This window comes from Squalius cephalus (genome assembly GCF_949319135.1).
Source record: "Squalius cephalus genome assembly, chromosome: 6".
Taxonomy (NCBI): domain Eukaryota; kingdom Metazoa; phylum Chordata; class Actinopteri; order Cypriniformes; family Leuciscidae; genus Squalius; species Squalius cephalus.
The window spans coordinates 38,548,098-38,620,186 of record NC_137127.1 but is presented as its reverse complement, the minus strand read 5'-3'; the positions used below and the strand labels follow the sequence as shown (position 1 = coordinate 38,620,186).

The following is a 72,089-nucleotide window of genomic DNA, read 5'->3' as shown; positions in this document are numbered from 1 at the left end:
TCTGCAGCGCGCTCAAAAGCTGGCTCTAAACTGTCAAGAACTTCATCTAGTGCATCTGCAAAAATATTAGCGCAAGCAGATAAAGCAGCATTACAGGAGCGCATGGCTGCTCTAAAACAAAAGCACATTTTGGAGGCGCAGGAGGAACAAGTAAGACTTGAACAAGAGGAATTAAGAAGGAAACAGGAAAAGGACCAAGAGGAATTACGGAAGAAACGGGAACGTTTAAGGAGAGAAAAGGAACAACTTGCTCTGGAGGCAGAATTAAAGGTGACAAATGCAAAATTGAAGGTTCTGGAAATAAATTCAAAGTGTGGCTCTAAAGTGTCAAAATGTGCATCTACAACATCAGATGGCATGAACTCTTACTTGGAAAGGTCAGAAATTCCAGGAAAATATGAACTAAATCCAAATGCTGAACGTTTTGTGCCCACCAATGAAAACTCTGAACCTTCCTCCAGTCGCTTATTAAATTCTGTCTCTGTTGGTGTTAAACCCAAACATGTTGTAATACAACCACCCATACCTAATGTCATTCCTGTTTCTCAAAGACAAAGTATACGACCACTGGTTTTGCAAAATGCTCATGATAATAATCAATCCACCAACTCTCTGGACATTTTGAACATCATGCAGCGTCAAAATGAAATTACTGCCCTGTTGGTCCAACAAAACACAGCCTCTGCTCTGCCTATGAGAAATATACCTGTATTTGATGGTGATCCCCTGTATTTCAAATCTTTTCTCAGAGCCTTTGAAAATTGTGTTGAGGATAAAACTCAAAATTTCAGTGATTGTTTGTACTTCCTAGAACAGTACACTAGGGGGCAACCAAGAAACATTGTAAGAAGTTGTCAGCATCTGCCCTCTGAATCGGGTTACCAAAGAGCAAAAACACTTTTGATTGAACATTTTGGCAGTGAACACAAAATCTCTTCTGCTTATATGGACAAAATCAACAACTGGCCCTCAATAAAACCTGAGGATGTTAACGCTCTGCAGTCATTTGCTTTGTTCCTTCGAGGTTGCTCCAATATAGTACATCATATAAAGTACATGGAGTTGGACATGCCAGCTAACCTCAGGACAATCCTAATGAAACTCCCATACAAACTGAGGGAAAAGTGGAGAAATGTGGCATGTGACATACTGGAACAAACTGGAAGCAGAGCAGTGTTTGTTGATTTTGTAAATTTTATTGAAAAACAAGTCAAAATTGTTTCAGACCCGCTGTTTGGAAATATTAATGATGTTTCCCCAGCCAGCCACACAAAGCTATCCACTCAAGTTAAGCAGAAAAGGAAAAGTGGTACCTTTGCCACCAGCATCAATGCAATAAAGGACGGACATAAAGAAAAGGAAAACTTAACAGCTCACAGTAACCAGCTCAAATGTCTGTTCTGCCATTTCACCAATCACACTCTGGAAAAATGCTTTCAGTTTAGAAGAAAGACACAACAGGACAAGATTCACTTTCTAAAGGAGAAAGGTGTTTGTTTTGGGTGCTTGAAATATGGACACACAAGCAAAGACTGTAGGAGTCGTCTGGATTGTGAAGTGTGTCACAGGAAACACCCATCTGTCCTGCATGTGGAGAAGGAGGATACTTCAAGGATAACCTCCAAAGAAACTGTGAGCATTGTACCCGAGCAGCAGCAGACGTGTGCTCATATTGGGGCTGGTGAAGAGGATACTGCTGTTTTCTCCATTGTGGCTGTGCAGGTGAAAAGTCAGAAAAGTAATAAAGTTGTGCACACTTACGCTTTCTTGGACCCTGGGAGCTCTGGTACCTTCTGCACTGCAAGTCTGGCTGAAAGGCTGGGAGTATCAGGTAAAAACTGTAACATACTATTAAGGACAATGGGACAGACTAAAACCATTAATACCACTGTGATAATTGGTCTGGAGGTGTCTGGTTTTGACACCGAGGATTTTATTGAGCTGCCATCTGTTCTGACACAAACAGAAATGCCTGTATCCAAAGTCAATGTGCCATGTCAGGATGATGTTGCCAAGTGGGCGTATTTGAGTAGCATTAGGCTACATGAAGTAGATGCAGATGTGGACTTGCTCATTGGAACTGACTCTCCCAAAGTTTTGGAGCCATGGGAACTAATAAACAGTCAATGTGGTGGACCGTATGCAGTGAGGACCAGAGTTGGCTGGGTCATAAACGGGCCTCTTCGTGTTGGAGACTCTGGAGGTGCTGGTGTCAAATCAGGATGCACTGTTGTAACTGCTAATCATATATCTGTGGAGCACTTGGAAAATATGTTGATGCAGCAGTACAATCATGGCTTTGCTGAAAGAACATATGATGAACAACTTGAGATGTCAAGAGAAGACATTCAATTCATGAAAATTGTGAAGGATACAACAGTGCTTAACAATGAACATTATTGCATTGACTTACCTTTCAGAGTTGAAGATCCTGTTTTGCCAAATAATCGCTGCATTGCATTACAAAGACTCCAAAGCCTGAAGAGGAGATTTAACAGAGATATTTCATTCAAAGCTCAATACATTGATTTCCTCAACAACATGTTGGAGCAAGGATATGCAGAAAAGGTTCCCACAAATGAGCCCACTCCAAAACAAGGAAAGGTGTGGTACATTCCCCACCATGGTGTACATCACCCAACCAAAGGTAAATTGCGTGTTGTGTTCGATTGCGGCTGTACTTACAAAGGTACATCATTAAACAGCCAGCTCCTGCAGGGCCCAGACTTCACTAACACGCTTATTGGTGTCCTCCTCCGGTTTAGAGAAGAGCCCATCGCTGTTATGGCTGACATCAACGCCATGTTCCATCAGGTCCGGGTCCCACACAAGCATGTCAACTTCTTGCGCTTTTTATGGTGGCCCAATGGAGACGCTACAACGGAGCCAGAGGAATACAGGATGTGTGTGCATTTGTTTGGAGCTGTATCCTCTCCAAGCTGTTCAAACTATGCACTGAGAAGAACTGCTGAGGATAATGCACTGCAATACTCACCCGACGTCCTCAGCACAGTCAAAACAAATTTCTATGTGTCCACTGTGACAGAGGAAGATGCAGTGAAGCTCATACATGGACTAACATCTCTCTGTAAAAAAGGTGGCTTCCATCTCCAAAAGTGGGTCACAAATAGCCAAAATGTGTTTGCACTTATTCCCATCAATATCAGAGCAGTGGGTTTGGAGAACATGGATTTGGACAGGGACCAACTCCCTGTGGAAAGAGCTCTGGGGATGCAATGGTGTGTTCAAGGAGACACGTTCAGCTTCAGGACGGCAGTGCAGGAACGTCCACACACCAGGAGGGGCATCCTTTCTGTGGTGAGCTCTCTCTATGATCCACTGGGTTTTCTGTCTCCTTTCATAATCCCTGCCAAGTTACTGTTACAGGAGTTGTGTAGAATGAACTTCAAATGGGATGAGCCAGTCCCCAGTGCCGTCTCCAGACATTGGTCTGAGTGGCTCTCTGAACTTCAGCATATGAGTGGATTTAAAGTGGAACGGTGCATTAAACCCAAGAACTTTGGAACACAAGTGAAAGCAGAACTGCATAATTTTTCAGATGCCAGTCAATCAGGATACGGCATGTAATGGAAATTTTACATTTAGATGTGTTCTTTTACATTTAGGTGTGTGCAACTTGTTAACGTTGAACATTTATTTTTACTCATAAGCATTTAAAGAAATATAATCATATAGGCTTGCAGGGGCAAAATGTTCTGGGTAGCAAAGAGACTATGAGTACTCAAAGTGACCTATTGTGTACTTCAAGTGTGAAAAGTATGTGCGCAGCTTTGATGAAAATAGAGATAGGCAAAATGTGTGAAATCGAGCAGCAGCTAATAACAGGAAACTTTTGCAGACATGGTATATTTTTGCAGACATGGTATTGTCCTGTCTAGATAGAATTTATGTTAGAAGAGATCTCGAACAAGACGTGTTGCCTTTTAAGGTAAACCAAGGCGATCTTTTGAGACAGACCAGGATGTGTTAAGGGTATATAAGCTTGGCAAAAAGGAGAAGTCAGCCCCTTCTCATATCAGACTCTGACTGATGTGTGAACAGCCAATTTCTTGCAAGAAATAAAGATCTTTATAACTTTTGAAATCTCCAGCTGTCTTCCAATTATTATTTAAAGTTGAGAAAAGAATTTCCACAACAAATGGCGACGAGGATGGGATTCGCAAAGCTGATGACCTCCGTGGACGAAGCAATTGATTGAACATCCCAAAGACAAGAAAGTCTCTGGCTCCGATACCCCAACGCTAAAACTGCAAGGGACGGGAGAATTGTAGACACCACGGCAGGCCTAGGTGGACGCGATCCCGAATAAAGAACCAAGCTGCAAAAAGCACGGTGAGAGAAAATTATTTACGTGGTAAATAAGAAAATTATTTGCGTATTGAATATTTTTTCCTAAAAGGGTCAGGATTTTTGGAATAAGCCTGAAAGTAATTTCCAAAAGGATTTTGAGAATAAGCCTGAAAGTAACTTCTTAAAATGCCAGTGTTAATTGTTTTCCCAGAAGGGCCAGAATTTTGAGAATAAGCCTGAAAGTAATCTTCTCAAAAGTCTAGACAAGTTTGCGGTTTGGAATAAGCCTGAAAGTAACTTCCAAATATTTAACAAGGCACTTGTCTGGGAAAAAGACCTAGCATCGACGGATGTGGGCATTTTTGAAAGTCCTAGATTGACGGATTTAGGCAGGCGTGGTGGCCACGCTGGGGGAAAGAATTAACACAGTGAATATAGTGCGTGGTGACCACGCGAGGAGAAAGATTTAAATACGCAAATATAAATACTGTTGAGTAAAAATAGTGCAACATGGGTAATGTTAATGATAAAGAATTGGAGACAGTGGATTTCTCAAAAGGGAATTATTGTTCCATGACCAAGAAAAATGGAACAGGGTGGCATCATAGGATACCACAGTTAATTATATTGTACAGATTTAATGTGTGTTTAATGTCTGAGAGTAAGCCATCTGCAAAAGACAAAGGAAAATTGGACAAAAACAAGTCAAAAAAAATATACAGAAAAAGATAATTATGACTTTGATGGTCGAATTATAGATGTATGGTTAAATGAGGCAATTACCAGACAAAGAAGACAGATAAACGCAGCATTAGTACCATTAGAGAGTACAGATAGTAGAGAGACAAAGGCAGAGGAAGCCAGAAAAACTTTACTAAACTCTGTTTCTAATTCTTCCGAGGAAATGAGATGCATGAAAACCCGCCTGGCTGAGGACGACCGCTGTCCGGCTCCCTACTCCCCCTACCAACCACCACCAGCAGTGGCCCTCCATGAACCACAAAGACAACCAGGAGCAATGGGAGGTCAAGATCCTGAGGAAGACAAAGAAGAAGAGGGAACGAGTCTGCAAGCAAGACCACCAAGACACCCTGAACATCGAAGCTTGCGAGGTTCGACTACCCTGCCCTCTGCTCCTCCAGACTACACTCCTCCATCTCCAAAATTCGTAAATGTTCACCAACCCAAAGAGAAGCACAGGCCAGACAATCAAAGATAAGTATCTGAAAACTGTTTTTCTGGACGGTCTGGACCCTGAAATAGGGAAAAAGGTCAAAACGTCTTGTGTGGGGTACCACCAAGCGCGGCTGGAAGAAATCCGACGACACGCAACGCATCAACAACAGCTGCTGAGAGACCAAGCCAAGAACAAACAGAAAAAGACTGACAAAGACACTCAACTGGCTCTGCTGAAGATGGGGTGGAAGAGGAATTGGAATGGGTGACCAACCCGCAATGGACCCTGAAGCTTGTTAAATTGTGGGCGAAAAGGACACTGGAGAAATGACTGTCCGGATCCTCCAAAGAAGAGAGGATTCCAACAGCCACCAAAGCCACAAGGAGGGGGAGGGGAGCGACGGTGAAGGGTCTGACTCCCAGGTGGTAAATATGTCTAATCTTATCTCTTTTTCTGCTCCTTGCAATGAAGAAAATGTGCTTGCTGTTTCTTGCAATGAAGAAAATATGCTTGCTGACACTGAACTTTTGGTATAAAGCATTTGCAAAATTACCAATGATTGACATTAGTGTTGAGGGAAAGAAAGTTTCTAAATTAACAGTGGAGTGAAGAACTCAGCAATTAAAAATGAACAATTGCCTGATTTAACTGTATTATCTGGAAAATGGACAACCTCCAGAAGTGCCACAGGGCATCTGGTAAAGGAACCATATACAGCAGATTTGTCTTGTCAGATTGGTGATCACTCATTTTCTCATGCTTTTCTTGTGACTAATACCTGTCCTTGTAATCTTCTGGGAAGAGATTTGATGCGTAAACTAAAGCTGAACTTGTATTGTGGTGACAGAAGCCTCACTGCTGATATGAGTATGGTGCGAATGCCAACTGAAACATTATATGTTTTTGAATGGAGCACTCCTCAGTGTGGTCTGCAAAACAAAGCCACAAATAGGATGCCTCCTGACCATGATTTCATGGAAGAAAGTGATTTGCATTGCACATGTCATGTTAGCAGTGAGCCAGATGAAATTTTTGCTGAAAAATGGTCTGAACTAGAGATTGAGGAACTAAAAACCTCAGAGTTAATTTGGTCAGATAAATGGTGTGCTGTGAAGGTTGAATTGACTGATAGCCAAGCATCACTGTATGATGTGGAGGGGGCCGTCCCTCACATCTTTTTAGCTAAACCACAGACTGCAGAGTGGAGAGAATTGGGGCTTTTTGTGAAACAATGTGACTCACTAAAAGATTGGTGGCTGACAAAATGTGTGGCCATCTGAGAGCACAGGGTTTTACAAACAGTCACTAAGAGAAAATATTAAGGGAATCAGAACTGTTAAAGTGATGAATAAATAGTACTATATGAATTGCACGTGTTTAAATATTATACTTTTTATATGAAGGCGTCTAGAATTTGTATCCCGTTATCCCTGGGAGACAGTGTGGAAAAATGGTTTTGATCTATGAGATTCTAAGAGTCAATGGTTTACTGTATGTTTAACTAAGATACTTTTTTGTGCATTGTGCATATGAGAATGAGATTGGGTGACCAACTTTAAATATAAATTGTGGGTTGACAAAAATATTGGTCACTCCATTTCATTTAAAAGGTCATTTTCTGGATTCAATAGAAACAATGTTTTCTAATTATAAACATTTGAAATCACATGCTGTCATCATCAGCGAGATAGAAATGTTTTTTATTTTTGTCCATGGATCAAAGATTGTGTGAAGATTTCTAAATCTTCTTTTAAATAGCTTATGAGCAACAACAAAAAGTTTGAAAAATTTAAATTGTGCAAAGAATGACAAATTGCATTTGAGAAATTAAAACGGATTCTCTCAACTGCAATTGTAGGTCTATACAATTATTTAAAGTGTTTCATCTATTTGATTTTGAAAAGTTAGGTTTACGTTCACTGTGTAAACTTAAACATATGATGACTGCATCGGACAATAGAAAATTGATATCCTAACGTTCAGACACTGTCGTAAGGGGAATGCCACAGTGTGTCTACGTTCAGTAGTTTCCGTCGTCGTCGAACTTTGTTACCGTTCAGATTTGGTGGTATTCCACTCCTAATATATGTTCCCCATTCAGTTCATAAACTGCTAAGGCAGACATGAATGAATGAATGAATGAATCTCTGGCCAGAGAAGGGTGTGTGGAGTGTGTGAAAGTGAGTGTGTGAATTATGGTGTTCAGAGACATAAATGATGTCAATCAAAACAGCTGTATCTAAACAGGTTAAAATATGACCCAACAGGGAAGAAAATATTCCCAATAAAATAATGGCCATGGATGATTTTGGCTAACTATCCTGAGCTGGGTTATTGTTGTGGCAGAAATAAACAATGCAACACGCGCAGCGTATAACTTTGGGAAGGCAGAGAGCAAGCAAGCTTGCCCTGTCTACCCCATATTTAACTTTTTACAGGATGTCATGATGGATCTCATCGAACAGAACTGATTCTGTTCCAAATGTATAAAATATTGTCTTGTTGCTGTTTAACATGAAATTTTACAGGTCTCATCAAAAAGGATGACAGGTCGGATAAGCAGATGAGTCCGGCGACATGATACATGATGTTGTAATTAACAAAAAAAATACTTAAGGTCTCCATTCACAGGTGAAAGCAGCCAGGAAATGGTTCACTCCACAAACAAGGTTCCCATCTGGGGTGCAGTGACACCTCCGTCCAAGCATCTCGACTTAAACTACACCAACCAGCCTCAGCAACCCCAAACGCCGACACCAACGACAACGCAAAGCGTAAAGTGAGGGACAAAGGAAGTGCTAGTAACTTTTCCTCCCTTGCCAACGTGGGATAAGCCCATTGCAACGATTCGCAAAGAATCACCCTGGTGAAGATGGAACGTCCATGGGGCAACGAGATGATCAACACATCTGGAGGAAGATGTGAACCAACTAATGGTTTAAGCTTAGCATAATAATTAATTGTGTGTTATGATAATTGATGTTTTTATTCAGTTTCAATCAAACTGTGCGACTGAGAATTGATATAGATCTCATGATTTGAACAATTACTAATTAATAGGTACATTCAGGTACTCGTAAATTAAGAAGAGGAAAATGTCTTAATTCTGTAGAGTATAAGGACTCTAAATAGGTACATTACTGTAAAGATAAAAATAATCTAGGGACTATTTTTGAGGAGAAACTTGAGGGGTTTAGAACCCTAATTCAGATATCATAGATGCTAAAAAATGAATAGTTGTAATAGTTGTTCTCTAATAAGAGAAGTTACTTTGCTGGACTAGGTCCGAATAGATAATTGGGTAAACTTCTATAGCGATTAATTAATGACTACATTAAATATTTTTTAGGTGTTTCCATTTGTTAAAATAGCAAAAGAAAAACTTTCAAAAGGAAATTGATTTTGGGAAACATATTTAATTTATGGATGATTATTAGTTAAAGAAGTTACCAGTGTGATTATTGAAATGTTCCTTTCATGTATTGTCTAATTTCTGTATTTGATATCTGATAGGTGACTGCAGGTCTAGTCTATCTAGGAATACAGTAACAGTACTTGCTTATTTAGCCGGCTTCCAGAAATGAAATATGGACTTGTTTTGTTGAGAAAAAATTATGTAGGGGGCACAAAGTTAAAACCTAGACCAAGAACAATGTAACACTTTTGTATTTGAATTTAACACAGTTGGAATGTTCAATTTAAAAACTAAAATGAATCTAAACAGTTAAGACATTTCAGTGAAATAGAATATTTGCTCAAAGCAAAATTCTAAAAAGCTTTTTTAATTCAGAATGAAGTTACAGATTTAATGATCTGGATCAATGGATCCATTATGAATTATTCCGCATTTCGGTGACACTTTGAAGTGGTGGTGCATTGGTTAACATTGGATAACATATTGACTAACATGAACTAACAATGAGCAATACATTTGTAGCAGTATTTGTTAATCTTTGTTAATGTTGGTTAATAGAAATACAGCTGTTCATTGTTTGTTCATGTTATTTCACAGTGCATTAACTAATGCTAACACATACAACCTTTGATTTTAATAACGTATTAGTAAATGTTGAAATTAATATTGACTGAGATTAATAAGTGCTGAGTAGGTGTTGTTCATTCTTGGTTCATGTTGACTAAGGTAGTTGACTAATGTTGGCTAATGAACCATTATTTTGGGGTGTTACCCGCATTTCCAACAAATAGAAGCAGGACATGTTATGTCCATCAGTTAATTCTGGGAAAATAGGACTGTAGGAAGATAGGTAATTAAAGATTAAATAGGTAATGGCAAGACCTGGTTTGAGCTGAGTTAATTTTAAAATTAATGACATTGTTTGAAACAAGATAATACAATTACTGATATTTGTGTTAAGGATAAAAATGAAAATTATAGAACTTTTTTGGTTAGATTTTATTACACATATCCTTAAATAGATCTGACTAAGTAAAACAATCGCCTACTTGAATTAAAAGCTAGCAAAATAAGGTTAAGAACAATGGTTAATCAGCAGTATCAGCCTGTTAAAGGCCTAATAGATCAATGTGATTCAAAATTTAGCTTGATTCAAAGTTAAAAGGCAATGTACTATGGTATGATTAGTTTTTTGAAAATAGAATTAGATTGCTAGAATTAGAATGTTGGGAAGAAGATGAAGTTGAGGTTACAGTGCCTGAAGATGAGGTATACGAGAACGAGAGCGAACATGAGTTTGACTAAGAAATTAAATGACCATGGGAAAATTTACCTGTTGTAAATTACTATGATTATAGGAGAAGTAAATGTCAAAATTTGTGTGTATGTTTTTTGAATGAACATGGGGTGGATTGTAATGGAAATTTTACATTTAGATGTGTTCTTTTACATTTAGGTGTGTGCAACTTGTTAACGTTGAACATTTATTTTTACTCATAAGCATTTAAAGAAATATAATCATATAGGCTTGCAGGGGCAAAATGTTCTGGGTAGCAAAGAGACTATGAGTACTCAAAGTGACCTATTGTGTACTTCAAGTGTGAAAAGTATGTGCGCAGCTTTGATGAAAATAGAGATAGGCAAAATGTGTGAAATCGAGCAGCAGCTAATAACAGGAAACTTTTGCAGACATGGTATATTTTTGCAGACATGGTATTGTCCTGTCTAGATAGAATTTATGTTAGAAGAGATCTCGAACAAGACGTGTTGCCTTTTAAGGTAAACCAAGGCGATCTTTTGAGACAGACCAGGATGTGTTAAGGGTATATAAGCTTGGCAAAAAGGAGAAGTCAGCCCCTTCTCATATCAGACTCTGACTGATGTGTGAACAGCCAATTTCTTGCAAGAAATAAAGATCTTTATAACTTTTGAAATCTCCAGCTGTCTTCCAATTATTATTTAAAGTTGAGAAAAGAATTTCCACAACAGGCACTGTTTCATACTTGAGATTGGAGAGTACTGACAGTGTGCATGTTTCATTCATCACAGGCAAGGCTCGTGTTGCTCCTCTAAAGCAACTAACCATCCCACGCCTTGAGCTTGCTGCAGCTGTGCTTGCGGTTCGAGTGAACACAATGCTGTTGAAGGAGCTACAGTTGCCATTGCAAAGGTCATTTTTCTGGACTGATAGCACTACTGTTCTCAAGTACATCTTCAATGAAACAAAGCGCTTTCACACATATGTTGCCAACCGTGTCAGCACTATAAGAGAAGCCACGGACAAAGATCAGTGGAGGTATGTAAACACCAAAGATAATCCTGCAGATGAAGCATCTCGAGGACTAAGAGCTCAGGAGTTTGGGAAAGGAAAATGGCTAAAAGGACCAGACTTTTTGCATTTGTCTTCCACCGAATGGCCAAAACTCGACTTGGACTCCTCCTCCATCCCATCTGATGATCCAGAGGTAAAAAGGGAACTTAAAGTGAATGCTGTTACAACACACAGTGACAATCCCCTCAGTCGGCTCATTCACTATTTCTCATCCTGGAGAAAGCTTAAAACATCAGTGGCCTGGTTGTTGGAGCTGAAAGAAAGACTTTTACTTTTGAGCCGAAAGAGGAAAGAATATGTGGTCAAGCAGAATGAAAATGTGGAAAAGGAGCTTAAAAAATTCAAAGCCGCACTTGGAAGATCCAGCTTGACACCAGAGCGCTTGGAGGAAGCCGAAAAGGCAATAATTCAGTTTGCACAAAACCAAAGATTCAGCACTGAAATTTCCTCACTAAAACACGACCCAAAGACTGTTTCCAAAGACAGCCCTCTGTATCGCCTCGACCCCTTCATCAAAGATGGCATTCTCAGAGTTGGTGGACGCCTGTCTAAATCTGCCCTGCCGTTGGAGGTAAAACATCCTGTGATTCTGTCGAAGGATCTGCATGTTTCCCAGCTCATATTACGTTACATCCATTACCAACTTGGACATGCTGGACGCAATCACATGCTGCACAGATTGAGACAGAAGTATTGGATTATTAATGCCAACTCTGCGGCCAGGAAGATTCTCTCACAATGTACAGTGTGCAGAAGGTACAGAGGAAAACTTGGAGAACAGAAGATGTCCGATTTACCAGAGGAACGAGTTGTGCCTGATAACGCACCCTTTACAAATGCGGGAGTGGACTATTTTGGACCACTGGATGTGAGGAGAGGGAGAACTGTGCTGAAGCGATATGGAGTGATATTTACCTGTCTGAGCAGCCGCGCAATACATCTGGAGGTGGCGAACTCCCTCGACACAGACTCCTGCATCAATGCTGTGCGAAGATTTATCTGCAGAAGAGGACCTGTGACAAGTATGAGGTCAGATAACGGCACAAATTTTGTTGGTGCGAAGAAGGAGCTGAGGCAGGCTCTGGCTGCTTTAAATCACTCTGAAATTGAAAGGACTTTTGTGCAGGAAGGAGTGACGTGGAGTTTTAACACCCCAGCTGCATCTCACCAAGGTGGCGTTTGGGAGCGTCTGATTCGCTCTGTGCGCAGCGTACTTACCTCTGTCGTTGGACATCAACTGCTGGACGAGGAAGGCCTGCAAACACTATTTTGTGAGGTAGAAGCAATACTCAATGACCGGCCAATAACTAAGGTCTCAGAAGATCCCAATGACTTGGAAGCGCTCACTCCAAATCACATTCTCCTGCTGAAAGGCAAGCCCATTCTGCCACCAGGTCTGTTCGAAAAATCTGACCTGTACATTAAGAGGAGATGGAGGCAAGTGCAGTACGTTGCGGAGCTTTTCTGGAAAAGGTGGATATCAGAGTATTTGCTTGTAATGCAAGAAAGACAAAAATGGACAAAGCAAAAAAGAAACTTCATCCCAGGAGATATTGTTGTAATCGCTGATGCTACAGCTCCAAGAGGCTCATGGATGATGGGCAGAGTTTTAAGTACCACAGCTGACTCAAGAGGACTGGTCCGCTCTGTGAAGGTCCAAACGAAGACCAGCATCCTGGACAGACCAATAACCAAGCTCTGTCTTCTCTTGGAGGCTGACAATTGACTATGCATCTCATTCTCTCTCCTATCTCTGTTTTCTATCTATTTGTTTTTTGCAGGCATGGAAAATCTGAAGATGCAAGATTCAAGCTTAGTGCTTAGGTTATAATCAGGAAATAGCTCTTTGTGCTAAAAGCTAAGGTTAATTGTGGGTAAATTACCGTCACAATTAGGGGCTGGGTTGTTGGAGCTATTTTGCACTTTGTTTATTTTAGGCTTAAGTTATAGTCTAATTTATTTCTTTTCTTTTCTTGCTAAAAGTTAACTTGCTTTATTTTGCATTTATGCTTATTTTCTTGTTTATTTACATTGTCGTTTATTGGTCACGTGGTGCTATGTTAATTTGCATAAATAGGTCAAGGTGGGAGGAACCAGGAGGGCTGCGAGGGCATATGGTTTTTTACCACAGCGTGAGAGAGGCAGCAGGAAATGTCTGTGAGCTTGCTTATATGTGTGAATAAACCTCCTCGAACTCATCTTTTGCTATGGACATTAGTTTATTTTGGTACCTCTAACCATGCGTAAAGCCTAACCCATGACGTAGCCTCAGTGGCCATTTGAGAAGTTTGGCATTATTAGTTTTGTTTAAGTTTATGGACAAATAGCCACTACAATTAATATTTGGGTCAGTTAATTAGATTACTTTGAGGTAAGCTAACTTAATATTACAATCAATTAATCAGTTCCAATGAACACTTTGATTATTAATTTATTCTAAGAAAAGTGTATCTTTCATGGTCACTGAAAAATAATTATTCCTTAGCTTGTACAGCACTTAGAGCATGTAACAAGATCAAGATCGTAAAAGGGACTTTGTATGCAAGCAGAGGATCAGAAACCAAATGCATAATTGTGCACAAGTTTTATTAACTAAATCACAAACATAACTAAACTAAACAAACAAACATACATACATTCATCCATACATACATGCATAGGTAAAGTGGTGAGTGTTATGGAACCGGAAGCAGAAAAGCAGAAAAACCATCAGCTTATTTCAGAGCACCTCATTAAAGTGATACTGGCATGGATACAATTCTTGAAGTGGTTGAAAATTGAGTCCGTTGATGGGTCCGTGAGTGTAAAAAGTCACTGTTCAAGTTGCAGTCGTTTTCTTCTCTGCTGGGTGGAGAAGATATGATGCAGTCGATCGTTGCCCTTCAGTAATGGTGAGGTTGCAGTTTTCTGGATCGAAGAAGAGACCGTCTGACTCCCTTTTGGGAGCATGAAGGCATGGCAGGCGGTGATCAGGCCTGCTGGGCCCAGGGCCATCAGCAGAAGCAGTGTTGTAGCCGGATGAGACAAGCTAAGAAGAGAGGCAGGGCTAACGGAACGGCCTTTTAAAGCTTAACACAAGGCACACCTTGCATCAGAAAGGAGGAATTTCTGGCGGGAGTTTCCTTTGTGGGAAAGATTTATGACGCTGTCTCAAGTACTCTTTTCTGTTCATTAATACTCAGATAGATATAACAAATCCACACTGCATTCTAAGAGAAGGTGATGTACATCAAAGTGTGAGTCATTAAATGAGGATTAATTAGATAGGAGACATGATACAGGTAAGGTTACATTGACCATTGGTATTATAATAAAATACATACCATAGAATATACATAATAGTACACAGGACAGTCAATAATCCTTCACACAGTTTCTGGGATGCATGTTCATTTCTAGATCTGTTCGTCTCTGATTAATGCAGCAAAAGTCTGTATTAAGGATTGTTTCTGTCTTCCCATTGTCTTTCTCTCTTTCGAGCACGTGGTCACATTCCTTTACACCCATAAAACCAACTTATCTGATCGTGGCCATGGTAACGAGAAGACCTTCTTGCCCTGTTTGGGGGAAGATGGGACCACAGATTCCAGAGTGGGGTGTGAAGATTTTTATGGTACATATGCCAAATAATTGTGTCTGATTTGGTCTCAGTTGTTACATTGACATGTTATTTTTTGTTAGATTTTTTTGTTTCTGGTACATTGTAGTGTTTATTAAGTATACTGTTAAGTATGTTTGTCAAGTAGATTAATTTACACACACAGACATGTTTTTTTTTTTTTAGACATAAAGATGTACAAAGATGTTCTTTAATTAGGTACATTTAGCCTAGTGTTATTATTAAGTGTACTGCTAAGTTTGTTCTAGCAGACAGACACACAGACTCACACACACACACACACATGAGTCAAACAGACATAGTCTGTTATAGAGAGAGAGAGAGACTTGTTTATTTCAATAAATCTGTTTTTGAACAGTATTATATGGTATGGCATCCATTTTGACTTCTTTTGTCTAATTGTTACAACTTACCCCAGCATGCGTTACCTACCATACCTGTCAACATTTGGGTACCAAAATACGGGAGGCCTGGGGGGGTTTCAGTTCAACCACATGCGGTTTCATGTCATCTATATTTACTCACCCCATCGCCAAATCATAGAAAAATTTAGTTAAGACAGTTGTATTCATCTTAACAATACACAACAAATCAATATACAGAAAAACAGATTTCTAAAATAAGGTATAGGCCACAAATCTGTGAGTAGGCTAGTTTTCAAAACTGAACAGGTGATGTTGTGTAATATTCAGTTACTGTAAGAAACTGTTCCAGCGGGTGGAGTTTACTGGTACTGAATATTACACATCACCTGTACTCCCATTAACTGGAACAGATTTTCACTGGAACTGAATATTACATCCAAATATTATGTAATCAATCAGCATATTGTTGTGTGACTTCACCTATTGGAACAGTATTTCACAATTTTTCACAGGAACTGAATATTACAAACAACTATTGCGAAAAAACGATTTACAAAACAACGATTGTGAAAGGGTGTTTTTTTTTTTTTTTTTTTTTTTTGTAGGCTATAGCTTTGTTAATAAATTTTGCATTCTATTTTGGCTTTCTCGTGTGTCCCTATTTTTGTTGTGTCCCTTTTGAGCCACGGGGCGAAACGGGTATGGATTGAAAAACCAAAGCAACTGTACGGTTTACAAATCTGAGCACAGCTGAGACTTTTTCTCTGGTAGCCTACTTTTGGCATAGGATATTTATTTCCATCAAGGACGGGTTAAGGGTGTGTTCACACACTTGTAGTTCAGTTGGACTGGTTTATTTGGTCCAGACCCACAAAACAACATTTAGTCCTGGTCCACTTAGCGTTCACACAGGCATTTTAACACCGAACCGAAAATCATAAGAATATGTTCACAATCTGGGTCTCGGTCCGCTTGTTCGGTTCAGATCAGTGTTCACACTTCTTCACATGAACCGCTCTAACAGAGCAGGGTTTGTTTTAATCCAACCAAACAACAAGTGTGAACACTATCATGCACACTAAAGCACTGACTTCAGATCAGATGTTTTACTTTAACGGATCCAGACATTTTGCTGTGGTTTGAGTAGGTGTATTCAGAAATTATGAAATAATTTAGCAAAATGATGACGGCTGCAAATGAATTAAGGATCACAAAAAGAATCTAAGTTGGAACCACAGCTGTACTCCAAAAACTGAATTTCTGAAAAGTTATTTTTTCCTAAGTGAAACTTCTGTAATACAGAGCATTTCTGATCCTCGTCTTTAAAGGCTCTGAGCTGAAGGAAACTTTAAAACTTTTTTCTATGATTTGGCGATGGGGTGTGTAATGTATAGATGACATGAAACCGCATGTGGTTGAACTGAAACCCCCCCAGGCCTCCCGTATTTTGGTACCCAAATGTTGACAGGTATCAAGGTCAGGCTGCGATGTCAAATGTATTCTCAGGAATGAGTGATGCGCTTTCAGCTTTTAAAGTTTTATAAAATAAGTAGCCTAAGATATGGCTTGAATGATTTAAAAGCATTAGCAAGAATAAAAGCGCATCATATAATGTAACGCTATGCAGCCAAAGGATGACAGAAAAAAACAGATGCTGTGTTAATTGCGTTAAATATTTACTTACCACTGAGTCTTTTCCCATTTCTACCAGTAACGCTTATTCAACTTCCCGTGTCTACTACCTGCGCAGATATCGACGGCACAACTGGGTTGTAGGTTGCCAGGTTGAGCTCACAAATGGCTTGAAATGTGTATGATGTTTTGATTGCGCGAGTAGGATGGGTTTCATACAAGATCTGGCAACTGGACAACCTTGGAATAATATATTGATGTGATAATTTATATAACGACATTTGGGCCATACAAATAACGGGAGTTTCACGGGAGAAATAACAAAATGGGAAGGGGGCGGGAGATGGGTGTGAAATACGGGAGACTCCCGGGGAAAATGGGAGTGTTGACAGGTATGCCTACCCCGGTAGTGGGGTAGGTTGTAACAAAGGAACACCATGTATTTGACATAAACTCATGAGGTCTGATATTCTTGTAGAGGGTTGAATTGGTTCCATTTGTAGCAAACAAATGTGGGTACTTTGTATAAAAGTTTGAGAACTCAAGCTAAAAACTTCAGCGAGTTATAGGTGCTGAAGCAAAAAGTGTTACAATCCTCCCCGGTCTCCCCCTACAGCTTCAGATATTACACTGTAATTAAAGCTGTAGTCTACGATGTTGAAAATCGGTCGAGAAAGCCTGAGACAGTTGTGAAGTTTTAAAAAACTCATCCCGCCCCTCCACACACACCCCCCTCCCTTCTGTGCTACCTGATCCCTCCCACCGGGAAACGACCTAAACAACGTCACTCAGTCAAGCTGTGATCACCGGTAGTAAACATTGGCGCATCTTGTTCAAATTCCGATCGGCTCGAACAGAAACTGAATATATACTGAAATATATTCAAGCACTTCAAGAAATATAATCACTTTGACCCGTGATAGGCGATGCTAAACGGCTAACATTCCAATGCCGACCGGCAGCATAAGCATGTTGTCAGACTGATAAAAAGCTATTATGTAACACCTCACACCTTAAAAGTAAAAAATAAATGCTTACCTGCTCAACAAAAAGTCAGCCGTGTCAGCGTCGTTTTTTTTGGTTTGTTTTTTCTCCATTGCTGAGCTGATGCTACTTTGCTAGCTACCATAGACTGTCAGCTGCTTGCCCGCGAAATTTCATGACGCAGGAGGGGGGCGGGGTGGGGTGCGGTGGGGTGGAGACGCGAGCGTCAAGAGGAGCGGGGGATTGGATGAGAGCAGTTGACCAATGTAAGCTGTCCGGCCGGACAGCTTACATTGGTCAACTTCTCTGCAGCTGTACACCCAATAGAGTGAATGGATTTTTTTCATTCTTTTTTCTCTTCATATTGTTAGGACTGTACTGTAGAACCATAACCAGCATCTAAACGAGGTTATTAATAATGAACAATCTTTGAAATCGTAGACCATAGCTTTAAGTCTCTCCAAACTTTAATTTCTCAGGGTGTGTGGTTTCTCAGGTTTTAATTTCACACTTGGCATGTTTGATTCGATTCAAACGTACCCTGTGTGATTGCTCTGGTTCATTTGAACATGTGTGAACGTTGCCATCCAAACCCTGATGCGCACCAATCAAACGGGCCGAGACTGCTTTAAAGATGGGTCTCGGGCTCGGCCCATATCCAAATAAACTCTGGTGCGGTTCGAATAATATATGAACGCAACACTGACCAAATGCATGTAAACGAACCAAAAACAGGAAGATGAGACCCTGAAAAGGACAGAATGCATATCGTTTTTTTCTTGTTACAGTCACGAGATTGCCCATCACAGTTCAGTACAGGCATCAGAACCGCGTCTCCTCGCAGCAGATCGTTTGTGTGCATGACGGAGGAATTCCCGCCACTGTTTTGACGCTAATCGGACCAGGACTAAATGTTTCTTGTTTGTTTTTTGGTCTGGAATCTGGACCAAACTACAAGTGTGAACACACCCTCAATCTCTCTTGTGCAAATACTGAATCTCTCTCTCAGATATCTTGCACAGGTTTGGACTCTCGCACATGTTATATACCAGAGCTATAATTATTGTCATGTTATATATTAACATGGAAAAATGCAAGCCAGTGGATCAGAAATGGTTCTGAAGGACCTGTTATGCAAGAAGAAGAGGTCGTATAGGCCTGAAGTTATGAAAAAACTAAAGCATGTGCTGGTGGAGCTAAAGAGACAAGTAGCCTGTGAGAGAAATACATTTTGCATGACAAATTTACATATGAAAGCATTCACTGCATGTATTTGTTATCTCTATAAGCATGACAGCATTTCACATAATATATTTTCTGCTACTTTCTTTCATTATTATGCAACTCTAAATATTTCTCACCTACATAACACATTCTTGTCTGCTGCTAATCATTAAGCTAAACATGACTTATTTTGATGTGTTTAATTCACAGTTTTCCCAATTCACATATAAAAATATTAAAACTTGGGCTAAAAGTAAAGGTATTTCAATTACACTAAAATAACAGTCCTGCAAATAAATATGCATCCCATAAATATTATTACAATGGTATACTAATGTTTTCTGTGTGAGGACAATAAACATGCGAATAGCCTATGCATTACATAACAGATGAGTCACAGCTTACAGACACACCTTTTTGCACACGGCACACATGCAAATAACCAGGAAAACCATTTCAGTTCTTTAGTTCAGTGAAACCGAAACTTAAGTTGTTGAGCTGTTGTGTGTGCTTCTGTTTCTGTTCACATGCTGTAATATGGCAGAAGCCAGTGTTTTATGGACTCAGGAACAGTTCATCTGTCCAGTGTGTCTGGATCTCCTGAAGGATCCAGTGACCATTCCCTGTGGACACAATTACTGTAAATCATGTATTGCGGACTGCTGGAATCATCAGGATCAGAAGAGAGTCCACGTCTGCCCACAGTGCAGACAGACCTTCACTCCAAGACCTGCTTTAAATAAAAACACCATGCTGGCTGAAGTGGTGGAGAAACTGAAGAAGACTAAACTACAATCTGCAGTTTCTGTTGACACTGGACCTGGAGATGTGAAGTGTGACGTCTGTACTGGAAGAAAACACAAAGCCGTCAAGTCCTGTCTGGTGTGTCTGAACTCTTACTGTCAAAACCACCTTGAACAGCATGATCTTTTTTTCATAGGTAAGAGACATTATTTGATGGATGCCACTGGACAACTCCAGGAGATGATCTGCTCTCAACATGGCAGACTGCTTGAGGCTTTCTGTCGCACTGACCAGCACTGTATCTGTACATTGTGTACGATGGATACACATAAAAATCATGACACTGTACCAACAGCAGCAGAGAGAACAGAGAAAGAGGTAAGAACAGAAATTGGTGCATTAATGGGAAAAAGCCTTGTTTGCATCTCCATGACATACTACTGATATAATAATTAGAATGATATGTCTGTTTTTCGGTCTATCTGTCGTGTCTAACTCTTGGGCGGGCTTTGAAGAGGTCATGTTTTGTGACCTTTTGTCCTGCTGATGCCCAAGGTTATTTTCGTAAAACTGAAACTAAGTCAAACTATTGGTCAAAAAACATTTTCGTAAACTGAAATAAAATTAAAAATTCATAATAAATGTAAAACTAAACAAAACTAACAGTTAATGAAAAACTAAATGAAATAAAAGAATAATTGGCAAAAACAAAATAATCGTTTTCGTAAAGCTCTTTACTTTGGCGGAAAATCTGACCTGTGGCTGTTTAGGAAAATGCCTGTATGAAGGCTTCACGTGTGTGGAGTTACTGAGGCGAAACCATAGACTGTAAAAAAATATGGACGTAGTGTCCGTGACGTCACCCGTAGGTTTCTGAAGAGCATTTTTGAAGCCTAAAGTGGGCGGAGTCGGCCGTCGACATCTTGGCCTCGCGTCACCTTGCGTCACTCTCGGATAACAGAAAATGGGCAAAGAGGCGGGGCGTGTGTGGCGCTGGAGGAGCCTGGCTATCTGAAACCATGCTCACCGCTCGACGTGATCGAGTTAGCTCAGGCTTGGGAGGTAATGCTACATGCTACTGAAAGTACCCTATGGAAAGTACCAAGTCTGCGACTGCACAGGGCCTCGCGCTAAAGTGACAGTTGATGATGTAAAGCCAATTAAAAGTTCCTGTTTTTGCCCTTCGAAATATTATTAAAAGACATGGCTACAAGTGAGACTGTGTATCGTGATTGAGATTCTGTACTATTCTGCTAGTTGAAAATGTATTATGCTGTAACTATTACTCTGAGAGAGTGTGTGTGACAGTGATTTATGTGCATAACAGTTACATGTCAGTCACTCTTTGTTTATAGTCTATGGTCCGTCAGCGCGGCATCGCTCGTCAAGTTCGTAGAGAGCTTATTCAGTCCATTTTAAATTCTGATTTTGGCCGCCTCTCAAATGGGTTAAACCATAGATATATTACCTATGAAGTTCAAGTAAATGCGCTAGAAATCCGCGCTCATTCAAGGATGTGCATTTCAGGGTTGCCAACTCTCACGCATCTCGCGTGACAGTCACGCATTCAGCCTCAATCTCACGCTCTCACGCTCAACAAAGAAATCTCACGCAAAAATAGACATTCTTCTGTGCTGTATTTTTTTTTCACTCATGTGCACTAAATTTCAGAATTACTATAAACAATTCAGGCTCTTAACTACTGGATGGACCACTAGTTATGGCGCAAATTAGTTAAAAATCTCCCAGAACCTAGAGCGAGCACGCATGCGAGACAGAGACTGTCGTCCAACCGATAGCGCGCGCACGCACGGCAGAGAGGGAAAGTCTTACGCCGGTTTCACACCGCAAGCGTCAGCGGCGCGTGAGCAGCGCGTATTTTTTTCGGCGTCCATGTTAATCAATGAGTGCATTCACACCGCACGCAGAAGCGGCGCGGCAGCGCGTAGCAGGAGCAGAGCAGGAACAGCAGTGCCGCGATAGTTTCGGCGCCCAGTCTATTTTTAACGCGCCGCTTACGCTGAATTAAAGTGACACGAATTGATCAAGGCCAAAATACACCGCAGTTTTACCCCAAAAGCGCATTGATGATATCTATTGTGTTTTAAACAGTCACTCAAATGACCAACAGCAATTTAAAAAGAAAACAAATGTCCAAAAACAAACTTGTTGCCCGAACAATAAAAACAAAGACGAATCAAAAGTTATATAAATGAAATGATTAATAAAATAAGCTTCTTGACAAGTCTTTTCTCTTAAATGTATTTGAAAACGAAATAAAGCAATGCCAACTTACCCTGATTATAGAGTACTCTGTCTATACACACGCCGCGGTTCAGCCGCGCGTGACAAACGCTGCTAGTGTGAAAGCAAAACGCTCCTGTCCTGCTCCCGCTCACCATATGCACTGCTCCTGCGCTGCTTACGCTCTGCTATCGCGTGCAGTGTGAAACCGGCGTTACAACTGCGCATTTTATCAGTTGCGGCGCCTTCATCTATAGGCTACACTGCAGCACGACGTATATTCACATCAAATGTTAACGCAGAGGAACGGGACACTGCAGTTCACAAAAGTTCATTATTTGCATGTGATTTAAAGCCTTGCCGGTTAAACATGTCATTCGCTGCTGATGCGCTGTTCAAATATGCGCTTTACTGAGCGCGTACACTCGACGCGCATATGCATTAAAAGCCTGTTACTGGACTAAGTTATCTTGTGAGTCTTATATTGCGCTAATACTGTCAAATATGTTCAATAACCAACTTGTTCAATGTTTACATAATTGAATTGTATTGTTGGTTATGTCTAAAGTGAAAGCAAACAGAGAAATTTAATTAAAATCTGCTTGTCATATATGCCGCGCGTGTATATTAGACGCGTCGCGTGCAGTTCTTAAAGAGACAGTAGCCCTAATAATAAACATGCTGCCGCTTGTTCTTAAAGAGATAGTTCACCCAAAACCAAACAGTTGCTGGTCCCCATTGACATACATAGTAGGAAAAAAATATACTATGGAAGTCACAGGGGTACATCAACTGTTTGGTTACTGACATTCTTTCAAATAACGTTTATTTTCAACAGAAGAAAGAAACTTATTCAGGTTTAAAACAACTTAAGAGAGTAAATTATGACTTTTTGGGGGGAGAACTATGCCGTTAATGTTAATAAAACAACAAAACACACAGAGGAAATCATTCACTGCTCTTGACTGAGAACTTTAAGTCTGTTGTGTTTTATTTTCATATTTGTCCATTTAATTACTTTCTTCAATTCTACTGTTAAATACACCTATAGCTGAAAAAATAAAGCACTGTTTATTTCATTTGTATATTAAGTTGTGTATGTGTAATATGTATCTCTGTTCTTAATTTTTAATAACAAAGAAAATAGTGACAAAGATTTCATCTTCGCCACTTTGACCTAAATGTCTGCCATTCTTTTTTATTTTATATTTTGTTACCTATATTTTGCTATAAGGCTTTGTTTTTAAACACCCCAGGTGTAAAAAAGTGCCTAGATGTGCTTAGATGCTAAAAATGTGTTATTATTGATCATTATATCACACTACAATTAAACATAATGAAACATTCATTTGAATTGAAATTGTTTTATTAGCTTAGCTAATATTATTTATTAGCTTTTTCTAGAGATTGCAGTCATGACATGGTGAAAAATGACTTGAAATAATACTGAAAATAGGTTAAGATGAATGTTAAAGGTGTGCCCCCTAAAAGCACAAGTGGCCCCTGCCTGCCCCCCCCGTCGGAGAAGTCTCACTCCGAGCTAAACTGAAAAGTTGGCAACCCTGGCATTTATTGCATGGACGGAGAAAGCGCCGACACCTGCAGGATTTCATCTGACGGTAACGTCACATAAGCATAATCAATCTGTTCCGTGAGAGCAGAACGAACGAGCCTTTATAGACGTTTTTAAATCTGAAAACTCCAAAAACCAACGAAATTGTCAGACATCCATTAGTGCATGTTCACAGAGGAAAACAACTGAAATACAGCACTGGTTGTTCTCTCGAACGATACTCGACGACAACGACGGAATCAAAAGCCGTGGGCGAAGTAATGGGTGTATTAAATTGTATGAAATAATCCCGAAAAAAGCACAAACACTGCAGAAATGGCAAGTTCAGCAGCTAAAATTTGCTGAGGTGAAGTGAGTGACGCGGCTAACAGCAGACAAACGGCTAGCATTGACATCAGCGGGAATCCACCTGTCACTCAAAAGTGGACACACCCTTAATTATGCAGAACTTTAAATATTAATCAACTAAACGGATGAGTTATAAAAAAATTCACCCCCCTCACAGTTGTTATGAAGGGCAAAATTAGCTGTATAGACCAAAGCCACGGAGAGAACCAGGCTGTAAACATGTTTTTTTCTGCTGTAAAGTTGGTAATTTTCTGTGGCAGTGGAATGGGAAATAACACAAGGTAATAATGAGACGCAAGTTGAACTTGTTTAAACTTGAGTGCAGCATTTTTTGAATGCCGTTTCAAGTGCGAGTCTGCGAGAGGTGGGTGCAACAGCAAAACAAGTCCGTCACGCACAAAAAAAACTTTAATGTACTACTACTAGGCCTACTGTATGTTTGAGATGTCATGTTGTCATGAAGGTTGACAGGCTTAAAGGTGCTGTTATTATCTTTGTTTTTACAAAGCATTTACTGCTAATAATATTATTGTCCATGTGTGTGGAGACATTTCCCCACAATGTAGGCTACCAGGACACTGTAAACTGTAATTTACCAGTGGTCACTCTGCTACGTTGTACAGCTGAAAAAAGTAAACTAGGCATGTTTAACAAGATTTAATGTTTAATATGAATTAGTTTGTCTGAATTGTTCAATTTTTTCTTGTATACTTTAAGTTCCATTTATTTGGTGCTTTGTTCAATCTCAAACCACTATTTTATTTTTTTATTATTAAGATGTCTGCACTGTTAAGTGTTTACTGAGTTAGGCTAACTGTAATCTGTGCAAACATTAAACTTTGCTGAAATTAAACATCTCAAATTTGGTCTACACTGGAAGTGTTCTGTTTGCTCTGCTAAACTATAATTACTAAAACTGAAACTAAATAAAATAAAAACTAAACTAAAACTAACAAAACCATTATTGAAACTAACTAAAACTAAACTGAAATTTAAAGCAAAATTGAAACCGATATTAAAATAAAACCTAATTTTAAAAAGCAAAACTAACCTTGCTGCTTTCATGACTTTTGTTCTTTTTGTCTGTCATCCAGTGGAAACTCTTTTCACACTACAGGACTTGGATTCACAGATCACTCTAGATGTTTAACATACTAAATATCTCTCGGAGTACAGCGATGCGTCTGTGCTTCCCTCAAATCACGTTTCTGATCATTCAAACATAGTGAATGTGGAAAATCCAGGGCTCTAAATCGTGTAATGTTTGGGCGGTGTAACTTGAAGTTATGTAAAAACTAAAGCATGTGCAGGTGGAGCTAAAGAGACAAGTAGCCATAATGTGTACGTAACAGAAACAATTTTTTTTCATGACAAATTTTCATAAGAAAATATTCACTGGATGCATTTGTTATCTCTATAAGCATGACAGTATTTCACATGTGAATATACTTTTTGCTACTTTCTTTCATTATTATGCAACTCTAAATATTTCTCACCTACATCACACATTCTTGTCTGCTAATCATTAAGCTAAATATGACTTCTTATGATGCGTTTAATTTACAGTTCTCACAATTCACAAAAATAAAAAAAATCATTAACACTTGGACTAATATTAAAATGAAAACACAAAATATAAATGTATATCAATGATACAAAAATAACACTAATGCAATTAAATATGCATTCAGTAAATATTTTTACAATGGTATACTGGTAATGTTTTCTGTGTGAGGACACTAAATCTGTGAATGTGCATTAAAGGGGTGGTATATTGCCCCTTTTTACAATATGCAAAATAATCTCTGTTGTCCCCAGAGTGTGTATGTTAAGTTTTAGCTCAAAATACCCCACAGATAATTTTGTTCAGCATGTTAAAGTTGTCCCTTTTTGAGGGTCAGGTGTCCCTTTAAATGCAAATGAACTTTGAACGTTGTAACTTTGCAGATGTTGGTTATGCTCAAAGAGCAACATTACACACTAACTAAAGTTAGAAAAGTGAAATCATAATCAACTATCCCTTTAAATAAAGTCACAGCTTACAGACACCTTACACCTTTTTGCACACCACATATGCAAAATAACCAGGAAAACCATTTCACTTCTTTAGTACATAGATACTGAAACTTGTTGTTTTAACATCCTAAATATCTCTTGAAGTACAGCGATGCATCAGTCCTTATCTCAAATCACATTTTTGATAATTCAACAGTGAATGCATAAAATTCAGGGCTCTAATCGTGTAGTGTTTGGGCGGCATAACTTCTGTTAGATTGTCGCAGTGGTGCCACCACAGGGTTGGTTTACTCTTTTTGATTATGTATAGCCATTTCTGTTGTGTATACAGCAAAATCAGCGGTTACATGCAGCGTTTAAAATAAACTTTATTACCCATCACCAATGTGGCTGTGGTAACAAAAGATACTGGCCTTTCAGAACTTCTACTAGCAAAAACTAAATATCATAAATAATCTAAATGATCAAAATCATTGCTTAGAGTTAAACAAATTTATTATAAATCATTGTTTGCAGATACCATAAAAAATAAAAGAGAAATAAAGCAGATTGGTGCTGCATTAGCAAAATGGTCCTTGTTACTAGTGTAACCTCCATTCCCTGATAAGTTTAAAATATTCTAACTGACCCTCCAGAGTGAGTTTTTTGAAGGCGACCGTTATCATTATCGTTACCGTTAACGTTTCCCCTTGTTGTGTCCATGGCGACCCGTCATATTTGTCACGTGACAGACCGCAGCCACAATAACACTGTATGACAGATTTATTGCTTTTATTTAGTTTTTCCTTTTTTATTCAAAATATTCACAAACTTGCTTATATTTCGATTCTCAAATACGTGTAAGTTAGTGTGTTTTGTGGTTTAAAAACCTTTATATATGATTAATTAAATCCCTTGATCTATAACGTAAGGCCGCAGTTCAGAGTCCTGTCAGTCGGATTTACAGCACGTGAATTCATCAGTTTCTCCCGAAATACATGCAAATACGTGGCCGGTGAACTGGGAGAAGAAAAGAGTGAACTTTTTAGTTACTTCCTAAATGTGAATAAAACAGGTCGGTAAATTATACACTCACCTAAAGGATTATTAGGAACACCTGTTCAATTTCTCATTAATGCAATTATCTAATCAACCAATCACATGGCAGTTGCTTCAATGCATTTAGGGGTGTGGTCCTGGTCAAGACAATCTCCTGAACTCCAAACTGAATGTCAGAATGGGAAAGAAAGGTGATTTAAGCAATTTTGAGCGTGGCATGGTTGTTGGTGCCAGACGGTCCGGTCTGAGTATTTCACAATCTGCTCAGTTACTGGGATTTTCACACACAAACATTTCTAGGGTTTACAAAGAATGGTGTGAAAAGGGAAAAACATCCAGTATGCGGCAGTCCTGTGGGCGAAAATGCCTTGTTGATGCTAGAGGTCAGAGGAGAATGGGCCGACTGATTCAAGCTGACAGAAGAGCAACTTTGACTGAAAAAATCACTCGTTACAACCGAGGTATGCAGCAAAGCATTTGTGAAGCCACAACACGCACAACCTTGAGGCGGATGGGCTACAACAGCAGAAGACCCCACCGGGTACCACTCATCTCCACTACAAATAGGAAAAAGAGGCTACAATTTGCACAAGCTCACCAAAATTGGACAGTTGAAGACTGGAAAAATGTTGCCTGGTCTGATGAGTCTCGATTTCTGTTGAGACATTCAGATGGTAGAGTCAGAATTTGGCGTAAACAGAATGAGAACATGAATCCATCATGCCTTGTTACCACTGTGCAGGCTGGTGGTGGTGGTGTAATGGTGTGGGGGATGTTTTCTTGGCACACTTTAGGCCCCTTAGTGCCAATATAGCATCGTTTAAATGCCACGGCCTACCTGAGCATTGTTTCTGACCATGTCCATCCCTTTATGACCACCATGTATCCATCCTCTGATGGCTACTTCCAGCAGGATAATGCAACATGTCACAAAGCTCGAATCATTTCAAATGGGTTTCTTGAACATGACAATGAGTTCACTGTACTAAAATGGCCCCCACAGTCACCAGATCTCAACCCAATAGAGCATCTTTGGGATGTGGTGGAACAGGAGCTTCGTGCCCTGGATGTGCATCCCACAAATCTCCATCAACTGCAAGATGCTATCCTATCAATATGGGCCAACATTTCTAAAGAATGCTTTCAGCACCTTGTTGAATCAATGCCACGTAGAATTAAGGCAGTTCTGAAGGCGAAGGGGGGTCAAACACAGTATTAGTATGGTGTTCCTAATAATCCTTTAGGTGAGTGTATTTGAATAGATTGTTATTGCTGCTTCCATAGACATCCGTGTGTATTTTACAAACTACAAATGTATTGTTTTACTAGTGCTTATGTGTATTTAAATGTCTGAAACCTAAAATAAACATTATGTAGTTGATAAAACTAAATAGTTGTGATATAGCCTATGTCAGGTGCTGCTGAGCGCGTCCGACTCTGGCTCAGCACCAGCCAACGTGCGAAAGCAGTTTGAATCTGGCAGTTATGTCACATCACTGAACATTCTAAATCCATATGTAGAACCATACTCTCAGGGGCACAGAAATAAAAAATCCCAAATATGGGACTGTACCGCTCAAAAGGTTAAAGAAATGTTATAATCATAATAAAAAATATTATTTTATCAGTTATTCAAGGCATATTTGTTCAGTGATAACTACAAAGCATTAAATAACATGTCAGTCACTGCTTACAGACACCTTTTTTAACACTGCACACACAAGAATTGCAATTGACTTGCAATATCCACATGGTATTTGACAGTTGTGCTCATGTCTCGTGCCTCTGGCAAAAACAACAAATACAACATTCATACAACATTTTACATGATGTGATTTTGTATTTATTTTTATGAAATATTTTCATGTTTATTTCTTACTTCTGTGTTCAATAGAGAAACTTGAAAAAAACACAGATAAAATACCAGCAGAGAATCCAGGAGCGAGAAAAAGACATTCAGGAACTGAGAGAGGCTGTTGAGTGTCATAAGGTGAGTATCAAGAGGAGACAAACAGTACTGCTGGATTAAAAGACATACTGTTTAGACTCTCCTTCAGATCTGAAGACATTGCAGTCCCACTGAAATCCACTGTGGATCACATGATGAGTGTAATATGTGTCCTAACAGTGCTCTGCACAAGCAGCAGTGAAGGACATCGAGAGGATCTTTACTGATATAATCCGCTCTATAAAGAAAAAACGCTCTGAGTTGACAAGGCTGATCAGAGATCAGGAAAAGGCTGCAGTTAGTCAAGCTGAAGGACTCTTGCAGCAAATGGAGCAGGAGATTGCTGATATGAGGAGGAGACATGCTGAGTTAGAGCAGCTTTCACACACAGACGATCACATCCAATTCCTTCAGGTAATAAAAAATTTAGAAAATAATTTAAATCAGTGTTGTGATTTTACATCATTCACTGGCTCTCTAGGCAATTAAAGTGAAATAAAGTTTCATTCAATGTGTTAGATTAGTTTCCTAAATGCAAGTCGCTGAAGATAAGTCAGCATGTATTTGACTGTAGTAGAGATTTGTGGGAGGCAGGTTATAATGATTTTTTCCTGTTTTTTTTGTAGGGGTTTCAGTATCTATCTGCACCTCTTGAACCTATAGAGAGAATTACTGTCACTTCACCTCTCTCTGCTAATGATATAAGACAATCTATCTGTCATCTGAGAGAGAAAATTGAGAATTTCTGTAAAGAGGAGATCCAAAAGATTTCTGGTAGGTAAAGCACATTCAATTACACAATCTAGTATCATTTGAAAATCTTAGAATACATCTACACACATTGGATACTGTACAGTAGATCATTTAATTTTTCCTTAAGAATTGCCTGTTTATGTTGATTTTCATAGTTAAACACATCAACATTGTTCTAAGGACCAGAAAGGACTTCCTACAATGTAAGTTGCAAAGAAAACAAGTGAAATATATACACTGAGCATGCATGTATACTTAATTTGAAAAATCATAAAAAATGTGTCTTTACATTACACACAATAACAATTTTGTTTATTCAGAAACAACAACATAAAAATGCTGTTTTATTCTACATAAGGTCCATCCTCATGGTGGCATCCATGTTAAGAACACATGGTCAGAATTGAACATTATAGCAGCTTTCCAGTACAGGAGGAGTTTATAAAAAAAAAGTACATGCAAGTTAAACAAGAAAACCAAACAATTTTACAGCAAATCACAATATATAAATATAGCTGCAAGCAACAATTAAAGGGGCCAAGCACACTAACTACAAAAATTAGTAATTCAAGACATTTTTAGGTGATTCTAGTCAAAATGGCTGAAAGATATACTGATTAAATTACTTACGACTTTTGACCAAAAGGTGGCGGCTGTCACCTAACTGATGTTGTGTGGTCAGTGTGAGGTGACAATGACACATACAAAGTTTGGTGTCAATATGCCTGTCACAGCTGGTTGCAGTTGAAAGCAGTCTTTAATAATATAATCCAACACGGAAAGTAACTGGAGATCCAGGGGAGTTAACACAACCATAAAAAGACTACACTGAATAAGGGGCTGTTTACATGAGACCGTTTTCAACTAAAAATGTAAAACTTTTTATGCGGTTTGGCCGTTCATTTACATGACAGTGGTGTATTGGGGGCCTAAAAACGCAAACTTTTGAAATGGGTTTCAGAGTGCACGTTTTTGAAAACAATACCGTTATCGTCTCTAAATATCGTCCGCTATCGTACAAAAATGCGAAAGCGGCGGCAAACACATGCGTATTATGTTTTTAGCCTATAGTGCACTGTAAAAGAATGTGTATGTGCGCAAGTGCATAGTCAAAGTGACATCGCTAACTACTGGCCTGGCATGCATAATACAGTGTTTTTAGTCGTTTCCGCAGATCCGTGTGAACAGGGATCGTTTTGATAATATTGTCACCTGTACAAAGAAAAAACGTTTCCGTTTTTAGGGTAAAAGAACTCAGGAAACACAGGGCTTAAATACAGGGAGTAATTGTTAACATAACACAAAACACTTGCACAGAATGATTAACTGATTCGTAACCTATGAGACAAACTAGAACTCAGGCTGACACAAAGGGGCAAAACATACATGTGATATTAGCTTCCCCTCCTGGAAGGCGCATCCTCGCACCATAAAGAGCCCAACTGAGGGAGGGGTTTCTGGTGGTGGACGTGGAGCTGGAAAGGGGCGTAACAGAACTACTGCCAGCAAAACAATCCATGGGGGAGTGGAGGTTGGGAGGAGCCAGGTGGTAATCCAGAGTATAGCCAGGACGAGGCCCCAAGGCAGAAGCAAGGGGAGTTCCAGGTGGAGCTGACAAGTCGAAGAGCCAACACGACATTGATGACACTAGAGAGACTGAGGCGGAGCCATGGCGACGAACGTCCAAGGTAGAGCCAGGGAGCCAGAGGACAGAGGCAAAGCTGGTGGAACCGAGGATCAAGGCAGAGCAAGATGGAGCAAGATGGAGCTAAAGGCGCAGGCAAGACGACTTTCAACCAAGGTGGAGCCGGAGGGATTAAGGAGCCCGATGGAGCCGCAGGGACGATGGTTTCTGGTGAAGCCGAGGTATGGAGGAGCCAAGGTGGAGCCGATAGGTCGACAGTCAGAGGAACAATGGGTTCAGAATCTGGAGGCGGAGCCAGGGGATCCTCTTGACTAGGCAGAGCTGGTAACCTGAAGATCCAAGGCAGATCCTCGCAGAGATCTGTAGGAGGAGATGGAGAGGGGCTGAAGGGAACCAGCCGAGGCGGGGCTGAGGAACTGGATGATTTGGGTGAGAGAGGGAGGCTGGGTAGGCACTCAGGAAACTTGGGCGGGACCAGCGGGGAGGGGAGAGACTGGAACTGCATCCAAAATCGCATTCTTCTCTACTATATAGTAGGCAAAAAAACAGTATGTGACAAAAGAAGTATGTCCGAATTCACAGTACTCATAAAAAGTACCCGGATAACCTACTTCTTTTGGTGAGATTCTGAAACGTGCATGCAATGGACACTTTACAATCCCATGAGGCCACGGGAGAGGATTTGTGAAAGGCAGAGAAGTGATGTAACTGACGCTGTCACATGATAATGACATCATTAACATGACGAATGTAGTACGTCCGGATTACACACTCATACTATAAAGAACATACTTCTTTATCAGTTGTTAAATAATTACTTATTCAAAATACTTACCTACTTTAGAAAGTAAGCGATTTCGGATGAAGCCAGGGAAATTACTGTACCTCCTCAAAAAGTTCCAAACAGTGTCCAGAGGCCAGGCTTCCCTCCCAGCCCTCGAAATCCACCAGCACTCCCTCGGCGTTGCACTGTATTGCCTGCTCATGCACCTGGTCAGACTCTCTGTGTGGTTAACTCTCCAGGGGTGATGTCTCGTTCCATCCTCATTGCAAGCTCAGGCTTGTACATCGCGACAGGCTGAATTCCACGGTTTGCGGCGGGCTCTAACGAGTCCTCCGTGCAGTTTACCTGCAGTGAATTGCTGGACTCTGAGTATGGAGTGGGGCTGGTGTAGTCCTCCGCCGTGCGGATGGTGAATGCCAGATTTATGTTCAGCAGCACCCACTCCATGAAAGTGGCAAAATTGTTACGAGAACCACTCTCTTGGAGGCATGCCCTGGAGCGAGCGGTCTGGACAGTCCGTTTGGCACAGCAACTCCAAAAAATCCCTAGTGTGAGACTCCAGGGAGCTGCCCCTCTGGTCTAGGCATAACAAAAGAATTGCAGGAAGGTCCATGGTGACAGCGTGGAGGGAAAAAATGCCTCAAAAATCACTGTCTTGTTTTGGTGTTCTGTCACATCTGATTGTGGTAGTAAGCACTCAAAGGCGAGAAACTCACAGAGTAAAAAAGCCTTTTATTACAAAATGGCCAATGCCCAAAATGGCCGGTATAGGAACATTGGATATTATTTGATACCCATTCAGTATGCTGCACTGAATCACAAGAGACCACCAGTTTTAGGATTTTTTGGCAGACCGTTCAGAATATATAATCAAAAAAATCTCCTGACCACTAGGTGGCACTGTGCCGAAACTGTGCATGTACCCTCAAGTTAGGCTTGAGATGACAGGTACTAAGTTTCGTCTTAATATGCAAAAATTGTTGCAGAGATACAGCCTCACGTCCATTTTGGCGTACTCTGTCAAATTCTTTAAATGCGTTAAACAGGAAAGGATGGGTGTATCAAAAAGAAATTACTTTTTTAAATTACTTTTTGCCTGTACAATCTGAAGATGATCTGAGCCAATTTTGGTAAAAATCGGATGAACTGTCTAGGATGGGTTTGAAAAAGTTGTTGGGTTTTTTTTCTGAAATTTTTTTTTCTGAAAAGGATTTTCATGACAAAAATGACATCATATGGAGCAATTTAATCATTTTTTAGCCAAAGAATCAGAGGGGGAAAAAAATTGTTTCTAGGCCTTGTGATTCAAAAGTAATTAGCATAAACATGAGTGCAAATTTGGACAGTTGGTGGCGCTAGAAGGGATTGAGTTAGAGACTCCAAAATTGCTGCAGGTAATGTTCAGACTGTCCTCTTTCTGTATGACAAATTTCCCACATGTGGTTCTATGGGCTTCCAAAAGTGGAAGAAGAAGGACGAATAATAATAAGAACCTACACACCTTCAGTGCTTGGCCCCTAATCATGATCATGTGGGCCGGTATATTCTATGATAGTAGGAATTTCTGTAATAGTAATGTTCAATATATTATAAACATTTCAGTTCAATTCAAAAGATTATTTAAAAAAAAAAAAAAAACTTTAATATTAACATGTTGACCGATCACTGATACATTTTATCTTCATCAGATGCTCAACAATTCACACTTGATCCAAACACAGCGAATAAACACATTCGTCTGTCAGAGAGGAACAGAGTGGCTACTTACACTGACACAGTCCAGCGGTATCCTGATCATCCATACAAATTTGATGTTTATTATCAGGTGATGTGTGGAGAGAGAGTGTGTGAACGTTGTTACTGGGAGCTGGAGTGGAAAGGTGATGTGGGTATATCAGTATCATATAAGCACATCAGCCGGAAGGGAACGGATACTAAGTGTTTGTTTGGATATAATGATCATTCCTGGAGTTTGTTCTGCTCTCCCTCCAGATACTCATTCAGGCACAATGATTTGGAGACTGACATCCCTGCAGCCTCCATCTGCTCTAGAATAGGAGTGTATGTGGATCTCAGTGCAGGAACTCTGTCCTTCTATGGCATCTCTAACACAATGACCCTTATCTGCAGAGTTCAGGGCACATTCACTCATCCTCTCTATGCTGGGTTTAGGCTGTACAATGGATCAACGGTAAAACTCTGTGATTTAACATTATAGAATACAGAGACATTGTATCAGTAGTCCTGCCATACAGTAACAGTGTCAACCTGTTCTCTCTCCTAAGATGTCCAATAGTGGCATTTGTCCAAGAGCTCTGCACGTCACACAGACATCAAAAGTGATTTTTGTCATACATTATAGTAGGTTTCTTTAGGTACTTGCATATAAAAAAAAAATCATAAGTACAATGTACTTATTGTAATAGAAAGGTTAGGGACAGGTTTCATGGTATGGTTAGGTTTATGGTGCAAGGGAAGCAATGTAAAAACATGTATTGTACACAATAATTGCATTGTATCAGATGATTAATTTAAATGTTAGTACAAAGTAGTTTATCAGTAGTTTATATAATATATAAAGTATATTAAAGTGGGACCATACTACTAGTTATTCAAAATATCTTAATATTTTTTCTGCCATACTGTTCACTTCAAAAGAAAGATGTGTTGTTTATTTATTAAACATTTAACTCTATGAATTTATTTCACCTGTATCTGGAGAAGTAGGAAATAACATTGTTTGTATAATATTGTTGGTATGTTAGTTGACCTAAAACTACCCTGCTCCTCTCTGAACAGTCACATCTCTTTCAACATATGAATCAGAATTTTAGCCAAAGCCAATGGCATTTCACAACAGAGCTGTTTAACAATTCAGGTGACAGTTTTTGAATGAATGCCAGATTTTAGCATTATGACAGCTGGGGCGATGATCAAAAAATTATGAAATATTGTTTTATATTGTTTATAAGTGTTTAGGTTTATAACAAGGTGAACAAGGTGAAGATATCAATAAACGTAGGTGAAAACACTATACAAAGAAACACAAAACAGCTTAAAATCCCTTAGTCAAGACAAGATCAGAAAAACAAAAAAGAGTAAAAGAAGGCTATAAATACACAAGGTAATGAGAACTATACTAGACACAGGTGAAGATGACCAAGAAGAAAGGAAAACAAGAGAAACAGGAAATGAACAAAGGAAATGTGAACTTGGAAACAACAGGAAAACATACTTCAAAATAAAAGTCTTAAGGAGACACAGACAGTTGAAAAACAATAATAGTGTAATGTCACAATATATTTCAAACTGAAAATCAACTTGGTGGATATAGGGGAAAAATATGAGTTTTTGTTTATGTGCAGGTTTGTGTGTTTTCATAATAATAATAATAATAATTGTAAAGGGTGATATCAAGGCAGTAAAGTTGTGAATCAAGGGGGTGTGGTTAGCCAAGTATAAATATCAGGGGTAGGAACGAAAATAGTAGGTGATCCTGTATGAAGTACTTCAATTAAACACAAGGTTAAGTCATATGGGATGTCAAGTTAAATTTATGTGGGTGCCAGCACATGTTGGCATTACAGGTAATGAGATGGCAGATAGGCTGGCTAAAAGGGCGCTAACAAAAGAGAATGTAGTACAGGTTAATGTTAGTAAAGCAGAGGTTAAAAGCATAATTTGGGAGAAAATAAATGAAAGATGGCAAGAGAAGTGGGATAGAGAGGAGAAAGGGAGGCATTTATACCAAATTCAGAGAAATGTTAAAGGGGACATGGTGGGAAGTGGGAATAGGAAAGAAGAGGCTGTGATGACGAGGTTAAGGTTGGGACACTGTTCACTGAATAAAACACTAAAGTTGATAGGGAAGCACCAGACAGGGTTGTGTGAGGGTTGTCGAGAAGAGGAGTCAGTGGAGCATATAATTATGAGTTGTAAGAGATATGAAATGCAGAGGCAGGTAATGAAGAATAAGTTGAGGCAGATTGGGGTGCAGGAGATTACATTAAAAGGGTTATTAAGCGCAGTAAATGGGACACAGAGTAGAATATTGATGTTATTTTTAAGGGAGGCGGGACTTTTCAATAGGATTTAATTGATAATTAAAGTGTGTTTTGTGTGTGAGTGTTTATTTGAGGGGAATGAGTGTTATGTAAGTGTAGGAAAGAGAATGGACAAAGTTGTATTATAAAATCTATTATCTGATCCATATTCCGGAGCAGAGGGGGGCGGTAATGCACCAAAAAGCTGGATGCCAACCGCCGTAAAATTGGAAAGAAGAAGAAAATAGTAGGTGCGTTTGTTTCTGGCCGGCGGAAATAGCTCAACACTCGTGGTGTTCGTATGCGAGAGGTTCGCATGTGGATTTGTTTGGATCTTTGAGACAGGTATGAGTTGATTTGAAGTATTAAATTGTTTTAATATGGGGTGATTGTTTTAATATGAATAATAAAGGTGTTTTAATCCTTTTATTTTCAGCTCTACGGATCCCATTTGTTGATCTTGTTGTATTTGATTTTTTGGTTTGTTTGTTTGTTTTTTGGGGTATATTGTCTAGTCCACCCAGACGCTTGAGCTGGTAATCGGGCTCAAAAGAAATGGGAAAGGCCCTTGGGGCGGACTAGTTTTCTTTTCCTTTTTTGTTTGTTTGTTTGTATATTGTTTGTTCCCCCACTATGTATTACTGCAGCACAAGGATGTGATTCAGTGATTCACAAGGTTTTGTTTAATGAATTAAACTTATGGGTTTATTTTGACTGTTTGATTTCTTTTTGCTTTGTGGTGTAAAGGCTCCTTCTGTTTGGGTAGTTTGTGATGAAAGTAGGGCTGGGTATTGACACAAATTTCACAATTCGATTCGATTTCGATTCACAAGCTTGCAATTCGATTCGATTCAGTATTGATTATTTTGGATATCAGGTACAATACATTGCAAATTTTCTCAAGGAAAACAAATCTCTTAATTAATATTGTAAACTATGGGAGTCAGTTGTAGCCTATAGGCTTCATTAGCCTACTATAATATTGAAGGTAAAAATTAACTGATTTGTATACAAACACTTAAATACACTTTTATTTATTTTTATAATAACAAAGTTATATGAAATTATATAAAAATTTAAATGGTGGCTGTCATAAACTTTCCAGATTTATTCAAACATGCATTAAATATTGAAGAACATTAAAAATTACAATGAATATGTAATATGGTGCATATATTTAACAAAATGCTCCTCTCTAGAGTTAATTTTTCTAGCTGACTAACCAGATTATGGTCACTGGATATGGTTTTTCTGAGGTAAATGTGACGTTACATGACATTGTTTACTAACGTCTTTCCACGGTTGAAACACTGATTGAGCGATTCCATTTGACATGATACAGATTTCGATAAGTTGTACTCTACCTTTTAACACACTTTCAGATGCTCATTCATGTTTATTTCGCTCTGTAACTGCTGTTATTAAGGGGGAAGAAAAGATCATGTGCTTCTCTTGAGCTGAGCAAGCTATCTCACGCCACAGCGCCAAAACTGTAATTATGTTTTTGAATTTCGTAAGAAAATGGAAGTAATTTGAAATCTGAGACTTTGTTTCATGTCAATAATAACAAAGCACAAAGATTATTGCGATTTATTGGATGGGATGCGCGCAACAATGTTACATTCATTCATCAACTGAAAACAGGATGACTAATCGATTCTTGGGATTTAAGAATCGATATCGTTTCGTAAAAATGAGAATCGATTAAAATCGAGAAATCGATATTTTTTTTTTACCCAGCCCTAGATGAAAGCATCCTCGTGTGTGTGTGATTATACCTTTGTGTAAGCCAAAAATAAATCTTGGTTATTTTTCTATTTAATGAACCTGAGTCGTGCTTTGTCTATTTAAGGGTGGGTCATGTAACAACAACAATAATAATAATAATATAATAATTTAGGTTTGAAATAATTGTTATAATTCTGAATTTAATTATTCTGGCTAAAATATTGACAATTTAGAGATTTGTTGTTCTTGTTTCACAAAGCAATAAAGCACAATGATTATCAGCTTTTATTTTTAATTAATTTTTCACAAGTGTTTTGGACTTTTGTTTGGATAACTGCTGTAATACACTAAGAGTAACCATATTAATATGAAAAATAGCCTATATATTATTACTATTAGTTTTGAAATTGAAAGATGATTGTTCTTAAACACTTTTTGTGGAATATGCTGTATTATTTCAAATTAATGTCTAAGGAATGTCTATGATGTTCCCTCTCAGTCCAAAATTGCTCTATCATGAGCACATACAGTAGCACAGAATGCAATTTCATGTCAGCAAGACTTGACTTAAAAACGGAGTATTAGCAGTCAGAATAAAAGACAGATGATTAAAGAGAAAGAAAATGCTCAAAATACAAACTTTAATCAATTACAAACTTTAATGACAGAAAGGGAGCGTGCAGATGAGCAAAGATTTATTGTGAAATGTGTTGAATAAAAACACGATAAAGTGATTTTCACATTTGGAAAAAATAAATAAATGCATGGAAATCCATGTCTCTGTCCACTTCCATGAGTGCATCAATCACTTCTTGGGACTACTTGGGAATGTAGATGCTTCTTTTTGGGTTATGAAAGTTCCACTGATTAATTAATTGGAGTCCTTGATGAATGATATAGAGTTGATTTTTGTTTATTAACTATGAAATATTACAATATCCTAAACTTAAAAGATGAAAATTAATGTGAAATATATTGACATTATCAGTAATGTTTAATGTAACTAAATGCGAGATTTGCATCTGACGCAGCGTTGGTATAAATACGGATGCGGGTGCATCGCATATTTGCTTTTCGCTTTGGAGCCGAGCGGTTAGGTAGGTAGTAGAATAGGTAGTGTTCTATTGTTTCTGCTCTGCAATCTTCGATGAGAGTGTTCTACGTGCCTTCTGTGCTTTGTGGAAGAAGGCTCTTCAGTCGGTGTTCGCGTGACGGCACCTCAGACGGTGGCAAAAAACAGCTGTTTTCATAGCTCTTTAAAGAGTGAGAGCACACAGCAGGCTGCACTATATCCCTGCTTGTGGTGCTGCACCTTCATAGAGTGTGAGTGCACACAGCGGGCTGCACAATTTCTGATGGTGGTGCCGCAGCCATTTCCCCTGTGCGCACCAGAGAGAGAGCTAATTTCCCTAAAAGGGTTTGCAAGGGTGTGACACTGCATCTTTTTCAAGATGTCATTCCACCCGTGTCTCTGGATGCAGTCATTACCTGGCTCCGGCTGACAGTCACGATCGTTGCCTCACGTGTCTGGCTGTTAAGCACGCTGAGGGTGCTTTTGTGGATGAGTCATGAACCAATTGTGGGAGGATTACCATCTCGGTATTGCGGTCGAGACTTGAGTACCCCAGACGAGTCCCTTTGCCTATCCCCTGATCTAGTTCCTCTTCTGGTGGCTACCAGAAAAGAGCTACTTCGGCTGATAGCTTTGGAGACCTGAGGATCACAGTGAGGGCTTCCCCACCGAGTAACCAATCTCTGTGGGCCCCTTACCCCTCTAGTACACCGCAAGCTGTGGAGCTTCCGAAGGAGCGCGCTGGTCTCATGGGGAACCTGTCGTTTCCTTTGGGGCTCCACCGGATGACCAGATATCAATCGCTGCATCGGAGGGTGAGCTTGAGTCCTCCGGGGATGAAGATTTGGCTGCGTTTCCTCCTTTGGGGATCGAAGCATTGTCCGAGTGCGACCCAGAGCTGACAGATATGCTTTCCCGGGCCGCCGAGAGAATCGATCTAGAGTGAAGGCCTCCACCGTGTCCTGGTCCCTCGAGGCTGGACGATTGGTTTCATGGGACGGCCCGTTTCGGTGCCTTTCTTTCCGGAAGTGCATGACGAGGTCAATAGATAATGGTCGGCATTTTTTTCTGTCCGAAACCGGTGTAGTACCTCCTCCACCCTCACTACCCTCGATGGTAGGGCGGTCGGTTGCGATGCAGTTGTGTCCAAAGACCGCTACCTCTTTGAGGGATAATCCGTGTCTCCCCTCCCGGACCTGTAAGTTCTCGACCCATCTGGCGGGCAAGTCTTACAAAACCTGTGGAGAATGGTGCTCCTGCAGGTCTACCAGGGCAAAGCGCTAAAGGAATAGCATGAGGGTAGTTCCGACCCAGGGGTTATGCAGAACCCCTGAACTGCGCACAGCGACGGACTGAAAGTCACTGCGCACTCCCTGGGTCGGGTGATGTCCACCTTAGGGGTCCAGGAACGCCATCTCTGGCTGAACCTGGAGGATATGCGTGAGCCCGACAAGGTCTGGTTCCTCAACGCCCCTATCTGCAAGGTCAGCCTTTTCTGTGACACGGTCGAGAACTTTACCCAGCAGTTCTCGGTTGCACGGAAGCAGACGGAGGCAATCAAACACATCCTGCCCTGGCAGCCAGCTGCTACTTCCATCCAGTCGCCGGCTGCAGATCCCTCGTCTACTCGTCGCAGAGGGTGCCTTCCTGCAACGGCCCCCGCTCGGCCTCAAGCGCAGACTCCACCCAGGCCACAGCGTGGGGCCGGCCACAGGCAGTCCACCCATCCCGTCCAGGCCCCTGCCAAACCAGGCGGTAAGCATAAGAGCAAGTGGCCCTGAGACGGGCAACCGAGTTTGAAAATGCTTGCACTTCACTCATTTACAATGTTACCACAAGACACCATTGCATTCAAGCTTTTGGAAATGGCACAATTTTTCTATGTGCAGGGTACTCAATTGCTTACAATGAGAAAACTTTGATGCTATACAGAGATGCGATGGGCATAAGAATTTTGAAATGAGATATATTGGGGTATAGTTTTGCTATTGTGACGTGTGATTTTCATAATTTTATTTACATTTATTACACATTTTTTTTAATAACATTTAAACATGTTTGAACACGCAACCCTACTCCTAAATCTACCAATTTATATGTTATGTTATATAACAGGCCTATATGACTACAGTCAAAATTTATTCAAAAACACAAATATTTCATGTGTTCCAATTGATTTGTGTAGAAAATCAGAACAGACCAAACACGATCACCGTCTCCATCCACTGTCTCCATTTTCGTGTCTCATGACAAAATATACAGTATATATATATATATATATATCATTTCAGTTAAAGTGAGGAAATATGCAGTTGGGTGAACTAACCCTTTAAGGCTTATGTAGAATTAGATGGACCTTTTGTCAGGAGAAAATAATGCTATGTCATACTGCCCTTTTATATTTCAACTAAACAAAACACTGTTATTTATAACACCATCTGTTCATTTCCAGTTCCGTTACATCTGTTTGAAGATTAATTCTAAGAGAACATTCTATACACATAAAACTCCTTTTTTTAAATATTTGCATTCTTCTGAATATCTCAGCAACTTATTGATTGGTTAGTGTCTCTGGCTGCTTGCATATGATAGTAGTCATAGATAGTAGCATGTCTTTGAGGGCAGCAAGGTTCAAGAGGCCTTCCAGAATCCAGTGTATGCAGATGTTGCAGAGAGCGCTAAATGCTGGCGGTGGAGGTGATGGGGAAAGATCTTCCCTAGATAACTTTTAGGTCTCCTCAAGAGACCTGATATCTAGAGGGTGATATCTAGTTCAACACAATCAAACATGCTAGTTTGTTCCCTGTCACGCTCTTCAGGATCCACCTCCTCCTCGTTGATTTCATTTAATGGCCCAATTCATGTCCAACTTTTGCCATTCAACTTGTCACAGTTAAAATCCTCCAAATTTCATTTAATTTAATTTCCTACCGTATTGGAGAGAAAAGTAGCAGCACGTTGATCTACCAGTCATAGGTCTTTCATGCGGAGAACTATTCTAATATTTTTTTCATAATGACGCATTTAAGTTAAGAGCCAAACAGATCTTTTTAAAAGTGCACATTATTGTTGCAGACGATATAACAAAGATAACATTAAATAAATATTTTTATAAGGTTAAATGTTGATCATTCAAACCCCTTTATCTAAACCTCTCTACTTAACCATTAATCGTGCACATCCGCCATGTTTTTTATTCTGAACCGAATCCTCCTCTAAAGCGCAATGGGTTGTGGGCAATATTAGCCATTAGAGTGTGCACAGATCCACACTTCGACAATCTAACAGAAATAGTAGATAATTCGGGGACTTTTGGCACACTATATTATGCTTTGGGACACACTTAAAAGCTGACATATTATTTAGGATGCATAGTATGCACATTGGGATGCAGGGTGTGACTTTCTGACCCAAATAACCATGAAAGTGGCCTTAAACCGAATTGCTCAGCTGTCATCTAAACTAATTTCAGTCCAAAAATCAGTTTGTAAATGTTTTATTAGAAAGTGTTTATTTATAAAGAGTAGAGCAACTGAGACTGAATGACACTGTAATTTTGTCTTGCCCCAGACATTGACAAAGATTGTATTGTTCACTGAGACCTAATTTCATATGGCTATTGCAAAAGCTACCTTAGACATAGAAAAATACAGAAATACTAAAATAATCAATACATATTTCCAGTACTACAAAGTGCTTTCACATAATAGTTATCCCTGAGTCATTCTAACCACGGGTAAACTTGCTTTACATTTCACATTGTTCATAATTATTGCCGACTGTTGTCAAGTTTGTACTGAACAGACTTTTCAGACTATAAAAGTAAGAATGAAACGGTCACTTCTACAATTGTCGTGTTTTTAGTCACTATTTGACATTTTTCCCCTAGCTGAAACAGTCAACACAGTGTCAACACAGTGTTTCTGTGACTATACAAAGCATGTGCATATGAGGCAACAGATGTGATTGACTGTCTGCTAAGCCTTTAGACATAACATTATAATAGGAATTTTAGTCGACTAGCTACTGTATGTAAGAACTTACATCTTCTGATGGCCTTGTTGTCGATACTCTGAGGCTTCAAATGTTTTCCATTTGACATTGCAGACCCATATAATGGGGTACTTAATTTTGCCATGCTGCTGTAGAAGCTCAGCGTAAGGGGTGTGGAGCAACTGATTAAAAAATGCTTAAAAACAATGTCCATATAAAAATAAAAGATAGAAACACATACACGTTTCAAACTGAATTTAATTACAGAAAATTAGCCGACCAGGCTGAACAAAGAGCTAGTTATTAGCTATGATGGATTTGATCCAGTCAGTGTAACGACACACCTCAGCATAAACCCCAGGCAAGCCTGGTTCAGCACAGCCTTTGCCCCAGGAAACAACACCTTTCAGTTTCCTCTTGCACACCACAGGGCCACCAGAATCCCCCTGAGAAGAAAATTGGAAAATGATAAAAGGACAAAATTGTGGTTTGTATAAAAATTTAAAACGCATATAAAGAGGAAGACTGAGTCAATAACATACCTGACACGAGTCTTTGCCTCCCTCCATGAATCCAGCACAGAACATGTTTTCAGTTATTTTTCCACCATATGCTCCCCTACACTGCGCACTTGAGAGTACAGGCAAATTCAAACATTGCAGGACAGAAGCATCGTGAACTGGAAAAAGAATATGAACAGTGCTAAAAGTTGTCATCGTTTACGCATCTAATGAATGAATGCATGTTTTAATGCCTGACCATATTATATAAAAGTGTAAGAAGATTTTAATTATTCAGCCATCTCACCTCCAGTGTTGCCCCATCCAGAAACCAAGCACTGCTCCCCTGCAGAAGAGCAGCTGGTTGCCAGACGGATCGGCTTCACATACTTGTTGAAGATGGCAGGCTTTCTCAGCTTGATCAGCATGATATCATTGTTAAGAGTCTGACCATTATAGTTTGGATGACGAATCTCCTTCTCTGCATCGATCCGCTGCTCTGTGCCTTCAGTAACAGACACGTTGTGCTTTCCCAGGTGGATGACGAGTTGGCGTCTACTTGAAAAATAAACTCATATTTTACTCAGCCTTGATATAATGTTTATCAGAATATTGCCTACCTCTTTATATAGTCTTAAATAGGTTTTACCTAGTCTAAGAGACATAATGGTTATGGCAAGACAATTGCAGACAATAAAAATCCCGCTCAGGCCTGCACTGGCTTTCCACAAAAAATATACTTATACTTATACATACTAAGTATGAAAAATCTGTGATTTTTTTTTTTTTTTTCAAAAAAATCACCCTCCCATTCAATTTCTACAAACCTCTACCAAACGGTTGAGGTGCCTGTTGATGGTAAAAGTCAGTTATCTGACTTTGGCATGGGTTTGTTGTGTTTTACTGAAATAAAAAACATTTTTTCCCCAAAAAAGTGGTTTTATCTTGTAGCCCTGGTCCCAGAGTTTTAAAAAAACAATGTTAACAAAATTAAACTCATTCCCACTGTACCTAGTAGAACACTTAAGTAAATGTCCCATTGAAATTAATGGGATTTTATGGATTTAGGTGAAGAAAGTGTACACATAATACATTTTGGTCTGTACCATGAAGAGAAAACTGATTCAACTATATAAACTATATATTTTCTGAAAGCGTAGACTCTCAGGATGTGATCTAACATGGCATGAAACATGTCCCACCCACCTCATTAGTATACTGCCCAAGCATAACACATTGGGTATTGGTAAATCGGGTATATGGCTGATACCTAAAAAAAGTAGTAGTATGTGCATGTCTGTCTGTGTGTGTGTGTATGTGTATGTGTGTGTGTTTGTGTATGTGTGTGTCTGTGTGTGTGTGTGTGTGTGTGTCTGTGCGTACATGTGTGTGCGCGTGTGTGTGTCTGTGCATGTGGATTTGTATGTGTGTGTATGGGTGTGTGTCTGTGCGTGTGGATGTCAGTGTGTGTGCATGCTTGCGTTTGTTTGTATTCCTGCATGTGTGTGTGTGACAGTATCATCCTAAACCAGCAACCCTTCGCTCAACACCACCTTCTACAGGCCGATGAGTGTACAGTCACTAAATGTGCACATAAATTAATTTATTTTATACCCCCCCATGGATGAAATTCTACGAAACTTAGCATACCCCCAGAGGATGTCAAGTTAATCATACACATGAAATATGGTGCAGTTCTGAACATCTCAACTGAAGATAGGGGCGATTAAAGCAGAATAATATTGCATTTTCATTTTTTATGGGAAGGGGTGCAAATCACAAATGAGTGATTATGGGCTAGGTTGATGTGGGCCCTTAAGACCAACATACCATAAAAATGTATTCATCCTCGGTGCCACGGTTCAGGTAGTTATTTAGGAAAAACTGCATTTTTTGGGTTTCGGGGGGCCCAGCGCAGGGGGGGAGTGGCCCCCGGGGACCAAACGAAATTTTTCCGTAAAAGTCTAGTGGGGCTACATGCCCACCAAATTTCATGTTCCCCGGTGTTTCGGTGTCCCTGGTATCGTTGACCAAAAATTCAGGAAGTAGATGACGGAAAAAAAAAAAAAAAAAAAAACTTTGACAATCCCTATATGACCGCTTCGCTAGCTATGCTAGCGGCGGTCATAATTAGAGCTGGATGCCAATGGTTGGTAGACTAACGTACTCTCATCTTTATTATAGTACATAATGTGTAACTTTGACAGATTATCTTTTTCTTTAGAAATTTTGAATTTTTTTAATACACATTCAGAAATGGTAAACAATAACAACCTTTTGCTAATCGATTCCTTAAAAGGGTACTCTTTAGGGAAAAGGCAGTTTGATGGTAAAGTAGCTTTAACATGTTTTAAAAAAAATACAGGTTAAAAAGGGAAGTTATATACTCACATGAAACTGCAGTGAGCTGCAGACACAACCCATCTTTTATTAATCAAAGATCCTCCACACAAGTAATGCCCGTCCGTAAGGTACGCTTGCCAGGGCTGGGAGTGGGGTGGACATTCATAACCTCCAATGATTTTATCACCTGTGCTGTAAACTTTATTGAGAAATGAATTGTTCTTTTATTAATATTAATGCTAAAGACTATCTGTAATACATATCAGTGTAGGCATAAACAAACAATTGTCATGAATAATTACTAATAAGAGAGATCTACATACCCACAGCCACAACCAGCAAAGTGAACACAACAATCTTCATTGCAGTAAAGGAGAGAAGGACTGCTCACAGCTTTAGAGCACTTCTGCAAAGTTCAAGATTAGCATTCATGCTTTTAAGCAATCTTTTGAACACCCCTACAGAATCTATACCAGCCAATAAGATCACAACAAAGGAGTCACAAGTAAAAATGAGCATGTGAGACAACAGTTCTTTTCATACAGTTTTCCATGGTCATAATAAATGCGTTGGAAGGAAGCGCTGACTTATGACAGTATGAAGCTTGTATAAAAACAGATGACCAAAATGCTTTTACTTTATGAGTGACACACAACTTAAGATTGTGAAGACTTTTTATTTTGTACAGTATGTTTATTGTTTTCTTAACTGTTCGATAAAAGACAAATTCTCTAATTAATAGCACATACTGATGGCCTGACTCAACATCACACAAAATAACAATCTGTTTTGACATCATTTTTTCATCTCGTCCATTGGTAAACATCGCACTTTTGAGATTCAGTCTCTTATTTTAATACAGTTGTGACTCCCGAAATTTTGAAGTGTGTACTTGGCAGCATGAAAAATAAATCTTTATTCAAATTATGAATGGGATATACAGAAAGCAAACAATGAACCTCTTATTTACTTCGTCATTATACTCTGTTGGTTATAAATAAGAGATTGGCCGTTGCATTCACATTCTCAACATGTCTGTGATTGGCTACAATACTTACCGATGCAAAATCAACACTTTATTTTGATGGTCCCTTTTGAACATTCTGTTGACTATAAGTAACTTTGCAACTACATGTCAGTTAACTCTCATTATAGTATTAGTAGACTGTCTGCTTTATATCTGCTAACTCTTTAATGTGATGGTCCTCCAACAGACATTCTACTGACCATAAGTAACTTTGCAACTACATGTCAAATTATTCTAACCCTAACCCTACCAGTCTACTAATACTGTACTAACACTTAGAGTTAGCAGAGATGTAGGTGCAACGTTACTTATAGTCAACTGAATGTTCAAAAGGGACCATCAAAATAAAGTGTTACTGAAAATAATTAGTGGTGCAACAGATCACAAAACTCACGGTTCAGAACTTCGGTTCATATTACATTTTTTGAGTCACGGATCGGATAATTTTTCGGATCAGCAAGTGTAACTTTGCTTTCCATTTATTACTTAAAACACACTTTAAGTACTTTGATACCACAGCAAAAACTACTAGCTTAACTAATAAAGTTCAAACATTATTAAAGACAAATGAAGAGTCAGTAATAAAATAAGAACAAATACGCTAATTACAAGCATAGATAAAATACAATACAATAAAGTTTCAAATAAACAAAGATCTTCTAGTACAGAAATGTAATAAATGTAAAGTAACACTATAGTGTTCACTGTATAAATTAAATATAGATGAATCTTTGTTAAAGCTTTTGTTGTTTGATCTTCTTGCGCTTGAATGGTTTGAAATTGTTTAAATGTGTAAACTGGCCAGACAAAACACTTGCAAATGATAAACTAGCAGTGCACTGACATCCAATCATAACACCTTGGCAACCACCTTGTTACCAACATGGTAACAACCACTCAGATCACCTTGGCAACCACTTAGTAACACGCTAAAAAATATCTAGAAACATGCTAACCACCACTGAAAACACCTTAGCAACCACCTAGCAACAAACCAGAAAATTTCTTCACAGTCAAATACCAACTTTTCCTTAAAAAAACCCGAAATATCTATTTTGCATTTACACCTCCATAACCACACTATTCAGTCACCAGATGTTCAAAGCTATAATGAAATGTTTGTTGACAGCTGAGGTCTGTTTTTGACAAAACCTGAAAAATCAGAAGGTTCCTAACTAATTATCACAGTCTATTTCCCAAAAGGACTAATCAATATTCAAAATGCAGCCTCCTCTGTTTCGCATGCATGTGGCGTGGATTTTGTATATCAGATAAACAGACATAATGAAACACAAGCGACATGTATTACCTTCCAATCTTGCCCCAGACCAAAGCCTTTGTGCCAGACGGTGTTTCTGACCGATGTGTTATCAGGCTGATTGGTAAACATTCTGTTGTCTGTTATGATGACCCTTAATCTAAATTAATGATGATACTAAAGGGGACCCTTAATAAAAGAAAAGTAGACTGGTACCATTAAGATAAAAAAAAAATAAGGACTGACTTTCTTTTGACAATCCTATAGTAATGTATAAGCTAAAAGATGTGCTTGAATTGTATTAAAAGCACTAGAAAAAACAAAATTCTTACAGAATTAAGTACACCTTAAAGCTACAATTTTAGTAAGTCACAATCTTGTGACTGAAACCGTCTGTGTGGGCCCAGTTTATGCATTCATGGACTGCTTTCACAGACTGTGATGACGTGTTTTAACGGTCATCAGCATCATAAATCCTTTTTTTATATAATTTTTTTTATTTATTTTTTTACATTTATAACACTATACTTTGTAGTATATTACCTTTGCATCAAATTACAAAAAACTAGTTAACCCTGTTGTGAGGGTGTTTCTAATACAGCGGCTGTGGGAGTGATGGTAAAGTTGACATCTTTCTCTCTTCTTACTACTGTTATCAATCCCTCACTATTTTTTTTACTCTTTTTGAAAGTTGTGAAAACAACTTGGAGCGTCTTTTGCTATTTGAGCAAATTATAACACACAAAAAATATATTTAATGTAGTCTCTTATTCACCGCTACAAAAGTTTACCCAACTGTGACGACTTCCGCTTCTGTGAAACCCTGAAATGTGAAAAAGGTCAATTGCAACAAAACCACTCTACCTCTGGGAAAACTATTGGCCAATCTCTTCCCCTAGATCTGGGTTTGTGGTTTTGTCTTTGGTGGTGTGGAGTTTAGAGAAGTAAAGAAAGTACAAATGTTTGTCACAGACACACACACACACACACACACACACACACACACACACACACACACACACACACACACACACAAAGGATTTACATGTTGTGGTGAAACATACATTTTCAAAAAAACATAATTATTATGATACTTTCTACTTTTAAAATTTTTACTTTGTCCCTACAATACAGGGAATACATGAACTACACACTCAAACATACATATTTGCTTGCCCTTACAAGTGTATTTTCCTAGTACTGTACGCATACTATTTCAATACTTTTTGGAACTAAATTGGCTTTTTAGTTTATAAAAGTAGACTTTTAAGTGTACTTTAGTGTAACAGCAGTAAACTTTGAATACACACAACTAGTTTATACAGTTTTTCTTTATATTGCAACTATAGCCTACTACAAATAAATCTATACTGTTAGTTTGCTCATTTTTCAGTCAACTTCTTAGTTTTAAGTAGGCATTGAAGTATACTCTCAGAAGTTTATTGAATTTTAAGATTTTTGTAAGTGTTTTAGTGTCAATAGTGTCTAAGTGAATTTAACATCATACAGTTTACTATTTATATATTAATTTTGCATAAGATGAAACAACATATAAATATTATATATTATATAATAGTATGTGTTCAATAAAAAATATCCATAAGCCAATAACACTTATTTGATCAAATTAACAACATTTTTTCAAATAAAACAAATAACACCTACCTTCCAATCATCTGTCCTCAATTTCTTTGTGAGAAAAATAATATATACTTACAAGCCAATCGGTTTCACACAAATGTATTTAGCCAAAACTGATCTGGGACGACTGTACGTTAGTTAAACTAATCTGTTTGTTAGCATGTCAACTCAGTTAATAGTTAATAGTTAATAGTTTAACTTAGTAACATGTTATTTTGTTTATCAATGTGCATAATAAAACAGAACTTAGCTAACATTATCCAAAAACCTGTTAAGATTCAGGAGAGCACAGTGGCAACCTCTAACACGACCAAAGAATTGTTAAATACATCATTTTTTGCAAACATAATGGCTTAATAAGCGAATATTTGAGTTGAGTTATGCAATTTACAATTCAGTTATTTATTAGTATATGTGGATGAACTGCTATAGAAGCACTAGAAAGAAAAAGAAAAATCCTAATAAATTACACATATCAGGATAATGTTCTGGTCTGGTTAGTTTTGTGTTTCATTTTCATTCTGCTTCCAGTTCTGAGGCCTGTTGCATGAATCTATTTTCGAATATCTATAACCGAATTTCACAAGGAGCTCAAAAGAAAATACATAAGCTTAGTCATTTAAAATGCTTTATTTTAAAGCTTGTATTTATATGTATATATTTATATTAATTTAAATGCAAAGATTGTTATTATTAATTATACTTAGCTTTATGGGTTAACATTACATTAAACTGTCATGTGGTTGGTTGGCTGTCATGAGGCCATTATAACTGTGTCATGAATTTAATTCTAACCCTTAAAGCTAAGTAGTTTGTTAAGTTTGATAATTAATCTGGTTATGATGTATTGGTGTATAAGTTGTCATGACAAAGACACTGACAGGTTATGATGTATTATGAGACCCCATTTGAGGGGTCGAAGTCTCTGTACAAGTCCCTCCCTACGAGTGCTACATAGCCAGTTGGATTTCAGGTCAACTGGAAAGGAGTACTCGTCTACGGACTGAGGAGCTTTTTTCTGATACGGAGGTGAACTTGGTTTACACGTTTCTCAATTGGAATGTGTCCGGTCGGTGCTTAGAGGTGAGAAAGGGTCCCACTGAATAAACTTCAGAGGATCCTGGGGCATATGTGAGATGCAGCCTCATATAAATGGTTTACTCCATATAATGACCGCTTTAGCACTGACTTTATGACCAAGTTCCTAGGTGGCCGTGGTAGAGCAGCATGCTCCGTGTGTTAACAACACCTGGTATGCTACCAAACCCTTAGCAGTGTTCAGACCTTTTGTTTCTCTGGGCTAATGGCTCCTAGAACAAGTGTCTATTAAACACTAGCTTAGGGCCATGTATAACGGGCATGCAGTAAGGAGGGCTTGGGCTTACCTCACACTACATTGGCATTTAGTTGCCTCGAGTTGTAGCAGTTTCCTTGCTTGATGCCGCTGCTCAGCAAGATGCACTGCCCAGTTCAGCGACCGTTGCTCATACGCTTCCCTCGCATATCACTACTCGCCCGTCACCTCCTCCTATGGGGTCAGAAGCTTCTGTGGTCACTTCTTCCACTTTTAAAATTCCGTCCAGGTGGCCTCACGACAGCTTGTTGCCGAAGAGAGTGGAGACTCCATCCCCAGGGGTTCCAGCTGTCCGGATATCTTCGGGGCCGCACAGTTACATCTGTTGCCGCTCTGATTTGTTCCCTTGCTAGTTGTTTACTCCCTTAAACACGGAGACGCTGGCTCACAGCTGACACCAGGGTCTATGCAAAGTGCGTTAATACAAACCCCAGTGAGCTTTCTTGCACATCACTGTGCTAAGTCAGGTCAGAGGAGCAGGTTCTTAGTTTTCCATAATGGCCCAACTAGGACCCCGTTGCCTTGACAGCCTTCCTAACTCCATCCCTGAGATTCTCAGGGATGGGGCACCGTTGGCACCCACACCGGGCCGGAGAAATCCAGGTTCTGTTGTGGTGGTTCAGCTATCTACCTCTGAAAGAGCTTAGATACTTTACTTCTGCGAGAGCTCCCTCTAAGAAAAGAGGCTTGCTTACGATCTGAAGTAGAACCTGTTCGTTGTAGGTGTTCTTCTCGAAGACCCCTGAGAGTGTTCGATCACTTCTGTGCTTCATTCCTGCAGAAGATGGTTTGGAGTGTGGCTGTTCCACTCCACCCTCAAAATTATGTTGCCTTAAAGCGCATCAGGATGCAGTTGAGATATAGGAAGTACGACTTGATAGTCAGGATCCTGAGCAGTGCAAGGAGATGAAATCTTCCTTGCGCCCCCTCTATACCTATCTTGGGACCTATACCTTCTTGGGACCTATAATTTAATAGCAGACACTTAAATGTTTATAAAGATATTTCTTATGCCTGTGTGACTAGTATTTGCTGAGTTTTGTTTAAGTTAGAGACGTGCTCCAGAAAAAAAGGTTCACGGAGGCAGAAAGCACACCCTGTTTATTTTCTTTATTTTACAAAAGCACAATGTTTTGTTTCGATTGTAAGTGGACACATAAAAAAATAGACATTTAACAGTTTATTTTTTCATATTTCTTAAGTCTGTATGACTATAAATGACAGAGTATTGTAAGTCTATTTTGCTGCTATGTGAAAAAAATCCAGCAAAAGGATTAACTTTAGCCTAATAGGAAGGAACATAAATTGTGACTAAAAATATATGCTCACTCACATCAAGACGCTGCTGCAGTGATGGAGTCCATGCAGGAGGAGCAGCGTTTGGCACTGCGTCGCTTTTCAGCGCAAGCTGTTTGGAGAAACTAAATAACTATAGAAATGCTATGCTAACTAGATGCTAATAAAAGCTATCCTGATAATTTTCAATACCTGCAAATTCCAACTCCTGACTCGCTACAGTGGTTTCGACAAAACAAGATGTTTTTACCCCAGGGGCTGCCAAGGGCATGGTGAGCTGGTACCTGCTTCACAGTACCTGCTTACGCCAGGACAGTAGCCTACAGTAGTCACAGTACCTCTAAATCCTGAAGGTAAACGGCCTGGGGTGGATTTGGAAAGTTGAAACATTGTATTGAGTTATAATCTAGATTCGATAATCACACAGGAGTGATCGCATGGATTGTCTTAAAATACTCCATCATTCATTCATGGTTAGCCTACTCAGATAAGAGGACGACATCATTCAGCCATGCAAATGATAAAATAGCCTACACAAGTAAAGAACAATAAATCGAAATAAAATCGAAATCGCTATGGCTTGGTGTGATAATGAAAGTGCTGTGATTTGTGGATGACAAGCACGAATCTGGAGAAACAGGCGTTTATTTATTCATTCTCAGTGGTGAGAAACGTAGCCTGCAATGTGTTACGTTACTGTGTTAATAATAACTAAAGTACCTATTGATGTTATATATTTATTTTGTATGAAAACTAGCGCGTTAGTTGGGGAGAACCGGGGCGAAAGTAACGCGGGACGAAAGTAACAAAGTGTTTTTCTCAGATCCTTGACTATATTAGCGTTTCTAGCTATGACAGCACGTTCAGTACGCAACCCTTGATGGAGCTGCCAAATATCACGTGATTTCGTCATCGTTTCCCGTGGTTAGGTCTGGAAAGCAGTTTTGGAGTACGATAAGTAAATTACTCAGTACTTTTTTCTAATTATAAGTTGTGTTTTTCGTTTCATGCGTCACACAGTAATGATCAATCTATAGGTTATTAAGTGCTGTATTACACCCTGAAGTTTGCCTTGTCAGAGTTTTTCAGTATAAAAGTAAATCGGGTTTAAATGTCAGGAGTTCCTGTCGGGACGAAAGTAACACTTGTTACTTTTGTCCCGCTATAGTGAAAAATGACTATTGTTACATTATGTTAAGAATTTATATTATGCTAATTTAATTTCATTTTCATATTTTTCATGTTGAAAAAACATGTAATAAAATAGATTGACACTGCCAATAAAAAAATATTCTAAACAATTCAAGTTTGTACTGTTGGGTTACTTTTGAAACATTGATGAAACAGAAATTTAAAATGAAAATGTAAATTAAAAATGTTTTGCAAAGATAAAGGCCAACATATGTTTGCAGTTACATGTTAACAAGGTCATAAACTCATGTATATTTAGGCTAATAAAAAAAACAAGAGTGACACAAAAAAATCTAGCTTGTATATTGTTGTTACTTTTGACCCACCTGTGTGTTACTTTTGTCCCAACTGAGGGGGTCGAAAGTAACGAGCAGTCTTAAGTTCAAAGTGAAATTATACTGAAATCGTTTTACATTTTTTTTTTAAATAGGCTACCACCTGGTATTGATAGACCACACTTGTGAGTGTCTGACCACAACAAAAATATATCTCTGTCTAAAACATTATCTTTTCAAATTATGCTTTTCTGAAAAATGGTACTTTCGCCCCTGCTCTCCCCTTATTTATGGATTAAAAAGTAGGCTACCGTTGTATCAGCGCTCTCTCACAAACACGGACGCGCGCACACACACAGAGAGAGAGAAGATAATTGTAAAATGAAAATTGACGGGCTAAGTTTAAATTTTGTTCTTGCTTGAGTTTTTTCTGTCAAAATGTCAGAAAGCATTTTGTATTATCCATTCGTGTTTTTAAAATTCGTTAAATGACGGACGCTTTTTAGCCTACCGTTAACACGTAGGCTACAGCCCTCATTATACAGTAGGCTAGTATGTCGGATTCGTCTTATTCAAACTTATAGGCTACTTGATATTCTTTTTAGAATAAGTGATTCGTTTTGCTATTATTGGGTCATGTGACAGGACTCCTGAGTCCTGTCTATTCATTGTCAACTGTTTTCTATAAATAGGCTACGTTTGTATTGGCTAACGTTTATTCAGCTAATGCATGTCCTGTTTAAAATGTGCAGTGTTCAAATGCAAAGACAGCACGTCACAAATAGAAAATCTCCTTTTCCCTGTGGGATTTAGTATCATATTTGGATATTGGAATAATAAATTAAGTATGGGCAGCCAGTTTAAAATAAATCACATACAAACACACACAATGTTCCTGTTTTTGTTACTGTTTTCTAGGGATTTCTTAATTTTAGACAAGTTGACCAGCACACATTATATGCCATGCAATATCAAAAAAATGGTGTTGAGCAGTATTGAAACTTTGAATTCAAAACTAGAATTATGAAGATAGGCATGTGTTTGTGTGTGTCTTGCATTTTCAAAATAATTACAAAAATATATGATATACAGTGCTATGCATAAGTGAATACACCCATGCTAAAGTTGACTAAAAAGAGGAATAAAAAATCATATTTTGGAAATTGAACTTAATGCCTTAATTTAAAAAATTAGGAAAAATCCAACCTTTAAGGACACCAATTTTCTTTGTGAATGAATAATGTATCGTAAATAAATAAATGTTCTTCCTTAAAATACATGGTGCATAAGTTAGTACACCCCTATGTTAAATTCCCATAGAGGCAGGCAGATTTTTATTTTTAAGTATTTTTTTTTTTTTTTTTTTTTTTTTAGGATACTATGCATCCTGATAAAGTTCCCTTGGCCTTTGGAATTAAAATAGCCCCACATCATCACATAGCCTTCACCATACCTAGAGATTGGCATGGGGTACTTTCCATAAGATCATCTCTCAATGCAAATCAAACTAGCTATTAGGCTAACTGAAATAAAACCATGCCAATCTCTAGGTATGGTGAAGGCTATGTGATGATGTGGGGCTATTTTAATTCCAAAGGCCAAGGGAACTTTATCAGGATGCATAGTATCCTAAATTTTTTTTTTTTAAAATACTTAAAAATAAAAATCTGCCTGCCTCTATGGGAATTTAACATAGGGGTGTACTAACTTATGCACCATGTATTTTAAGGAAGAACATTTATTTATTTACGATACATTATTCATTCACAAAGAAAATTGGTGTCCTTAAAGGTTGGATTTTTCCTAATTTTTTAAATTAAGGCATTACGTTCAATTTCCAAAATATGATTTTTTTATTCCTCTTTTTAGTCAACTTTAGCATGGGTGTATTCACTTATGCATTGCACTATATATATATTTGGAGGGTGTATATTGTCTAGTGGCCCTTGGGACGGACTAGTTTTCTTTTCCTTTTTTGTTTGTTTGTATATTGTTTGTTCCCCCACTATGTATTACTGCAGCACAAGGATGCTACTGGCCTAGTGTTTGAACAGAGGAGCTATTTTTTGCATGTAATTTACTTTGGATTAACTGAGTGATTCACAAGGTTTTGTTTAATGAATTTAACTTATGGGTTTATTTTGACTGTTTGATTTCTTTGATTTCTTTTTGCTTTGTGGTGTAAAGGCTCCTTCTGTTTGGGTAGTTTGTGATGAAAGCATCCTCGTGTGTGTGTGATATACCTTTGTGTAAGCCAAAAATAAATCTTGGTTATTTTTCTTATTTATTTATTTTTTATTGGTATTTAACAAGACACACATAATGATACATTCAATTAAAAGTAAGAAATTACAGACTGTCTCAGTTTAAACCCTTCCAGAACCCACCCACCCACAGTAGATAAATACAATTAAATAAAAAAAAAATAAAAAAAAAAAAAAATAATAATAATAATCATAACCAAATATTGAAAATAAATAGAATAAAATAAACATTCCTCTCTCTAGTATTGGTCTTTCCTCTTTCCAGTAACAGTCAATTATTGTGTAATAGTATTAGTGTCAGGAGAACACAGTAAACCTTTTATGTAGTTTAGGACAGGTTCCCAGGTCTTCTGAAAAGTTTTAAGGGATCCTGAAAGCAAAAATCTTAACTTCTCAAGGTTTATACAGCTAAAAACTTCTTGGATCCACCTGTCGTGCGATGGGGGAGTCACATGTTTCCATTTGAGAAGAATGGCTCGTCTAGCTAAAACAGAAGTAAAGGCAATAACCTGGCGAGATGAGATAGTCAAGTCAGGTGTCGAAGGAATGCCAAAAAGAGCAGTCAAGGGGTTAGGGTCCAACTCTATGTTAAGAGCATTATTAAGTGCATCAAAAACATTGGACCAAAAGTCTGTCAACCGAGGACAGCTCCAGAACATATGAAGATGATTAGCAGGAGACTGCTTGCAACGATGACAAGCATCACTCACATCTGGGAAAATTTTTGCCAATCTGGCATTAGTTAGATGAGCTCGGTGGAGCACCTTACATTGCAATAGGCCATGTCTGGCACATATGGAAGAGCAATGAACTAATCTTAGAATTTCGTCCCATTGATCATCGATAATAGAAACACCCAGGTCATTCTCCCACAACTCTCTCAGAGAAACAGTAGGGTCTACATTAAGTGTACTTATTAAGTTGTAAATAACTGAAATTAGATGTTTCTGGCCTGTACCTAAAGTGAGAAAATGATCAAGAGGGCATTCAGGCGGACGGTTGGGAAAGTGGGGAAACAGCTTCTGAACAAAGTGTCTAATCTGAAAGAAACGAAACAAATGACTATTAGGCAGATTGTACTTAGCGGACAAAGACGAAAAGGATGCAAACACCCCATCATCATACAAATCTTTCAGCTCGACAAGTCCGTTAACTGACCAGATTCGAAAAGCAGGGTCAGAGCAAGATGGGGAGAAAAGATGATTATTTAAGATAGGTGTGTGAATAGAAGTTCTGTGTAACCCAAAATGTTTCCTAAACTGGACCCAAATTTTGATAGTGTTAGTGACAATTGGATTAGTTGATATTTTACTAATAGCTAAGGGAAGTTGAAAACAAATAACAGAATACAAAGTGCCTTTCGTTGAGGCAATCTCTGAATGGACCCAAGGGGGGCATTTATCAGTGTGGACATAATTGTTCCAATAAAGAATCTTATTAATATTACAAGCCCAGTAATATTGTTGAAAGTTGGGAAGTGCAAGTCCTCCTTTAGACTTGGGGAGCTGAAGAACTGATTTCTTGAGTCGCGCCGGTTTGTTTCCCCAGATAAACAAAAGATTTTGTAAAAAAAGACTTAATGCAAATTGGAATATGTTGAAAAAGATAAAGGAATTTGGGTAAGATAACCATTTTAACTAGATTAATGCGACCCACAAGAGACAAAGGAAGTGAAGTCCATCTAGACATGTCTAACTTGGTTTTATCGACCAGCGGTTGAACATTCTTCTCAAATAGATGATTAAACGAATTTGTGAAAGAAACCCCCAAGTATTTAAATCCACCTGAAGCTATCTTAAATGGAAAAAGAGAGTATGAGATCTTACTGGCCTCAGGGTTGACAAAAAATAGTTCACTTTTTTGCAAATTTATCTTGTAACCAGAGACACAGCTGAATTTGTCTAGAATGTCTAAAATTACCGGCAAGGAGGAAACAGGGTTAGAGATATACAGTAAAAGGTCATCAGCATAGAGAGAAAGTTTATGAACTAAACCATAACGCGATATTCCCTCAAAACCATTATGGCTACGAAGCCAAATAGCTAGAGGGTCTATAGCGAGGTTAAAAAGTAAAGGGGAGAGGGGGCAGCCCTGACGTGTCCCGCGCTGTAGAGAAAAAAGGGGTGAATGCAAGCCATTAGTGTGTACAGAAGCAACCGGTGATGAATAAAGAAGTTGAATCCAAGAAATAAAGCTAGAGTCAAACCCGAACTTCTCTAAAATAAAAAAAAAAATAAACCCATTCAACTCTGTCGAATGCCTTCTCGGCATCTAAAGACAGAATTATTTCCGGTGACTCAGATGGGGGGGAACAAAGAATATTAAGAAGCCTCCTAGTATTGAAGAATGAATGTCTCCCTGGTGTAAAACCTGTCTGATCTAGGCAAATTAAAGATGGTAGTACCAATTGAAGACGAGAGGATAAGACTTTAGCTAAAATCTTCAAATCAACATTAAGGAGTGATACTGGTCTATAACTGCCACATGCGGTGGGGTCTTTATCTTTCTTAAGAAGCAGGGAAATGGAAGCCTCACATAAGGTTGGAGGGAGGTGGCCTTCCTTAAAAGAATCATTGTATAGCCTTGCTAAGGTAGGGGTTAGTGAGTAGAGAAAAGATTTGTAAAACTCAGTTGTGAAGCCATCTGGGCCAGGAGACTTTCCAGATTGCATAGATTTAATCGCCTCTTGTATCTCCAACTCAGTGATTGGACCACCTAAATTGTTGGCATGGTCTTCATCAATTTTCGGAAAAGTTAGTGAATTGAGAAAATCAAAGCTTGTTGAACAATTTGAGGAGCTCTCCGACATATACAATGTAGCATAGTAGTCTAAAAATATAGAATTAATCCCCTTTTGATCTGATATCAATTCACATGTTGTTGATTTGACTTTCGAAATCCACCTAGAGGTACTAGTCGTACGAGCTTGGTGAGCCAAAAGTTTCCCAGCTTTGTCACCGTGTTCAAAAAAACGTTGCCTACATTGTCTAAGGTGCCTTGCTGTTATATTTGTCATTAGAAGATCATATTCTGCATGTAACTGTACCCGTTCAGAATAAAGAGTAATAAAGAATAAAGAGGGGGAAGAGGCATATAGTGCATCTAACTTGTAAAGATCATCTGCAATAGTAGACAGTCTAGATGTTTCAGTCTTCCTTAAATGCGAAACATAAGAGATTACCTGCCCACGAATAAAAGCCTTGAAGGCCTCCCAAAGAGTGAAACTATTGATTTCTGGAGTCTGATTAAGTTCAAAATATAAATTAATCTGAGAAGCAACAAAATCTTTAAATTTATTGTCTGATAATCTAGAAGAGTCAAACCTCCAAGTAGGAGGTGCGAGTCTACCAGGGGAAAAAACGACATCCATAGACACAGGAGCATGATCGGAAATGACTACTGAGTGATATGTACATGTGGTAACAGAGTTTAACAATTTGTTATCCAGGAGGAAGAAATCAATCCTCGAGAATGTGTGATGAACGTGTGAAAAGTACGAAAAAACTTTATCTTGAGGATGCTTAAATCTCCAGGGGTCAGAGAGTCCCAACCGAGAGGCATATTCCGATATTACTTTGGCCGACTTGGATAAAACAGATTGCTTAAAAGAAGACCTATCAAGCGAAACATCCTGGACCAGACTGAAATCCCCCCCAATAATTATATGATGATCGTCCACATTTGGAAGGCTTAAAAAAAACTTAACAAAGAATTCGTCATTATCCCAGTTGGGGGCGTAAATTGAAACTAAAACGACTGGCACATTATGAAGCTTTCCTGAGACCATCACAAAACGACCATTAGGGTCGGAAATGGTATGGGTCTCTTCAAACATGACCTTTCTGTGTATAATAATAGCAGCCCCACGGGCTCTCTGAGAGAACTTGGAATGATACAATTGACCCATCCAGGCTCTCTTAATACGGAGCTGATCTGCAGTTCGCAAGTGTGTTTCCTGCAAAAACATAATATCAGCCTTTAGGTGCTGTAAATGCAATAGAACCTTGCCGGCCTTGACACTATTATTCATTCCTTTGACATTCCAAGAAACTAGACGCAATCTATTGCCTGTCATCGTAGTGACACTAGCCATTTTATAAAATTAAGATCATAATAAAATCTTGATAAGGTCCATTCTGAAGGAAATGAGGATAAAGAAAGTGCAAAAAGAGAGAGCAAGGAGAGAGAGAGAGAAAAAAAAAAAAAAAAAAAAAAAAAAACCAACACACCCAATAGGAAACTTGACTGAGCACTCAGGCTCGACATCTTAAACACACTCCTATCTTACTAGGTCATTCTCCCCCGCGTTACCAAAAATTAGAGCCTACACACACCAAGAAACAGAGCAAAACAAGAAGTCAGAAACATGACTTCAACCATACCATACTGTAACGATAGAAATAAGCAAGCAAAGAAGAAAAGAACAAAAAAAAAAGAAGAAAAATATAAGAACCAAACAAATAACCACGTGACCTTGTATATGTCCTATTATTACCACGCAAGTGAGCTGCTGGTTTCCTATCAAAGGGTAAACCAGATTGTTGACTAAGCAAGGCACTTAAGGTGAAATAGACAAAATGAACAGCCTTTCAAAGAGGCGTACATTAAACACAAAGTAAAGCATAAAGTTCAAAGTTGACATGGCCACTTAGTACTCAACCAGTGGTCTATTCCAGATCAATTACGAAACACAAATTACACAGTAGAACTGTCATAATATAAGTCCAATATAGTATTAATATACATGCAGTAAATGGGCAACTAAAAATGAACAAGTACCAATGCATTAGTCGAAGAAAAAAAAAAAAAAACATAAAAAAAGACACCGCCAGCAAAAATGCAAATATCTATGTATGAAACACACATTGAACTTGATATGAAACATGAAATTCAAAGTTATTGTGACCACATATCCAGAGGCCTAGTTCAGATCAGGCACTTGGTCCAACATAATATTAGTATAAATGCAGTGAATGGTCCACTTTCAAACTAAGTCAGTAAGTCCAAAGGTTCTCGTGAAAATTATAAACAAAACAAACAAGCACAAAAATAAACAATATGAATATAATATATGTGCACCCATATACATACAAGCCAGAACACAATCTATGCAGCCCATGTGTTTGAAATGTGCAGCTGACAGTCAGAGGTTAAAGTGAAAAGAAAAAGGATATATGGGACGAATCGCATCATGAAGGAGAGTCAGCTCGGGCAGATGCCACGTACTCTTCGGCCTCAGTCACCGACGAGAACGACCTCTTACTCCCATCTTTGGTCCTGATGGACAGCCTCGCAGGGAAAAGTAGAGTTGGTCTAAGCCCCAGGTTATACAGATCCGTCATCACCCGCCGATATTTAGACCATTGTGCCATCACTTCTGGCGCATAGTCCTCGTATATAGCAATGGGGTTACCTTGGAACATCAACTTGCCTCTTTTAACTCGAGCTTCGCGGATAATCCGCTCTTTTTGCTGATAGCGGTGAATCCGGTTGATAACAGCGCGCAGCTTTTCTCCGGCCGCGGGTTTGTTGACGAGAGCCCTGTGAGCCCGATCGATCTCTGGTGGAGAAGGCAAAACATCCTCTCCCATGACGTCAAACAAGAGCTGAGAAAAGTAGGCAGAGGGACGGGGTCCTTCAATCGATTCCGGTAGACCAACTATGCGAATGTTATTACGGCGGCTGCGAGATTCAAGATCCGAAACTTTAGCTTGCAGCTTAGTGTTGTTGTCAGACAGTGCGGAACAAGTCGCTTCCAGCGCGAGCACGCGTTCATCCAGAGCATTAGCACTGGCCTCAAGAGAAGCAATCTTGTAGGAATGGTCAGATACCGCTGATTGAACGCAGTCTATCTTGGCCTCGAGTGAGGATATGGACGACTTAAATTCAGACAAGAGGGCCTGGCGATGTTCATCCAACAGTTTAGCAATCCCCGCCATATTGAGCTCACCGGAATCGCCGTCAGCGAGGTCCGTTTTGGTTTCTTTTCTGCTTTGCTTACTTGATTTGGAGGTCATGTTAACAAAAGGGAATAAATTTCATCCGTGTGAACCATTTAAAACTGAAAATAAACGTATAGATTGGCTCAAACGAAACAGTAAAAGCGGGAGAAACACGCAAACACGTCTACTCCATCTGCCTTCCGGAAGTCGACCGGTTATTTTTCTATTTAATGACTGAGTCGTGCTTTGTCTATTTAAGGGTGGGTCATGTAACATAATAATAATAATATAATAATAATTTAGGTTTGAAATAATTGTGACTAAAATATTGACAATTTAGAGATTTGTTGTTCTTGTTTCACAAAGCAATAAAGCACAATGATCATCAGCCTTTATTTTTAATTAGTTTTTCACAATTTTGTTTGGATAACTGCTGTAATACACTAAGAGTAATCATATTAATATGAAAAATATATATTATTACTATTAGTTTTGAAACTGAAAGATGATTGTTCTTAAACACTTTTTGTGGAATATGCTGTATTTCAAATGAATGTCTATGATGTTCCCTCTCAGTCCAAAATTGCTCTATCATGAGCACATACAGTAGCACAGAATGCAATTTCATGTCAGCAAGACTTGACTTAAAAACAGAGTATTAGCAGTCAGAATAAAAGACAGATGATCAAAGAGAAAGAAAATGCTCAAAATACAAACTTTAATCAATTACAAACTTTAATTAATGACAGAAAGGGAGCGTGCAGATGAGCAAAGATTTATTGTGAAATGTGTTGAATAAAAACACGATGAAGTGATCTTTTCACATTTGGAAAAAAAAGTAAATGCATGTAAATCCATGTCTCTGTCCACTTCCATGAGTGCATCAATCACTTCTTGGGACTACTTGGGAATGTAGATGCTTCTTTTGGGGTTATGAAAGTTCCACTGATTATTTAATTGGAGTCCTTGATGAATGATATAGAGTTGATTTTTGTTTATTAACAATATTGTAATATTACAATATCGTAAACTTAAAAGATGAAAATTATTATGAAATATATTGACATTATCAGTAATGTTTAATGTAACTAAATGCGAGATTTGCATCTGACGCAGCGTGGGTATAAATACGGATGCGGGTGCATCGCATATTTGCTTTTCGCTTTGGAGCCGAGCAGTTAGGTAGGTAGTAGAATAGGTAGTGTTCTATTGTTTCTGCTCTGCAATCTTCGATGAGAGTGTTCTACGTGCCTTCTGTGCTTTGTGGAAGAAACCTCTTCAGTCGGTGTTCGCGTGACGCGCTTCAGACGGTGGTCACAATCTCTTAAAGAGCTTGCAAAAAACAGCTGTTTTCATAGCTCTTTAAAGAGTGAGAGCACACAACGGGCTGCACTATATCCCTGCTTGTGGTGCTGCACCTTCATAGAGTGTGAGTGCACACAGCGGGCTGCACTGATTCCTGCTGATTGTGCCACGTTTTCAATGAGTGTGATTGCAAACAGCGGGCTGCACAATTTCTGCTGGTGGTGCCGCGGCCATTTCCCCTGTGCGCTTCAGCACCAGAGAGAGAGCTAATTTCCCTAAAAGAGTTTGCAAGGGTGTGACACTGCATCTTTTTCAAGATGTCATTCCACCCGTGTCTCTGGATGCAGTCGTTACCTGGCTCCGGCTGACAGTCACGATCGTTGCCTCACGTGTCTGGCTGTTAAGCACGCTGAGGGTGCTTTCGTGGATGACTCATGTATCCATTGTGGGAGGATGACCATCTCGGTATTGCGGTCGAGACTTGAGTACCTCAGATGAGGTGGAGTTACTTTGCCTATCCCCTGATCTAGTTCCTCTTCTGGTGGCTACCACAGGGCTCTCAAGTTTGGAAGACAGGCAAGAGTGACATCCGTTGGGGTCGGACGGGTCACGGGAATGGGGGTGTTTCATTAATAGGCTAATATTATTATTAGTGTTTTTGTTGTTGTTATTAATAATTGCTCAAATACAAAGTATTTATTCAAGTTCCGTGTGTGTGTGTGTGTGTGTGTGTGAGAGAGAGAGAGAGAGAGAGAGAGAGAGAGAAATTTCTGATTTCAAGACCAAACTTGATCATGTCACAAGCTACACATACCTCGGGCTGAAGATAAGTGCAAACGGAAACCTAAATTTGGCCGTGAATGAACTGAAAGAGAAAGCAAGAAGGGCCTTCTATGCCATCAAAAAATCTATCCAAATTGAAATACCAATCAGAATCTGGCTCAAAATATTCCAATCAGTCATAGAACCAATTGCATTATATGGCAGTGAAGTTTGGGGTCCTCTCCTAAATCACCAATTCGACAAATGGGACAAAAATCCGATAGAAACCCTGCATGCCGAGTTCTGTAAGAGTATCCTGAGAGTACAGAGGAACACGCCGAACAACGCATGCAGGGCAGAATTAGGCCAGTACCCTCTCCTAATGCATGTGGAGAAACGAGCCATCAAATTTTGGAAACATCTAAAAATGAGTGACCCCAACTCTTATCATTATAAAGCCCTTAAGAACCATGAGATGAACCCTGAGAAGAGCCCGCTCATTCAGCTGGTCCTGAGGCTCCACACACAGACGAACACCACTAACACTAACCAGCCTCAGGACACTGACACCCTCATCCACACAATCCGGCCCAACCACATTATAAAAGCTCAACGAGAGCATTATCTGACCTACTGGACTCAAACAACACAAAAACAGAGTAAACTAGAATGTTATTTGGCCCTAAACAGAGACTACACAACCGCAGAATACCTGAGTGCAGTGAAGGACTGCACACTCAGAAGAAGAATGACGAGGTACAGACTGAGCAACCACAGCCTGACTGTGGAGACGGGCAGATACAGGCAGAGCTGGCTGCCCAGAGAGAGACGCCTCTGCCCGTACTGTGCCCAGGGAGAGGTGGAGACAGAGCAACACTTTCTCACCAGCTGTCCCAACTATGAGGACATTAGAGGGACTTTCTACACACAATTTGAAAAACTTTGCCCTAACTTCCTAAAATTGAACAACAAAACACAATTCCAACACCTATTAGGTGAAAAAAGAGATTGTATGACACTAGCGGCAAGATACATCGATGCCTGCCACAAAAAGAGAGAGTTGACGACCAATCAGTGATGCGCTCACACACACACACACACTTGTACACAAAACAAACACACAAACACTTACACACTGAATTCTAAATTGTTCACAGAATTTTGAAATGTTCATAAACTGTTTTACTATTTTTATTTATTATTTTTATTTAATTGAATTATTAATATTATTTTCTGTACTAAATGTTCAAAATCATTTTATATGTTGTTTCCATGCTTTGGCAATACAAATGTATTTTTGTCATGCCAATAAAGCTTTATTGAATTGAATTGAATTGAGAGAGAGAGAGAGAGAGAGAGAGAGAGAGAGAGAGAGAGAGAGAGAGAGAGAGAGAATGACTGGTGTTGTTTATTGTAAGTGTTTGTTGACTATTTGGACTTGTTGCCTTCCACCTGCACTGTCTCTTCCTCTGTCTCCTCTTCTAATGGGACTACCATTTTCGCAACCTTCTCTGGGCCAGCATCCTCTAACGTGGCCTTTTTAGGGGACATTCCTCTCAGGGCGAATGAGAGGATGCTTAATTGCTTTTTACCTGACATCTCTGAAAGACAGATGCAATGATTAATGCATCCATGGCCAGGATATAATTATAAAATATGATATGATTTTAAAAGTGACCTACAACATTGACTATGCAATACACTTTAATTTATTTAGTGCTAATAAAACTATTAAGCCTATTTAGAGAGAGAGAGATGTTCATAATGTGACAATATGTCAGTCATCGTGTGATAACGAAAATATGACTAGGCCTAGACTACTTGTTCTGAGCAGGTGTTAACAGGCTGTAAAACTGTTGGCTAAGTTACAGACACTCATGAAAAACTGATGCTAATTATCTGGGAAACAGCAGTCAAGTTGTCACTGTTTGTCAAACAATTTGTGAATTTGTTGTAACGTTAAAACAGGAGATCATGACTTACTTTGTGCTCAAAGTGATGCTCGGAGTGATTTCCTCTGTGGGTGAAGGAAACTTTTGTGAACAATTCCAGGATATGCTTTTTTTTTCATTGGTTGTTGCGTTAAATCTTACCCAGATACAATAGTGCTATTTTCTGATTGGCTATTGTGTAGCCCCTTTCTTTTTTTGATTGGCTGAAAAGTGGCAGGCTTGACTAAGAACTCCAGGGGAGACGCGTTTGATTCCTGCCGTTTCCATAGTGAGAGCGGCACGGCCAGAGAAATTTTGGGCGCTGCGGCATATTAAATATATTATAAATAGTTTTTCCGTGTGAGAAATAAAATGTGTGGCGGGAGTGCATGACAAAAGACCGAAATGAGTGACTGTCACGCTCAATGCGTGACACTTGAGAGCCCTGCAACCAGAAAAGTGCTACTTCGGCTGATAGCTTTGGAGACCTGAGGATCACAGTGAGGGCTTCCCCACCGAGTAACCAATCTCTGTGGGCCTCTTACCCCTCTAGTACACCGCAAGCTGTGGAGCTTCCGAAGGCGCGCGCTGGTCTCATGGGGCACCTGTCGTTTCCTTTGGGGCTCCGTCGAATGACCAGATGTCAATAGCTGCATCGGAGGGTGAGCTTGAGTCCTCCGGGGATGAAGATTTGGCTGCGTTGCCGCCTTTGGGGATCGAAGCATTGTCCGAGTGCGACCCAGAGCTGACGGATATGCTTTCCCGGGCCGCCGAGAGAATCGATATAGAGTGATGGCCTCCACCGTGTCCTGGTCCCTCGAGGCTGGATGATTGGTTTCACGGGGTGGCCCGTCCCGGTGCCTTTCTTTCCGGAAGTGCATGACGAGGTCAATAGATCATGGACGGCATCTTTTTCTGTCCGAAACCGGTGTAGTACCTCCTCCACCCTCACTACCCTCGATGGTGGGGTGGTCGGTTGCGATGCAGTTGTGTCCAAAGACCGCTACCTCTTTGAGGGATAATCAGTGTCTCCCCTCCCGGACCTGTAAGTTCTCGTCCCATCTGGCGGGCCTTACAGAACCTGTGGAGAACCTGTCTTACAGAACCTGTGGAGAATGGTGCTCCTGCAGGTCTACCAGGGCAAAGCGCTAAAGGAATAGCATGAGGGTAGTTTTCACCTGAAGAGCGACGAAAGTCACTGCGCACTCCCTGGGTCAGGTGATGTCCACCTTAGGGGTCCAGGAACGCCATCTCTGGCTGAACCTGGAGGATATGCGTGAGCCCGACAAGGTCTGGTTCCTCAACGCCCCTATCTGCAAGGTCAGCCTTTTCTGTGACACGGTCGAGAACTTTACCCAGCAGTTCTCGGCTGCACGGAAGCAGACGGAGGCAATCAAGTACATCCTGCCCTGGCAGCCAGCTGCTACTTCCATCCAGTCGCCGGCTGCAGATCCCTCGTCTACTCGTCGCAGAGGGTGCCTTCCTGCAACGGCCCCCGCTCGGCCTCCAGCGCAGACTCCACCCAGGCCACAGCGTGGGGCCGGCCACAGGCAGCCCACCCATCCCGTCCAGGCCCCTGCCAAACCAGGCAGTAAGCACAAGAGCAAGCGGCCCTGAGACGGGCAACCGAGAGGTAGAGGGAGCAGCTCTCCGGGAGAACTAGCAAATTCAGGCAAGGAAAGCACAGCGAGTGAGGGCAAGGCAAATTAAAACAGTGACAATGGAGGCTTTTATAAATGACAAGGAGTCAGCTGACCAAGCAGGGCGTGCAACCAATCTGGTCTTCTTCCTGGATAATATACATACACACAACTCCCACAATACAAGAAAACACAGAAACAGATAACATAATACGTACAGATAACGTAACATATACACTAGTTACGCAATAGTCACTATTTGACCTTTCCATTCCCTGCTTGAAGATTGTATGTTATTTGCATTTGTCAACTGCAAGCCACTAGTTTATGCTGTCCAAAATCTCAAAGCCATTGATCACCACAACTGAAAGTTCATCACTGACATCCAGCATGTGAAGAGACAAGACGCGTGCAGTAGCTGACTACCTTTCCAGGGCTGTTGTGCACAATGCATCTGCATATTGCCAGTACAGCTATTGATGAAGTTTTTGACCTGGAGGTCCAGCAAGTTTGAAAATGCTTGCACTTCACTCATTTACAATGTTACCACAAGACACCATTGCATCCAAGTTTTTGGAAATGGCACAATTTTTCTATGTGCAGGGTACTCAATTGTTTACAATGAGAAAACTTTGACACTATACAGAGATGCGATGGGCATGAGAATTTTGAAATGAGATATATTGGGGTATAGTTTTGCTATTGTGACGTGTGATTTTCAATTTAATCAGCCAGCATAATTTTATTTACATTTATTAAATTTTTTTTTTATAACATTTAAACATGTTTGAACACACAACCCTACCCCTAAATCTACCAATTTGTATGTTATGTTATATATAACAGGCCTATATGACTACAGTCAAAATTTATTCAAAAACACAAATATGTAAAGTGTTCCGATTGATTTGTGTAGAAAATCAGAACAGACCCAAACACGATCACCGTCTCCATCCACTGTCTCCATTTTCGTGTGTCTCATGACAAAATATACAGTATATATATATATATATATATATATAGTATATACCATTTCAGTTAAAGTGAGGAAATATGCAGTTGTAAAGCAAATTTACATGAATTTTCAATTTTGGGTGAACTAACCCTTTAAGGCTTATGTAGAATTAGATCGACCTTCTGTCAGGAGAAAATAATGCTATGTCATACTGCATACTGCCCTTTTATATTTCAACTAAACAAAACACTGATATTTATAACACCATCTGTTCGTTTCCAGTTCCGTTACATCTGTTTGAAGATTAATTCTAAGAGAACATTCTATACACATAAAACTCTTTTTTTAAATATTTGCATTCTTCTAAATATCTCAGCAACTTATTGATTGGGTAGTGTCTCTGACTGCTTGCATATGATAGTAGTCATAGATAGTAGCATGTCTTTGAGGGCAGCAGGGTTCCTAAGAGGCCTTCCAGTGTACGCAGGTGTTGCAGAGAGCGCTAAATGCTGGCGGTGGAGGTGATGGGGAAAGATCTTCCCTAGATAACTTTTAGGTCTCCTCAATGAGGGTGATATTTAGTTCAACACAATCAAACATGCTAGTTTGTTCCCTGTCACGCTCTTCAAGATCCACCTCCTCCTCGTTGATTTCACTTAATGGCCCAATACTCATCCAACTTTTGCCTTTCATCCTGTCGCAATAAACTGGCCTGTCAATCATCTTGTCACAGTTAAAATCCTCCACTTTTCATTTAATTTAATTTCCTACCGTATTGGAGAGAAAAGAAGTAGCACGTTGATCTACCAGTCATAGGTCTTTCATGCGGAGAACTATTCTAATATTTTTGCATAATGATGCATTTAAGTTAAGAGCCAAACAGATCTTTAAAAAAGTGCACATTATTGTTGCAGATGATATAATAAAGATAACATTAAATAAATATTTTTATAAGGTTAAATGTTGATTAAGTCAAGTCAAGTCATCTTCATTTATATAGAGCTTTTAACAATGTAGATTGTTTCAAAGCAGCTTTACAGAGATAAACGTATCATTTAAGGTAACAGAGATTGTTTTGGCTTTATAGCGGTTCTTAAATAAAGTTATTTTCCAGCTAAAGTTAGTTTTGATTGATTCGCTTCCGTCGCAACAATCATTTGTTATTAAATTAGGGGCCGCTAAGACGACACCATTCTCTCTACACAGACTTTAAACGCGAACCTGTGAGAAACGCTGATGGCGGTCACATGTGCATTAAGAATTGGTTCTATAGTTATGTGTGTTTGAATATATGTGCGCAGGTTTGGAATTCCATACAAACCAAGCCTAAACAAAGTACTGGTGTTTCCTTAGAATTTTTGATACAGAATTTTATTTTATTTTATCAATTCGGGGTAGATACGCGAATTGAGTTTCCCGACGACGCTTTATCTGTAGAGTGGTAGAGGGATCCTCCATAGGGAGAGACTAGTTGGCACTTCAGCACTGCGTTTTCATCGGGTCCAGGCGCAGGTCCTTCATCAGATCTGGATACGGCCTGGATCCGGCAGGCTGCGGGAAAACCTCGGGATAAACAAAAGACACTAAAATTAGCGTAGATGCCATTCTTCTTATGATGTAACGAGTACATCAGGATTTATGGGAAGTGTTCCCGGTTCCAGCTGACCTAATCTATGCAGCCTAACACTGAATTATAGAAGTCTATAATGTATTATGTGAATGCTAGGTCAAAGAGATGTGTCTTTAGTCTAGCTTTGAACTGACAGAGTGTGTCTGCTTCCTGGACAATGTTAGGAAGACTGTTCCAAAGTTTTGGTGCTAAATAGGAGAAGGATCTACCGCCAGCAGTCAATTTTGATATTCTAGGTATTATCAACTGGCCGGAATTTTGAGATCGCAATAGACGTGAAGGACTATAATGCGTTAAGAGCTCGCTCAAGTACTGCGGAGGTAAACCATTTAGTGCTTTGTAAGTGATCAGCAATATTTTAAAATTGATGCGATGTTTAATAGGGAGCCAGTGCAGTTTTGACAGAACTGGGCTAATATGGTCATACTTCCTGGTTCTGGTAAGAACTCGAGCTGCTGCGTTTCGAACTAGCTGTAGTTTGTTTATTAAGTGTGCAGGGCAACCACCCAGTAGAGCATTACAATAATCTAGCCTTGAGGTCATGAACGCATGAACTGAACTGTTCCGCATTTGTCACTGAGAGCATATGGCGTAATTTAGATATATTTTTAAGATGGAAAAATGCAGTTTTACAGATACTAGACACGTGACTTTCAAATGAAAGATTGGTATCAAAGAGCACACCCAGGTTCCTAACCGACAACGAAGACTTAACAGAGCAGCCATCAAGTGTTAGACAGTATTCTAGGTTATTACGTGAGGAAGTTTTTTGTCCAATAATTAGAATCTCTGTTTTTTCAGAATTTAGAAGTAGGAAATTACGAGTCATCCAATTTTGTATATCAGCTATGCATTCCGTTAATTTTGTGAATTGGTAAGTTTCGTTTTGAAGAAATATACAGCTGAGTATCGTCGGCATAACAGTGAAAGCTAATTCCATGTTTCCTAATGATATCTCCTAATGGTAGCATGTACAGAGTGAACAGCAACGGTCCTAGTACTGAGCCTTGTGGTACGCCATACTGAACTTGTGATCGATGAGACATCTCTTCATTTACTGCTACAAACTGATAACAGTCAGATAAGTATGATTTAAACCATGCTAGTGCAATTCCACTAATGCCAACATAATTTTCGAGTCTATTTAAAAGAATGTTGTGGTCGATAGTGTCAAATGCAGCACTAAGATCGAGTAACACTAATAGAGAGACACAACCACGATCGGATGATAAGAGCAAATCATTTGTGACTCTAATGAGGGCAGTCTCGGTACTATGGTACGGTCTAAATCCGGACTGAAAATCCTCGCAGATATCATTTCTTTCAAGAAAGGAACACAGTTGTGAAGACACTGCTTTTTCTAATATTTTCAACTAATTATTCAAACCCCTTTATCTAAACCTCTCTACTTAACCATTAATCGTGCATATCCGCCATGTTTTTTGTACTGAACCGAATCCTTCTCTAAAGCACAATGGGTTGTGGGCAATATTAGCCATTAGAGTGTGCATGGATCCACACTTCGACAATCTAACAGAAATAGTAGCTCATTCGGGGACTTTTGGCATACTTTATTATGCTGGGACACACTTATAAGCTCACATTATTTAGGATGCATAGTATGCACATTGGGATGCAGGGTGTGACTTTCTGACCCAAATAACCATGAAAGTGGCCCTAAACCGAATTGCTCAGCTGTCATCTAAACAAATTTCAGTCCAAAAATCAGTTTGTAAATTTGTTTTATTGGAAAGTGATGATTTATAAAGAGTAGAGCAACTGAGACT

General features: G+C 39.3%; 3 protein-coding genes across 5 annotated transcripts in view; 1 reads left to right on the top strand and 2 right to left on the bottom strand.

Annotated features, from left to right (window-relative positions):
• Nucleotides 1-19,525: 19,525 nt before the first annotated feature.
• LOC307160289 (tripartite motif-containing protein 16-like) lies at nt 19,526-35,313 on the top strand. 2 transcript variants are annotated; one of them, XM_079874259.1, is made up of 6 exons: nt 19,526-20,181; nt 28,917-29,012; nt 29,151-29,384; nt 29,597-29,744; nt 29,879-29,926; nt 33,841-35,313. In XM_079874259.1, exons 1-6 carry the CDS (start codon nt 19,597-19,599, stop codon nt 34,368-34,370), a joined length of 1,641 nt encoding a protein of 546 aa, XP_079730385.1. In that variant the 5' UTR covers nt 19,526-19,596; the 3' UTR covers nt 34,371-35,313. The 2 variants fall into 2 exon arrangements, with proteins under 2 accessions (XP_079730385.1, XP_079730386.1); XM_079874260.1 differs by lacking the exon at nt 29,879-29,926 and having other exon boundaries at nt 33,841-35,307.
• Nucleotides 35,314-43,228: 7,915 nt separating this feature from the next.
• On the bottom strand, nt 43,229-46,257 carry LOC307160294 (trypsin-2-like). The gene is made up of 5 exons (XM_079874266.1): nt 46,155-46,257; nt 45,880-46,030; nt 43,796-44,043; nt 43,531-43,667; nt 43,229-43,434 (listed from the first exon to the last, which is right to left on the bottom strand). Exons 1-5 carry the CDS (start codon nt 46,192-46,194, stop codon nt 43,285-43,287), a joined length of 726 nt encoding a protein of 241 aa, XP_079730392.1. The 5' UTR covers nt 46,195-46,257; the 3' UTR covers nt 43,229-43,284.
• Nucleotides 46,258-72,028: 25,771 nt separating this feature from the next.
• LOC307160641 (trypsin-2-like) overlaps nt 72,029-72,089 on the bottom strand; it is a 2,741-nt gene continuing 2,680 nt past the window's right edge. For both annotated transcript variants that reach the window (XM_079874833.1, XM_079874832.1), the window contains exon 5: nt 72,029-72,089. This exon is cut by the window's right edge and continues 903 nt beyond it. The gene's annotated coding sequence lies outside the window, so the exon portion shown is untranslated.

Coding starts and splice junctions, on each gene's coding strand:
- LOC307160294 (XM_079874266.1), bottom strand. CDS start 46,194: ATGAAGATTGTTGTGTTCACTTTGCTGGTTGTGGCTGTGG. Junction 46,031..46,154: donor TTTGCTGGTTGTGGCTGTGG/GTATGTAGATCT, acceptor TTCTCAATAAAG/TTTACAGCACAGGTGATAAA. Junction 44,044..45,879: donor GCAGCTCACTGCAGTTTCAT/GTGAGTATATAA, acceptor TTTTTCAAGTAG/ACGCCAACTCGTCATCCACC.
- LOC307160289 (XM_079874259.1), top strand. CDS start 19,597: ATGGCAGAAGCCAGTGTTTTATGGACTCAGGAACAGTTCATCTGTCCA. Junction 29,013..29,150: donor AGGCTGTTGAGTGTCATAAG/GTGAGTATCAAG, acceptor GTGTCCTAACAG/TGCTCTGCACAAGCAGCAGT. Junction 29,745..29,878: donor GGAGATCCAAAAGATTTCTG/GTAGGTAAAGCA, acceptor TGATTTTCATAG/TTAAACACATCAACATTGTT.